Source organism: Chiloscyllium punctatum, chromosome 6 (assembly GCF_047496795.1).
Source record: "Chiloscyllium punctatum isolate Juve2018m chromosome 6, sChiPun1.3, whole genome shotgun sequence".
Classification (NCBI taxonomy): Eukaryota; Metazoa; Chordata; class Chondrichthyes; order Orectolobiformes; family Hemiscylliidae; genus Chiloscyllium; species Chiloscyllium punctatum.
The window spans coordinates 76294203-76366291 of NC_092744.1; the positions used below are offsets into that span (position 1 = coordinate 76294203).

Sequence of the window (72089 nt, forward strand, 5' to 3'; positions counted from 1 at the left end):
CTAAAAGCAAAGACATTCTTTTAGACCCACAAATAGAAATTATTGAATTCGAACCAGAAGCTAACATAAACGCAATCGCATGCATTTTGATTACAGCCAGATACAGCAAGCTGCAGCACATGGTGATCTGCTACAGCAGCTCAAAAAGATCATTATTAGTGGATAGCCCAAACATATCCATCAGTTCCTGAACTTGTACACTTGTTCTGGTCATTCAGATTAGGACTCTCCTGAAATGTAATCTTCAAGAGAATATAATTCCACAAGCTCTTAGTTGGGACATTCCATTTGTAGGTCAAAAAGAATATCTTTGCTCTTAGGGGGTTTTGAAAGTCAACTAAGAGGCATTCTAGGCCATATAAATGTAGGTCACATTTGTGCAGAGAGAAACAAAGAGCTTGGCCAGTGAATCTATTCAGATTAATATTAGTAGGAACACCAATCAACTAATAAAAGCATGTGGATGATGTGAACTTCATCAATTCTGACAATCTCATGGTGGAGTGGCATGGTCATTCAGTGGTTAGTACTGCAGCCTTCCAGCACTAGGGACTGGTTCAATTTCAGCCTTGGGTGACTGTCTGTATGGCATTTGCCCATTCTCCTCATGTCTGCGTGGGTTTCCTCCAGGTGCTGTGGCATCTTTCCACAGTTCAAAGACGTGCAAATTAAATGCATTGGCCGTGCCAAATTGTCCATGTTGTCATGGGACATGTGGATTGAGTGTGTTGGCTATGGAGGATGCAGGGTTACAGGGATAGTTTGGGGGGGGGGGGGGGGGCTGGGTGAGATGCTCTTTGGAGGGGTGGCACTGATGAACGGCCTGCTTCCACACCAGAGGGATTCTAAGATCTCCCTCAAATGAAATTTGTTCCATGCTGAGGTGCAAGATAGTGACTGTTATTCTCCACATCAAAGGACATAATTACATTCTGATGACTATTTCAGCAAATTTACTTTTGTGCAACAAAAGATACCACTAATGTAATGTCTGTTGACATATTGACTGCCATATTCAATTTGTTTGCGCTGCAGTAGACTAGCAAACTCTTCCAAGCATTGTGCAGGAAATGGGGCATTTAACATATTACCTGTTCTCCTCACTACCCTCAGTCAAACAATCTTGTGGATGACTCAGTGTAAAGCGATTGCCAAGATTGTCAGATAGTTGTGTTAAATCAATGTGCTCCTCCTCTAAACAATGGTTGTCCTCCAGTGGCTGATCTTGTGTTTGGGAAAAAGACCCTTACATAGCCATACACTCACCAAAAAAACCACAGGTGCACAGCACAAATTTGGAAGGAAAGGAGAAAATAATACATGAACATGATCAGTGAGCATGCAGACAGTTATTCCAAGACAAAGAAACGTTCAGGGAAAGACATTACATCATTGTGCCCAATCTAGATCATATGATATTGCAATGAGCAACGGTCAAGGCCTGCAATGAAATAGATATCAGAATTGCATTAACTCCTTCAAGTTACAATGGATGTTGACTTGGATAATGAAAATATCATGCCAGATAACATTTATGACAAATTATATACATCCATTTGTGAAAAGGGATTGCAGATGGCAGTGTGAAGCTACACGTCAAGCTGAAATGATTGTAAGATTGTAACTGGACTAGATGTGGTTGTGCTATATGTACGCCAAGTCGTTACTTGAATATATGGAGATAATTATGTGTATGCATCCATGCACGTCAACAGAAAAGGATTCCCATGTTTTTAAAGGGGAAAGTGGATGGGTGCAGTTGTATTTTGGCACAGATTCCTGAGCAAACAGGTGAGAACTTTTAAGACAGGTGGGTGACATCACAACATGTAACACACCAGTATTAAGTACCTGCCTGGTTAGATTGTCTCTTATTGGAGATGGTTATTGCTTGGCAGTCATGTAGCAGTAGTGTTACAGGGTAACCATGAAGGTTAAGAAAGCTGCTGTTCGTTGTCTTCATAAGTATATGCTGAGGAGCCAGGAAAACCCCCAGCCCTCTCTTTAAATTCCTCACTAAAGAACTGTCTGGGGTTTATCTACCAGCACAGGTTGAAAGATGATCCAGCTTGTTAAATTGTCTTATGTGTAATCCAGTCTAGATCAAAAGTAATTCAATTCACTGATTTGGTATCTTCAAACTATTAACTGAGGGAGTTAACTGTTTCTCATCAATTTGTCAAGGAAGGAGACACACCAAATGCCACGGACTAAATACTATTTATTGGTCACAATCTCTAACATAAAGTTGAGTAAACTAGTGATTAATTGACATGTGTAAACATAAATACAACTAAAGGTTCCTTTGACAAAACTAATATCAAAGATTACACAGGCAATTCAATGTATTACTATAAATTACCTCCATAGCAGTTACCAGAAGCTAAGCTTATCTTTTTGCCTCTTTAACAGTGACTTGTCAACAATTTTTAAAGGTAAGTTACTAAATAGCTTATGTTAATGTGTGTGATTAATAGTGTTCATGTTTAATACAACCTGAATAACTGGCCAGGCCAAGCACTTTGCTGTTCTGAAATGCAATTGTTAGCTTGTGGAGTGCTGAACTGAATAAATCTTTTGCAGTAGGTTATCTGTTTCACTTGGAGCTTTGGGTCACACGTGAGTATGGGGATATAGCCTAAAGGTATTATCGCTAGGCTGTTAATCCAGAGACCCAGGGGATCTGGGTTTGAATCCCACCATGGAAGATGGTGGAATTTGAATTCAATAAAAACCTGGAATGACCACGAATTGAGCGGGAGGATCCAATCTAATTCATTAATGTGAGAAAAATCCTTACCTGGCCTGGCCTAATGTGACTCCAGAACCACAACAATGCTGCTAACTCTTAACTACCTCTGGGCAATTAGGAACATGCAATAAATGCTGGTCTAGCCAGCAACACCCACATCCCATGAATGAATTTTTAAAAAGTGGTATGTGGGATGGCTTCCCTCTCAGATTAATCATACACTGCAAAGGGCCATAGGGATCTCTCTCCATTGGAGAGATAGACAATTAGTCACATATAGCTTGAGGAATACCACTCTATGAATGTCGGGCAAGACATGAAGGTGGGCCTTCATAAACCCCACAGATGGTACGAGAATTGAACCCTTGCTGTTGGCATCATCTTGCATCACACATCAGCTCTCCAGCCAAATGAGCTAACTTACTTACAATTAAGTGGCATTCATAGCACTGCCTGAATAGCTGCTGTGATGTAATTTGTAATGTTTGACTCTCTATCCTGATAGGAACCCTGTACTGGCAAGAACACCATTGCAGTTGCCGCTGAAAACTGTTGCAGAAGAAGAATTGAGGAAATGACAGTTTTCTTTGGGTTAACATGGGAAGATTGCAACTTAGTCATACACTCGTACAGCATTGAAACAGACCCTTCAGTCTGCTGGTCCATGCCGAACATAATCCCAAACTAAACTAGTCCCACCTGTCTCCTCCTGGCCCATATCCATCCATATCGACTTCTAACAAAGAAAAAGAAAATCACCACTTTAAAAGTGCCACGCCTTTTCCCGTCAGTCAAAGACAGTGCCAAAGCAAGGGTTTCCAGAGAAGTTGGTTCAAATTTCTACCAAATACAGCCTTAGTTTTCTTCAGGGGAATCACATAAATCTGAAGGATTATGACCTATTAATGACAAACTGAACACTTTCTCTCTGGGAACTATCCTTGGCAGTGCAGAACTTTAGCATTGCTGAAAATATGGATTTTATAAAAGGTTCCCATTTTGCGCTAATCAGGACAAATACAAGAATGCCAAATTTCAAACAATCACTGCAAGTTATATTACAACAGAAAAGGGTGATGTTCAAGATCTTTTTTGAATTCCCTTGGAGTTTGGGGAACTTAGAGATCCCTAAGGACGTGCCTCGTTCGGTTAGAGTTGACTTGCTAACCAAACAGCACCCTTCTCTGTAAATCATGGTGATCGGTTAAAGTTTGGCATTCTTGCATTTGTTGTGTTAATACAAGACATGAAGTTTCAGTAACATGTTTGTCTTTGCATCAACATTTTGCAAGTTGTTTATTAAAAAAAACCTGTCAAATTCCCTGTCTTCAATTCATAAGTTAAATTCTACTCTGTAAGGTGAGAGGGGAAAAACTTAAAAGGGATCTAAGGGGCAACTTTATCATGCAGAGGATGGTGTGTGAATGGAATGAGCTGTGGAGGAAGTGGTGGAGGCTGGTACTATTACAACATGTAAAAGGCATCTAGTTGGTTTCTGAATAGGATTGAGAGAGATACGGGCCAAATGTTGGTGAATGGGGCTAGACTTATTTAGGATATTTGGTCGGCATGGACAAGTTGGACCAAAGGGTCTGTTTCCATGCTATGTATCTCTATGAGTGTAAGTGTATTTGTTTATAGGGTATTTCCTCAGATAAATCTCAAAGACAAATACAACCCTTTCACTATTTTCACTGATAAAAGCAAATGGAAGGCTTTGCTCAATGGAGTCAAACATTAGCTAGTTTGCTCATTCTAACATACTAACCAGTTGGACTTACTCGTCGTACATGCCTTAGCATCGATAAAGACCAGATTGTTTTTGTGACTTCTCGATACCTGAATGCATAAACATATGGAGAAATTGCCTTGGGTAACATCATAAGCATGTTTGCCATTGACAGAGTGATCCAAAGTCCCGTCATATAGGAAATCAAGTGCAATTCTTGGAGTGCACCCCCAGTCACCAGTACAATCAATGGAAAGAAATAAAAAATGAATAACACTGAATTGATGACATAGGTCTTTCGAGCCCTGGAGTTGCCAGCCCATATCCCTGAAGTCCTTGTTTTGCAGTATAACATGACATAGCAACTGAAGATCAGTATTAAACAGATTAGAAAGTAGATTACTGTGAAACTGTAATAAATTTTTAACAGAGATGAATGAAGGACGGAGAGCACAAATATTAAAGGTAAAATACAAATTGACAATGTGGAGAATGGATTCTGTTGAGTTCCCAGTGTTATTATGTAGACAATGGATGGTGCGAGGGCAGAGATAATCCATATGCAAATGATAATTTTAAGGGTCCGGGTGGGTGACAGAAGTGAGGTGTAACGAAGAGGCCAACCCACAGCCACGTAAGTGTCCACCACCATAGCCGTGACTGTCAGGATCCCATTACAATAAGCCACTGTTAGCACATACAAGAGCGTCTCGCAAACAACTTTAGGCATTCCCACACCTGCAGCATTAAGAGCATCAATGAAGGTGTTCAGTATTGAGTAAATCAAATCATTAGCCAAAGTGTTGGCAAGTAGCAGATACCTAGTCTCCTGACGAAGGTTGTTGTTTGAAAAGATGGCCAATAGGACCAGAGGAGTTGCTAAAAGTGAGGCAAGTAGACAGATGACTAAAGGGATCATCAAAATATCTGTTTTGGAGTGCACCATAGCACTCATCCATGCCTGAATTACATTATGTGGAAAATGAACGTCCTCAGGATGGGAAGCATTTGCAGATACTTGTACAGTAACGATTTCTTCACCCAAAATAGGCATCTCATTGTAGGAATTGCAATATTCACATTTGGATAAATTCATATTGTCCTGCTCATAATTCCACAGATCTGTGTCTTCTTGTATAGCTATACATATAGTGTATTTGGTATAGCAATGCTCTCCAAACCTCTTTAACCAATTTGGCTCACCGGCTGTGTCTAAAGTCTTCTGAGTTACTGCAGATTATAGTTGCATCCAGCTACAAACAATACAAAACTGTACACTCTCCAAAAACAAAGAAGAAAAATCCTTCTCCACAGAAGAAAAGGGAACCATTCTTCACTGTGTGCAGCGTAAAATCGATTCCATTATACTGTATTGTCCTCGTCAATCGTCAGAGCATGTAGGTAGAAGTCAATACCACAGAGATTACGGCATCGAGAAATTATATTAAAATTTCTCAAAGCTATCTACATTTCACAAAAGTTAATATATGGCACCATCAACATAGATCAAGTGGAGGGTCGTTAAGGATAGCACAGTACTAATACCTGTCACTCCCAGTCGAACAGAGAGATTCACTGCAACTCAATGACTAATTGTTTGATTTGACACTTCATTGAGCACATACTTCACCCGGCCAATGCCAGTGAACAGAAGGATCAGTTTACTCAAGCCAATCTCTGAATGAATAACAGCTTTTGAACAACCTCTCACAAGTCAGCACCAAACCATATTGGATATTTCCAGTAATGATTATGATTGTTATTGTGAAACAATTTATTTATTAGTTTCCTACAAGTGAAAGCCGAGCCATGCATGGAAACGTTTCAAAATTTAGCAAGTCGGTATTGTTAGAGTTCAAACCAAAATACTTAAAGAAAAACACTTTCTGATTCCTTGATATGTGATTCGTCAATCAAGTGTTAGCATAACCATTAACCCAAATGACGCATTTTGCATAAGTAGTTACTTATAGAACAACTGTGATGAAAGGACGATCAAAATGGCTTTGTGTGTTGCTAAGAATTTTGTGGGTGCAGGTGGCTTTTCATAAACTTATCACTGAAGTTAAACTGAAAGAGTTAGCAGTTAATTTGAAGGTAGAAATAAAAGCTGGATCTTACAAGGTGTTTAACATTTTGAAACTAGAAGGAGGAAAACTTGGCATTGAGATGTCTCATTTAGAAAGAGCTAAGGTTTAGTTGGAAGTGAAAAAAAAACTTGAGTTACAAGGAGAGAGAAAGAAAATAAAAATGGGAGGAATACAATGGGAGCAATGGCAATGGAGGAAGAAGAAAGTAAAAGATAATTGGAAATAAGGGAGCTTGAACTGTGAAGACAGGATAGATAATCAGAGAGAAATGGAAAAGGAGATGGCATTAAAAATAGCATGAACAACAAAGACACAGGGAAATTAGACAACATGACTAGGCCAGAGATAAGCTTAGAAAGAAGAGGTAGTAACTTGGAGGATGATTCAGATTCAAATGAGGAACTTGTTCAAGATAATCCATGGTTAGTGCCTAAGTCCAGGTCATCACTGCAGGAATTACTCAAGGTAGCGCCCTCGGCCAAGTATCTTTAGCTGCTTCAACAATGACCTTCTGTGCACAATAGATTTCACAATAAATGTTAATTTTCCATTACATATATAAAGTCAGAAGTGCGATGTTCACTGATAATTGCACAACGTTCAGCACCATTCGTGATTTCTCAGATACTAATATAGTCCAGAGCCATACAGAGCAAGACCTGTACAATATCCAGGCTTGGACTAATAACTCACAATTAACATTTGCAGCACCCAAGTGTCAAGCAATGGTCATGGAACTGTAACCATGGCCATTTGACATTCAGTGATATTACTATCAATAAATCCCTCATGGTCAACAACCTGGTGGTTACCATTGACTGAACTGGATTATCCAGATAAATATTGTACCTACAAGAGCAGGTCAGAGGTTAGGAATTCTGTGGTGAATAATTCATTTCCTAACTCTCCAGTGCCTATTCACCATCTACAAGTGACACTCAAGAGTGCAATGCAATACTCCCCACTTGCCTGGATGAACGCAGCATCAACAACACTCAAGAAGCTTGACACCACCCAGGATGTATCAGTTTGCTTGACTGACACCACAGCCACAGATATCCATTCCCTCTACCAACAACACTCATTAGCAGCAGTGTGTATACTATCTACAAGACGCTCTTTGTACAAGATTTCTATAGACAGAACCTTCCAAACCCACAACCACTACCATTTAGAAGAGCAAGGGCTGCATGGGATCACCACGACCTGCAAGTTTCTTGCCAAGCTATTCACCATCCTTCTCTCGGAAACGGGCCACACTTCCTTCAGTGTTGTGGTGTCAAAATTCCGGAACTCCCTCACTGACGGCATTGTGGGCCAACCTACAGCATATGGACAACAGCAGCTCAAAAAGGTAGGTCACCAGCATCTTCTCGAGGGCAATTATGGATGGGAAATAAATGCTGGCATAGCCAGTGACACCCACATCCCCTGAATGAATAAAAATAATGACATTCATGAGGATGGAGTTAAATGATATTTCACCTCATTTGGAAAGGTAGCTTGGCAGATGAAGTGGTGAAACAAAGCTTAGACTTTCATATTAGAGTGTGCTTTTACAGGTTCAGCGATCCAGTTTGTCAGATTAATTTACACACTATGTAACATTATAAAAGCAATGCCATGCTTATGACCTTACCTCTGAAACTGATCAATTCAAATTAGGATTACAGAAAGAAATCTAACGAGACATTCACAAGATTAAAATGGATTAGGCAAACTATAGTTATGAAACTCGTACATTTAATGCTAATTATTATTACTGTTAATGCAACAGGGAAGTAGTGTTAAGAAGAATTTTTTTATCGGAAATAAAAATGTATCTTCAGAACACATTTCCACTCTTCTTTTGGAGGTGGGGAGAACTATCAGATTATGTCTTCAGTCCACAGCAAAGAAACTGTCAAGAGTCAGTGAAGTATAAGTTGAGAGACAGGTGCCATTTCTCTTGACTTGAATCTCTTGAATATCAGGAAACAGGCTAAGCCTTTTTTTATGTGTTGTAATAGCATTCCGAATGTCATCTGTATTTAATTAGCCTTTTTTTTTGTTTCTTTTGTCATTAAAGAAAATCTGCAGTCTCGTGTGAATATGTCTCAATGACTAACTACAATGTTAAGTAACAATAAAAAACTTATCACCTATTAAGCTGAGTTTCATCTGGGATCTGACTTGTCCAGTAGCACCATCAGCAGGGATCATAATGCATCACAATACTTTTCAATGATGTACATCAGCTTTCCTAAACTCACCACCTGCTTCAGACACTTCTCAATATTTTTAGTTGCGGGGTCATGAAGCTGAACTCACAAATTTCATATGTTTTTTGAGGAAATCACCAACACGGGTTTTCAGTTCATACACTTTGTTGAGATGAGGTGCAAAAAAAGAGAGAGGAAGCATAGCGTTACTGCTCCTCAGGCAAATCATCTCAAAATTCTCTCTGACCAGGTTCAATAAATTGCAATAAGCTTAGTCCACCCACAAACCAGACCATGTCACCTCTACAAGATTGATGTATTCATCCAAACCCCTGCTCATGGTGGATGCAACATTAGTGCTTTTTAACTAGTGCCTTTTCTCTCATACATCATGGGTGGCACGGTGGCACAGTGGTTAGCACTGCTGCCTCGCAGCGCCAGAGACCCGGGTTCAATTCCCGCCTCAGGCGACTGACTGTGTGGAGTTTGCACGTTCTCCCCGTGTCTGCGTGGGTTTCCTCCAGGTGCTCCGGCTTCCTCCCACATTCCAAAGATGTGCAGGTCAGGTGAATTGGCCATGCTAAATTGCCCGTAGTGTTAGGCAAGGGGTAGATGTAGATGTAGATGTAGGGGTATGGGTGGGTTACGCTTCGGCGGGGCGGTGTGGACTTGTTGGGCCGAAGGGCCTGTTTCCACACTGTAAGTAATCTAATCTAATCATTTGTTAAAGGTTTTCAAAGATCCAGTCAGTATTCTTATAAATATTCAAATCATTTCTCTAACAGTTGAATGTTTACATTTGAAGTCCCATAAAAGCTAGAAGTGGGATTAGGCGAGAAAGTTCTTCCTTATCAGCACAACCTGTTGGGCTGAATAGCTTCGTTCTGTGCCATGAATTTTGTTCATTTCCAGCAATACTGAAAATGATTGAGAAAGATAAGAAACTTCATGTCACAGTTCAGAGATCGCTAATAGCTCAGGTCCAGTGTAGAGAAATTGTAGTTAAAGCTAACAAGCTATTGCATTATACCATTAGAATCATTCAATTCGAATCAGATAACATCTTAATACCACCAAGGTCACCTCAGGCAGCACCTAAAGTCTGTGGCTATGGTCCACAGTATGGTAGATAATTCTGTGACAATAGAAAATATCCAAAAAAGATAGCTCTAAGAACGATTCTTAGCTCAGAAATTCAGCCACAAAGATAACTCAAGAAGCTTACAGCAGTTGTGGACTTAGAGTTAGTGATAGAGGAAAATAAAAGAATTAAATGCCTTGACAACTTGTGTACTGATAAATTATTTGATTTAAATATGATGGATGTTGGCTCACAGACTAAACTACGTTATAGGAACAGACTGGATTGTGGGTCAGTTTTTATCCCCCCATGAAAAGCCAGCTGCTGGAATTAATATCCCAATGTGGTACAATAGGTGCTGACTTATTGTATGTTAGGAGGGAACTGTTGGCTGCTAAAACTATCATCTATTTTAAACTGTACATTTAAAGCAGCAAGTCACCATAGTCTGGTGTAGCTCAGACACTCATTTTTAATCTTAAAACTGAAGTAATGTGTAAAATGCATCGTTAACAGTCCATTAATCATTGCATGCAATACCCATTCTTTTAAGATAGCTTTTATCAAGATTGTTCAAATATAAAGTCCTACCATTCGTTTATTCATGCAAAACATCGTGCACATCTTTCCATACTTTTGCTGCTTTCAGAACAAAAATGACTTGCAGAAACTTTCAAGAAAATGAAGAACTATCAAGATAGTGTAAACAATCTGTGAGACCGATTATTCACTGCACTATGGGACCTGAACTATAGAGTTCAGACTGCATGTGCATTGTCTGTAGTGTTGCTTACTACAGTTTGTACATGGATGCTCATTGTTGCTATGATTTAATTTGTAATTTAAAATGGCTAAACACATCAAATCTATGCTTAGTTTGTTCTTTTTCATCAGGCCATCTTTTCATTAAAACACTTTTTTTTAACTCTTTATAGTTAACAAAGATTTGGTGGATACTTGGAACCAAACCAGTTAACTCCCTTTACAAAATATATTCCTGTTTGTAAATCTGCAGGTTGAGAGGTTTTCCAAAAACAGCAGATTTTAATACATTGCACCTTGTATGTTGCGCACTGGAGCCTCTCACTATTCCCCTGAATGAAGGCACTCAGAGTTTGATCCATTCTATACTTCAGTGGGTGGTAAGTAATAAAAAATGTTACTTGTTAAGCTTCCTCGCTGATTCAATTTGATCCCAGTGCCTCTGAATCCCAAGTTAATTTTTCTTCTGGTACTGAAAGTTAGGAATGGAGTGCTTAAACCACTCCCTTGAAAGCCTCAAGCTTCTGACCTCACGTTGACGGCCATGTAAACTTTACAGCTGAAAGTTGGGTCTCAGGATGAATGACATTGTGTCAGTGGTGTCACTGTGGGTGTTGTATAAATCGCAATGAGCAACTTGTCACTATTAACATTAATGTGGCTGCCCTCATCATATAAGACCAGGGAGAAATTTGACTTTCGGCAGTTTGTGACCTGGTTGAAATCAGTTTTTAGCTGATATACCAACTTGAAATAGCCCAAAGTTCAAAAAAATGTTTTATTTGAGAGAAAAACATTTTAAAGGTCTTCAAGTGTATTAACTGAAGAAAAAAAGTGAAAATAAAAACAAAGAACTGCAGATCTGGCAATCTGAAACAAAAACATAAATTGCTGGAGAAACTCTAGTTCTGGCAGCATTTGGGGAGAGAAAGCAAAGTTAACACTTCAATTCCAGTGACCCTTTTAAGTTTTAAAGGAAGTGAAAAGTTATTTTTCATTAATTTCTGAAAATATATTGAATGACGAAGAAGAAACATTCAAATTGGACAAATTTTCATCCAGTTGATTAACCTCAAACCAAAATATATATTATGATATAGTACATGATAAGTTGAAGGCAATTTAAATCTTACTTGCTCTTTGTTTCTGGCTTGTTCTGTGACTCTTGCTCTAACCTTCCACTTATGTCTGTGCTTTGATTTGTTCTTACTTAGCTTTCAGGTGAGACAAACAAGCTGACATAAAGTTACGAGTTGGGAAATTTTAAAGACAATAAATCAAACCTTTTTGATGGCAGGTATGAGGGAAATATGTGCTGTAACAATCAAAATATTCAGCAAACAGTTATCCTCCTCTCAATCTAATCACTGTCATCCTGTCCTTGACCTCATACCAGGCTTCCCAAGTGGGACTGGGATCCCAAGTGGGGATCAGGAGCTGTAAAGCAGCAAATATTAATCCCACGTCACTCCCAATCTGATGGCCTTCGCTCTCTTCCCCATCACTCAAGTAATCACAACAATTTTTAAGCCTCAAAATCGTGTCACAGTGATAGAAACATTTGAGAAAATTTTCATTCTCTAAACTTTGTTTACTTAAGCTAATATAACCATGCTTTTGTCACAATCTATCCTGTCTCTATCTCCCCGTCCTCTATATTCTTTTCTCCTTCTTCTCTATCCCTCACTCCATTCCCACCTCCACATTTCTCTCTCTATCCTTCTTGCTGCCACTCACTCACTCTGCCTGTAAATTTCTCCCTCTCCAATCTCTGTAGCCCCCTCCTCCACTTACATTATACCTCTCCCTCCAATTTCCTCACTCTCATTCTAACCCCTTTCCTCACTCCCTACTGACCTCCCTAACTCCACATACTCTCTGCAATCTCAATGATTTCCCCCCCCCATCCTCCTCTATGTCCTCATTACCTCTCCCTCCTCCCACTAGCCCCCCCATTCCCATCCTCTCTCTCTATATCCCTAACTCTCCTATCCAACCCCACTCTCTCCATCCCCCACTCTCTCCTTCTCCCCATCTCTCTCTCTCTCACTGTTTCCATTCCTCCCTCCCTGCTACTCTCTCTCCCATTCTCTCTATTCCCTCTCTTCCTACCTTCCAACTTCTCCACCTCTCCTTCCCTCCACCCCCCCCCTCTCTCTCTCTCTCTCTCTCTCTCACTCACACACTATCTATCACTCCACATGTCTCTCCAGTCCTTTACCAACATGGCGGCCTGATGCCTACCGCTGACCCGGATGCTGCCCCGTCAGCCGGAAGTAAACGCGGGTGAAGATGGCGGCCTGGGCCTGCGCGCCGACAGGATACCGAGTGTGGAGAAGGTGAGAGGGAGAAGAGGAGAGGGAAGGAGAGAGAGGGGGAGGGAGATGGGGGATTGGAGATAGAAATAGGGATTAGAGGGAATAGATAAAGTCGGAGGGAAGGTTAGAGAGAGGGGAGGGTTTAGAGAGAGAGAAATATTATGGAGAGAATGGGGGATAGAGGGAGAGAGAGCAGATATTAAATAGAGAGGAGGGATAGAGGGAAAGCGGGGGGCGGTTTGGTGGATTTTAAAGAGAAAGTGGGGGGCATTGAGAGAGAGAGAGAGAGATCGGGGAGGGAGAGAGAGAGAGATCAGGGGAGGGAGAGAGAGAGAGATCAGGGGAGGGAGAGAGAGAGATCAGGGGAGGGAGAGAGAGAGATCGGGGAGAGAGAGAGAGAGAGAGATCGGGGGAAGGAGAGAGAGATCGGGGAGAGAGAGAGAGAGAGAGATCAGGGGAGGGAGAGAGAGAGATCGGGGGAAAGAGAGAGAGAGAGATCAGGGGAGGGAGAGAGAGAGATCAGGGGAGGGAGAGAGAGAGATCAGGGGAGGGAGAGAGAGAGAGATCGGGGGAAAGAGAGAGAGAGAGATCAGGGGAGGGAGAGAGAGAGATCAGGGGAGGGAGAGAGAGAGATCAGGGGAGGGAGAGAGAGAGATCAGGGGAGGGAGAGAGAGAGATCGGGGGAAAGAGAGAGAGAGATCGGGGAGAGAGAGAGAGAGATCAGGGGAGGGAGAGAGAGAGATCGGGGGAAGGAGAGAGAGATCAGGGGAGGGAGAGAGAGAGAGATCAGGGGAGGGAGAGAGAGAGAGATCAGGGGAGGGAGAGAGAGAGAGATCAGGGGAGGGAGAGAGAGAGATCGGGGGAAAGAGAGAGAGAGATCGGGGAGAGAGAGAGAGAGAGAGATCGGGGAGGGAGAGAGAGAGATCGGGGGAAGGAGAGAGAGATCGGGGAGAGAGAGAGAGAGAGAGAGAGATCGGGGAGGGAGAGAGAGAGATCGGGGGAAGGAGAGAGAGATCGGGGAGAGAGAGAGAGAGAGAGAGATCGGGGGAAGGAGAGAGAGATCGGGGAGAGAGAGAGAGAGAGAGATCGGGGAGGGAGAGAGAGAGATCGGGGGAAGGAGAGAGAGAGATCGGGGGAAGGAGAGAGAGATCGGGGAGAGAGAGATCGGGGAGGGAGAGAGAGATCGGGGAGGGAGAGAGAGAGATCGGGGAGGGAGAGAGAGATCGGGGGAGGGAGAGAGAGATCGGGGGAGGAAGAGGGAGAGATCGGGGAGGGAGAGAGAGAGATCGGGGAGGGAGAGAGAGATCAGGGAGGGAGAGAGAGATCGGGGAGGGAGAGAGAGAGATCGGGGAGGGAGAGAGAGAGATCGGGGAGGGAGAGAGATCGGGGAGGGAGAGAGAGAGATCGGGGAGGGAGAGAGAGAGATCGGGGAGGGAGAGAGAGAGATCGGGGAGGGAGAGAGATCGGGGAGGGAGAGAGAGAGATCGGGGAGGGAGAGAGATCGGGGAGGGAGAGAGAGATCGGGGGAGGAAGAGGGAGAGATCGGGGAGGGAGAGAGAGAGATCGGGGAGGGAGACAGAGAGATCGGGGAGGGAGAGAGAGATCGGGGAGGGAGAGAGAGATCGGGGAGGGAGAGAGAGAGATCGGGGAGGGAGAGAGATCGGGGAGGGAGAGAGAGAGATCGGGGAGGGAGAGAGAGAGATCGGGGAGGGAGAGAGAGATCGGGGGAGGAAGAGGGAGAGATCAGGGGAGGGGAGGGGAAGGAGAGATCGGGGAGGGAGGGAGAGAGATCGGGGAGGGAGAGAGAGATCAGAGGAGGGGGAAGGAGAGAGAGAGATCGGGGGAGGGAGGAAGAGTGGGGAGCGAGAGAAATTGGGGAGGGAGAGAGTGAGATTGGGGGAGGGTGAGAGAGAGATTGAGTAGGGAGGGGGTGGGAAAGGGAGAGAGAGATTGGGGAGAAAAGGAGGGAAAATAGATAGGAGTGAAGTTAGGAAGGAGGGAGAGGGAAAGAAGGTCAGATGGAGTGAGGGGGGGTCATGGGAAATAGGGAGAGAGGTCAAGAATGGAAGAGTGAAGGGTTGGGGGAAAATAGGAGAAGAAGAGAATGAAAGAGTGAGTGAGTGAGTGTGTAAAGTTAGGAGAGTTCTCACCGTGGGGTTGGTGAGAACGAGGCGAGGGGAAGGGGAAAGGGGTACAGGGGAGGGAAAAGGTGAGCGAGCAAGAGAGGGACAAATAGAGAACCAACAGGGACTAGGCAGGAAGAGAGGCAGGGGACAGGGAGAACAAGGAATGGAGAAATAAATGGAGAAAGTGGTGAAAGGGAGATCATCAAAGGCTGAGGGAAGGTGAACATTTCCAGATCCCCAATTACATTAACAACCTGAGGGCGCCCCTCACTCTCACATTCCCTCAGGCACGTGAGCATACCCTCGCCCCAACCTCTTCAGTCCTTCTCCCCACAAATACACCTACCCCTCACTCTGTCCCCCATCCCTTGCTCTCCCCTCCCATCACTCTCCCGCTCCCACCCGTCACTGTCATCCCCTGTCCCTCACCTACCCACCCCCAACCCTCACTTTCCCACCCCTAACCCAACACTCTTTCCCCCCCCTCCGCCTCGCAGCACAGTGCTCTCCCCAAGCCCCCACGCTATCCCCCACACCACTCCTCACTCTTCCCCCACCTCATCCTTCGCTCTCCTCCATCCCTAGCGGACACCCCAACTCCTCACCCACACTCCAACCCCTTACCCACCAGCCTCTCAGTCCCGCAAGAGCCACCCCTTTCGCTTTACCCTCTCTGTCTCCCTGGAGTCAAAACCCATTTCCTCACTGGAGCACCAACTCCCAGAAGCCAACCCACACACACCCACCCCACACCCCCTCTTACAGGAGTACCCCAACTCAGTCTGCCCCAGACACCCATCAACCGTAACCTATTGCCCCTCAGCCTGCCCCACTCCCAATCACCCCGCAGTCTGCCCCACTCCCCATCGCCCTTCAGTCTACTAACCCATCACCACTGTCCCACCTCCCATTGCCCCTCAATCTGCCTATCCACCTTAACCCTCAGTGTGGTCCCGTTCTCAGTCTGCCCTACCCCTCTCCACTCAGTCTGATCCGCAGGTCTCTGCAACCCCCCACCCGGCCCCACTCTGCCTCCCTGCCCCCACATTGCCCCCTGCCCCCTGCCCCCCGCCCCCCCACTCTGCCCCCCACATTCCCATATTGCCACACTGTCCCCACATCCCCACTCCGCCCCCCCCACAGCCCCACTCCATCCCCACCGCCCCCCCCCACCCATACACTGCCTCCCAGCGCCCACATACTGCCTCCCCGCACCCACATACTGCCTCCCCGCACCCACATACTGCCTCCCTGCCCCCACACTGCCCCCCGGCTCCACACTGCCCCCCCGCCCCCACACTGCCCCCCCGCCCCCACACTGCACCCCGGCCCCACACTGCCACACTGCCCCCCCCACCGCCCCCAAACTGCCCCCCCACCGCCCCCACACTGCCCTCCCACCACCCCCACACTGCCCCGCCCGCCCGCCCTCACACTGCCCCCGCCCCCACATTGCCCTCCCACTCTGCCCCACATTGCTCCCCACGCCCACCCCCACATTGCAACCCCCACACTGCCCCCACCCCCACACTGCTCCCCCCACCCCCACACTGCTCCCCCCACCCCCACACTGCTCCCCCCACCCCCACACTGCTCCCCCCACCCCCACATTGCTCCCCCCACCCCCACACTGCTCCCCCCACCCCCACACTGCTCCCCCCACCCCCACACTGCTCCCCCCACCCCCACATTGCTCCCCCCACCCCCACACTGCTCCCCCACCCCCACACTGCTCCCCCCAGCTCCACACTGCCCCCCCCCGCCCCCACTCTGCTCCCCCCAGCCCCACACTGCCCCCCCCCACCCCCACTCTGCCCCCCCGCCCCCACTCTGCCCCCCCGCACCCACACTGCCCCCCCGCCCCCACACTGCCCCCCCGCCCCCACACTGCCCCCCCCGCCCCCACACTGCCCCAGCCCGCCCCCACACTGCCCCAGCCCACCCCCACACTGCCCCAGCCCACCCCCACACTGCCCCTCCCGCCCCCACACTGCCCCTCCCGCCCTCTCTCTGCCCCTCCCGCCCCCACACTGCCCCTCCCGCCCTCTCTCTGCCCCTCCCACCCTCTCTCTGCCACTCCGCTCTGCCCCGCCGCCCCTTTTTGCTGCCCTGCCCCAACCCACCGCCCCCTCTCTGCCCCGCCGCCCCCTCTCTGCCCCACCACCTCTCTGCTCCCCCTGCCCACAACACCCCAACTGTGCCTCATTGCCCACCTGCCCTCACTCTGCCCTGCACCAACCTCACGGTCCTGCCCCGCCCTCACTCTGCCCCCAACTCCCCCTCAGTCTGCCTCCACATGCTCACCTCTCATCTGCACCCCCACACCACACTCAGTCTGCCCCCACTACCCCCGGTCCCTCTCAGTCTGCCCCCAGCCTTCCCATTGTCTGCCCTTACCTCCCTCTCAGTCTGCCCCCACCTCACCCAGCCCCCTCTCAGTCTGCCCCCACCTCCAACAGCCTCCCATCAGACTGTCCCCACCTCCCCCAGACCTCCTCTCAGTCTGCCCCCACCTCTCCCAGACCTCCTGTCAGTCTGCCCCACCTCCCCCAGACCTCCTCTCAGTCTGCCTCCACCTCCCTCCCCCAGACCCCCCTCAGTCTGCCCCCACCTCCACCCTCAGTCTGCCCCCACCTCCTCCCTCAGTCTGCCCCCACCTCCTCCCTCAGTCTGCCCCAACCACCCCCAGAGTCTGCCCCCCTCCCCCACCTCCACCTCAGTCTGCTCTCTCCACCCCCTCAGTCTTCCCCCACTTCCCCCAGACCCCCCTCAGTCTGCTCCCACCTCCGGCAGTCCCCCTCTCAGTCTGCCCCCTGCTCCAACAGCCTCCCCTCAGTCTGCCCCCACCTCCCCAGACCTCCTTTCAGTCTGCCCCCACCTCCCCCAGACCTCCTCTCAGTCTACCCCCACCTCCCTCCTCCAGACCCCCCTTCAGTCGTCCCCCTCTTCCCCCAGCCTCCCCTCAGTCTTCCCCTACCTCCCCCAGACCCCCCTCAGTTTGGCCCCACCTCCCCCAGTCCCTCTCAGTCTGCCCCCACCTCCCCCAGTCCCCTCTCAGTCTGTCCCCAGACCCCTCCTCAGTCTGCCCCCACTTCCCCCAGACCCTCCCACAGTCTGCCCTCACCTCCTCCAGCACCCCACGTGTTCCCCCAGCCCCTGTCAGTCTGCCTCCACCTCCCCCAGACCCCCCTCAGTCTGCCCCAACCTCCCCCAGACCTCCCTCAGTCTGCCCCAACCTCCCCCAGACTCCCCTCAGTCTGCCCCAACCTCCCCCAGACCCCTCCTCAGTCTGCCCCCACCTCCCCCAAACCCCTCCTCAGTCTGCCCCAACCTCCCCCAGACTCCCCTCAGTCTGCCCCAACCTCCCCCAGACCCCTCCTCCGTGCCCCCACCTCCTCCAGACCCCTCTTCCCCCAGACCCCTCCTCAGTGCCCCCACCTCCCTCAGACCCTCCCACAGTCTGCCTTCACTTTCCCCAGCCCCACTCAGTCTGCCCTCACCTCCCCCAGCCCCCCCCCCAAGTGTTCCTCCAGCCCCCCCTCAGTCTGCCCTCACCTCCCCAGACCCCCCTCAGTCTGCCCCAACCTCCCCCAGACCCCCCTCAGTCTGCCCCCACCTCCCTCAGACTCTACCTCAGTCTGCCCCCACTTCCCCCAGAACCCTCCTCCACCAGACCCCTCCTCAGTGCCCCCACCTCCCCCCACACCCCTCTTCAGTCCGCCCCCACCTCCCTCAGACCCTCCCACAGTCTGCCCCCACTTTCCCCAGCCCCCCACAGTCTGCCCTCGCCTCCCCCAGCCCCCCCAAGTGTTCCCCCAACCCCCCCTCAGTCTGCCCCCACCTCCCCCAGCCCCCCCACATTCTGCCCCCACCTCCCCCAGCCCCCCCACATTCTGCCCCCACCTCCCCCAGCCCCCCCACAGTCTGCCCCCACCTCCCCCAGCCCCCCCACATTCTGCCCCCACCTCCCCCAGCCCCCCCACAGTCTGCCCCCACCTCCCCCAGCCCCCCCACAGTCTGCCCCCACCTCCACCAGCCCCCCCACAGTCTGCCCCCAGCCCCCCCACAGTCTGCCCCCACCTCCCCCAGCCCCCCCTCAGTCTGCCCCCACCTCCCCCAGCCCCCTCTCAGTCTGCCCCCACCTCCCCCAGACCTCCTCTCAGTCTGTCCCCACCTTCCCCAGCCCCCCCCTCAGTCTGCCCCCACCTTCCCCAGCCCCCCCCTCAGTCTGCCCCCACCTCCCCCAGCCCCCTCTCAGTCTGCCCCCACCTCCCCCAGCCCCCTCTCAGTCTGCCCCCACCTCCCCCAGGCCCCCCTCAGTCTGCCCCCACCTCCCCCAGCCCCCTCTCAGTCTGCCCCCACCTCCCCCAGCCCCCTCTCAGTCTGCCCCCACCTCCCCCAGCCCCCTCTCAGTCTGCCCCCACCTCCCCCAGCCCCCTCTCAGTCTGCCCCCACCTCCCCCAGCCCCCTCTCAGTCTGCCCCCACCTCCCCCAGCCCCCTCTCAGTCTGCCCCCACCTCCCCCAGGCCCCCCTCAGTCTGCCCCCACCTCCCCCAGCCCCCTCTCAGTCTGCCCCCACCTCCCCCAGCCCCATCTCAGTCTGCCCCCACCTCCCCCAGACCCCCCTCAGTCTGCCCCCTCCTCCCCCAGAACCTCCCTCAGTCTGCCCCCTCCTCCCCCAGAACCTCCCTCAGTCTGCCCCAACCATCCCAGTCTGCTCCCCCTCCCCCCGGGTCTGCCCACTCCCACTACCACCCCCACTCCCCCTCCCCTCAGTCTGTGCTCTACCCCCTCTGCACCCCCCCCACTTTGCCCTCTCAATCTGTCCCACACCCTGTCCCCCTCACCCTCAGCCTGCTCCCACAACTCCTGCAGTCTGCAACTCCTCCCCCTGCCCCCTCAGTCTACCCCCAAACCCCTCAGACCTCCACCCCCAGCCTTCAGTCTTCTCCCCACACCATCCTCAGTCTTGCCTGGTTCCCACACCCACATCCCGGATCAATCAGCCCCTGGAGCTCCCTCCATCCATCCGTTCCCCCGTCAATCTGCCCTCCCCGCCACCTGCGCCCCCACCTCTCCCTTCAGTCTGCTTTCCCTGCCCCTCTGCACAATCTGCCCGCCCTCCACTTACCCCAGACCCATCGTCATCTCTCCCGCTCCTTCACAGTCCACTGTTCCGCTCCTTCAGTCCTTCACCCCATTCTCTCTCACTCTGCTGTCACGCTCCCCTCACACGAGTGCCCTACCCCCTTACTCTGCCCTGGACCCTCACCGCACCGCCCCGACCTCCATTCCACCCCCTCACTCCTCCACCGCACTTCCTCTCACACCACCCCCCCGCCCCCCCTCACTCCACCCCCCGCCCCCCCTCACTCCACCGCCCTGCCCCCTCTCACTCCACCACCCTGCCCCCTCTCACTCCACCACCCCATCCCGCCCCGCCCCGCCCCGCCACCTCTCACTCCACTGCCCTGCCCCCTCTTCCACTACCGCCCCGGCCCCTGTCACTCCACCGCCCCACCCCCTCTCACTCCTCCGCCCCGCCCCCTTCTCACTCCTCCGCCCTGCCCCCTTCTCACTCCTCCGCCCCGCCGCCTCTCACTCCACCGACCCGCCCCCTCTCACTCCACCGCCCCGTCCACCTCACTCCACCCTGCCCCTCTCACTCCATCGCCCCACCCCCTCGCTCCACCGCCCGACCACTCTCGCTCCACCGTCCCACCCCCTCTCACTCCACAACCCCGCCCCCTCTCACTCCACCGCCGCGTCCGCTCTCACTCCACCGGCCCGCCCCCCTCTCACTCCACCGGCCCGCCCCCCTCTCACTCCACCGGCCCGCCCCCCTCTCACTCCACCGGCTCGCCTCCCTCTCACTCCACAGACCGGCCCCCTCTCACTCCATTGCTCCAGCCCTTCTCACTCCACCACCTCCCTACCATCCACTGTCCGAGCCCGCCCTCTTCTTTCGCCCCGCTCCTCTCCACCCTGCCAGCCGCCCCCGCCCTGTCCACTCTCACTCCTCCACCCCACCCCCCTCACTCGACCGCCCTACCGTCTGTCTCTTCTCAGCTCCGCCCCTCACTCCTCCATCACCCCCAGCTGCTTTTACCCTCCCCCATCATCCAGTCCCCCAAACTCCCGCCCCTCCCTCTCACCCCCTCTCACTCACCCTCTCACCCCCTCTCACTCACCCAGTCCCCCTCCCACCCCCTCTCTCTCCCCCAGCAAACCCCTCCACTCTCTCTCCCCCACCCACACCCCTCTCTCTCCCCCACCCACACCCCTCTCTCTCCCCCACCAAACCCCTCCACTCTCTCTCCCCCACCCACACCCCTCTCTCTCCCCCATCCACCCCCCTCTCTCTCCCCCACCCACCTCCCTCTCTCTCCCCCACCCTCCCCCCTCAATCCCCTAATCCCCATTTTGCACCCCCTTCTTCCCAATCCCAGTCCCCTTTCACCCTGCCCAGAATACTTTCACCTCCCTAGTCCCCCTTCACCCCCCTAGTCCCCCTTCACCCCCCCTTACTCTCAGAACCCGACACCACACCCAATCCCTGCATTTGCCCCCAGTCCCCCTCTCACTCCCTTCCATTCTCCCACCGACCCTCAGTTGCTCTGTTCCATGCTGAACACCCATTCCTTTCCTGATCCCTGCAACTCGTCAACCTGACCCTCCCAAACTCCACCCTGGCCCGTGCTGCTCTTGACCCTGCTCCCCCACCCCCAGTCCAACCCTGCCTATGCCCCCCCCACACCGGTATGTCATCTCCATCTGCCACATTGACCCTTCTGCCCCAATACCCTCCCTTATCTGCCTCTAACTCCAAATCTCCCTTCTTTTAACCCTATCCCTGAACACCTGGAACTTACCCAAATCTTCAGATCCACAGAGCCTCAGCCCCTAACAATTTTCTGTGCATCCCTCTCTTATAGAATCATAGAATACTTACAGCATTGGCTTGTTGAGCCAATGAGTGTGTCAGCACATGCAATTTAGCTGCCCCCAGTCCCTCCGCAACCCCCCCCCCCCCCCACCCATCTTTTACCTCTTTGTATGCTTATTAAATACCATTCAGAAAACCACACTGAATCTGCCTCTACTACATTTAGGCAGAGCATTCCAACTCCTAGCCACTCACTGTATAAAATGTTCATTCTCATCCTGTCTTTGGTTCTTTTTGCATCCATCCTAAGGTAGTTTCCTGTGGTTTTCCTCCCTTACAACACTTTTTTCTGTATTCTTCACGCTTTTGAATATCTCGATCAAACCTTCTCGGAACCTTTCCTTTATCGAGGAAATATGATTTGCCAATCTCTTCCTATAACTGAACAGGCTGGAAACCCTCCTCAGTTCTCTAGAAAGTCATCACTTCCTTCCCAAGTATCAGATCTTGAATTGGACGTGCCACTCCATTGAGGTCACTGTACGTTCGTACAGTTTCACCATAACTTTGTAAATTTTGTACCCTATGCCTCTGTAAAGGCCCAGAATCCTGTCTCCTTTTTTTTAATAACCACTTTCTCAAACTGCTCTGGCCAAGTCCAGTCATGTGTGCTCATGCACATCCAGGTCCCTCTGCTCCACCACTCCCTTTCCAATTTTTTCTCTCATTTATATTGCCTTTCCTCATTTATCCGACCAATTATATCTTCCATATGTCTGTCCAACCCACTAGTCTGTCCCTGTTCCCCTGAAGTCTCTCACGATCACCTTCACAGTTGACTACTTCCAAGTTTTATGTCATCTTCATATTTTCGAATTACATGTTCTGCCCCCAAGTCTAGTTCTTTAATGTGGGTAGCGAAAAAAAAACCTGGTCTTAATACCAGCTCCTGAGATATCTCTACTAAATGCCATCCTCCAATTCACGAAACATCTGTTCACCACCTACTTAGCACTAGAATCTAAGAACCAGGAGCTAGGGTAGACCAAACAGCATATTGAGCCTGCTCCACAACCATAATAATTTTGGATGATCTTTGGCTCAAACGTCACTTTCCGCCTCCCTTTCCATAATCCTTAATTTACTAAGACGCCAAAAATCTGCCTATCTGAACTAAATTTAATAATGAAGCATCCATAACTCATTAAGGTAAAGACTTTCCAACTCTTGAATGAAGAATTTCTTGTCATCTTAATTGTAAATGATCATCCCGTTATGCTGTGATTGCGTCCCCATGTTCTGGATTCCCCTTAAGGAAACCACCTCTGCATATATTATATATATATATAATAACCCCTTCTGAATCTTATATGTTTCAATGAGTTCACCTCTCATTCTTCCAAACTCCAAAGGAAATGGCCCCAGTGTAACTTAACTTATCATCATAGGATAATCTTCTCATTCCAAGCACCAGTGCTGTGTATCTTTGCTATGTTACCCCAGTGCACATACATCCTTGCTTTGGTATGGTGAGCAAAACTGCACAGTGTTCCAGGTGTGAGCTGCTCTACTGGTCACAGCTTGTTAATTTGAAACTGCTGCACTTACCCGTGGTCTTTGCTTCCTGTCCATTAATGAATCCTCTATCCATGCTAATATATTATTCAACTGCCATGAAGCATTATTGAACAATTTTTTGTGCGGTACCTCACCAAAACACTTTTGGAAATTCTGCATCTAATGCTTCCCTGTTATCAATCCTACAAGTTACAACCTGAAAAATACAAATACATTTGTCAGACCGAGTTTCCTTTTGGTAACTTGATCTCATTCTAATCATATTGTGCTTATCTAAGACTTCCTAAAAGATAGATTCCAGTGCTTTCTAGTTGAATAATATCATGCTAACTGGCCTGTACTTGGTGCTTTTTCACTCCATTCTTTTTTGAATCAAAATGTTTGCTGATACAAATGATCCATCAATAATTGCCAACTGTGCATGTTCTCTTATCCTTTTCATTCTGTGTACGTTCATATGCATGTGCAGTAAAAAAAAGCCAATTTTCTCAACAAGAAAACTAATTAACACCTTTTTAAATTATTTATTTGAATGTTTGAGAGAGTTTGCTGGCTTTCAGTTGCTTGGGGTTTTTGTAAGTGTTTGACATGTATCACTTTTACTGCGCATGCTCTTCTGTGTCAGCAGGTGCAGCCTTCTTGAATGTGGTGTTGGATTTGCTGGTTCCTAACCTGCTGAAGTCATTCCAGATTCTGGGAACTTTTTGATAACTGCAGTGGAATATTTACTATCTCTGCAGTTATCCTTTTCAGAAACCTCCATGTGGGTTGGCAGGCCCTGGGGATTCATAAGCTTTGAATCCCATCAGTTGCTTCAAAACATTTTTCTCTGCTGATGTGAATTACCTCAGTTTCCTGAACTTTTTTTTTTGGTCCTCAGGTTAGCCACCTTTTCTGGTATGTGTCATCTGTCTTCCATTGTGAAGACTGATAGAAAATGTTTTTTTCACTGTCTGCCATTTCCTCATGTCCCATGATATTTCTTTCTGTCACGCATTCTAAGGGACCAACGTTTAGTTACAGTATTCCTTTTATATCCACAAAACTCTTTACAATCTTTTATATTCCTGGTTCGTTTGCTTTTTTTGCATGTTTCTATTCCTTTTTATCCACTGTTTGGTGGTCCTTTTCTGGTTTCTGAAACACTGCAAATCCTCAGGTTTATTATTCAATGTTTAAGCCTTGTTTTAATCTAATACAACTCTTTAACCAGCTGAGGAAATCACAGGTGGATGGTTTGGCTGTGTCTTTGCTTTTCTTATGAATGTAATTTATGAACAATTTTGAATTGGTTTACTGCCATACCTTTGAATCTATTGACCTGTCACTCCTAGTCCGTTCTCCCTCAGAAGTACGTGAAAACCTTTATTTGACATTGTTTGAAACTCTTTGCTGTCACTTTTTTTTTAAAAGTGATAGGCTTCAATTTTTCTGAGAAGCCTTATGTGTGACACCTCATCGAACCCCTCTTCCCCACCCCCACATATTGTCACCACCTCTTGCCCCTGCCTACCCCCCACACCACTCCTGCCTGCATCTCTGCCACCATGGTATCTTTTACATCTCTCTGAGAGGATGTCCATTCGCAAGAGGACACCTTGGACACTGCAGCTCTTACTCAGTATTGCACTGTGGTGCCAGTGTATGTTTCCAAGTCTCTGCAGTGTGACTTGAGCAGACAGCCTTGTGAATCAGGTGAGAGTGCTAACATTGCGCTACAGCTCGTCATGGTGACTTCATTTCAAAAAGTATCATTGAAGATGTGACAGGAGGAATTTTAATCACAAGGTGCTACTAAATCCTGGTGCTTTCACTGTTGAAGTACAGGCACAGTAGGAGAATTTCATATACTTCACTTTGTACTTTGAGGTAGTGCTAATATCATCAAACTGGCAATCCAGAATGCCAGGTTAATGTTCTGGGGACATAACTTCAAACCCATCATGCCAGATGGTGAAATTTGAATTCAGTAAAATTGAAAATTTAATACAAGTTGGTGTATTTTATTAAATAAAAATGTAATAGTTTTAATAAAAATCTATTAAGCTTGCTAATGTCCTATAGGGAAGCAATCCTGCCAACCTGATTGGTCTGGCCTCCCTGTGATTCCAAACTTAATGTTAAAAATCACACAACATCAGATTATAGTCGGGTTTGTTTGGAAGCACTAGCTTTCGGAGCACTGCTCCTTCATTAGGTGGTTGTCCACCCCAGTCCAACACTGGTACCTCCAAGTGGCGACCATTCCAAACTTAACATAGTTGATTGCTAACTACCTTCTGAAACGTCAATCAATTCAAGACCAATTTGGGATGAGTAATAGATGCTGGCTTGCCAGCAATACCCACATCCCCATCTACGAATTAAAAAAAAAATTTACATCTCCCCGGCAACACTGAATAAAGTTCATTGCAGCACAGAAACTAAAACAAATCTGTGCCTACAAAATTTATGGAATTCAGTGATGCCAGCAACTTTTTGATAATAAAGTATAGTGATAGTGGACTCTAATTCACAGACTAACCCTTCAGTTAAAAACGCAGAAATTTAACACAGCTTCCATTTATGTTGCAACTCTCACTATTTTGGGGTCCTCCCAAAGTACTTTACAAATAATTTAAGTGCTTTTTGAAATTTAGTCACAATCATGTAACAGAACAACAGTGGATTTGTGCCCAGCTGAACTGTGACAGACAGCAATGAGATAAGGGGAGAAATGCTAATTAAAGGTTTTGCACCCCAAAATGCAAATGGGAGAACTGTCATTTGCTGGGAGGGCACAAATTCCTAATGTATTGGAGCTCCTGAAGAATTTTGGAGACTGAAGTAGATGTCTCTCTTTTGGTGGTAAAGGCTGCTTGCTTGAGATTTTTATGTGGGAAAAATATCAGGTTTTGGGGAATGTGAACTCCAGCTTTGGAAAGAATCTCATGATATAATTTGCCCTTATGTATCATTAAACTAGTACCCTCTAATGTGGTGCACTCTAGGTATCCGGAAAATGATCAAAGTGAAGCATTGCTTTCTGAACAAAAACTGAAAGAACTGCGGGTGTTGGAAAACAGGAATCACTGGAAAAGCCCTGCAGGTCTGGCAGCATCTGCAGAGAGAAATTCTGAGGAAGGGTCACTGGATCCAAAACATTAACTCTAATTTCTGTCCATAGATACTGCCAGATCTGCTGAGCTTTTCCAGCAATCTCTGTTGTTTCTGCATTGCTTTCTGAATCCTGTCTTGTAGAGTGCAGAAAACAGAATTTGGAGTAGATCAAAAAAATCGAATGAATGAGCTGTACTGAAGTAAATAATTCTGTGACTGGAAAGATGAGTGGGACTCAGTTCTCAAGATCCAAATTTATAGTAATTTTACCATTTGGCTAATGAGCTGAAGGGATTTGTCTTTATCTCTCACAATACACATTGATATAATATCTCTATATTGAATAGTGGACGGGGAGGTGAATATCTTAATTTGTAGGGACGAAGGAAGGGAAAATATCCTATTCTATTACCTACACATTGGCGCGTTTTTGTCTGGGCATATTTACTGTGCTGTGTGTACTGCTGAAGGCAGTAATATGATCAATGATCTGGGAAGGTGTGCTGACCAACAATGGCAGGAGTGCTTCTTTAGTAATTGCAGTGCCTAACTTCTGTTCTGGGTGCGTCCTGCTGTTGCTGATATACTATAATTAATGTATTTGTGCTGCACAAGTGTAGTAAGCCTTTTGAAGTATATTGAACATTGTAATTTTTTTTTCTCTGCCAGGTTAATTTTCTACAAGGATGCTCGGCGTGGGTTTAGAAAAGCGCCCCAAAAAAATGAGCCCCGAAACGTGGAACCGGACGAAAAGGTTCTGAAGGACTTGGCCTCGCGTGTGAATCGGACGAGCAAAAGCAGCCTCACCCCAATGCTGGATGAGCCCGTCTTAGCTAAATCATCATCACGCTCATTCAGAAGGCTCGTCAGACCCTTTGTGTTTACTGTAGGGGTAAGTTGACACTGAAGAGGATGCTGTTCCCTCCTCTGCTGAATCTCTGAGGGATACTGATGAACTGGGTGCTTCCTTGGGTGGCAGTTCTTCCTATGTGAGTCAGGAGATTGTGTCATTAGGCCTTTGATGACTGAACATTAGTGCAAAGCGATCAGAAGCTGTTGGCCATTTTCCTTTCCCTGACCTGGGGTTCTGAGATTAATTTTATTTGAGAAAGGTATTGGCCACTAATCCTAGTGAGCCTGCTTCTCTTTTGTTGACTGTGGCATCTCTGCCTTCAATCCAAATTCCCATACCGTATTTTCAACAAATATTTTACATGCCTTGGTAGATTCTGAGCCTGCAACCCGGAGTAGTACAGGTACACAATCCTTTAACCAAAATCGTTGGGGCCAGTTTTTCAGAATTTGGAATTTTTCAGATTTTGGAATAAATGATATTTTCACAGTAAAGTAAAAAAATACCAAATAGCAGACCCACATGTGATTAGTACGAACGCTGAGACACAATTGATGCCGTCCAGTGCTGGGCCACACTGCCACGTCACATCTGAGTGATGTGGGTCGAGTGGGTGTGGAGTTGGGTCACCTGTTCGTACAAAAAGCCTTGTTATGCAGAAAAAAATTTCATAAAGGAACTTCAGATTTCAGAGTTTTTTTGGAATTTCGGATAAATGATTATGTACCTGCACGTCCCAGTTTTTCACAACTCGTTTCTGTACAAAAATATTCCTAGATTTTCAACTTGTTTTGCTCAATCCTTAAGATGTGGCCTTTTTTTTTGGAGGGAAGAGCAGAATGTGATCTACCCTATTAATCTTGTGTATTTTAATCACCTCAGTCAGACCACTCTTTTGCAATTCATCATTGGGGATTTTAACCTGTGTTTGTTCAAAATAGATTGTTTTCCTGTGAGTTGCCGCTAATTTTCTGCAAATCTGTATGTCCTTTCTAACCTGACCAAACACTGTTACAAATGAATCTGTCTACTGTTGTACGTTACTGCAGTTGTATTTTATTCCATACTCTATCGCCATTACAAAGATGCACAGGATTGCACAAATCTTTTTGAGTGAATTTTCTACTTGAGAGCATTCTTTTGATTTATATGTCTAGATTCCTGAATTCCTTCGTTCACCTCATGTTGCTGCCCAGAACTTTGACCTTTCCTGGTCTGAGGGAACTCGTGACTTATTACTGCTTGAAATTGTTCTTGTTAATGATGCCTGTTTTTAATTCGGGCGTAAGCCCTACTTCAGGAATGAGGAAGGTGTGCCAAGCAGGCTAAGATAAAAGGTAGTGAGGAGGGACTTGGGGGAGGGGCGTTGGGAATGCGATAGGTGGAAGGAAGTTAAGGTGAGGGTGATAGGCCAGAGAGGGGGTGGGGCAGAGAGGTCGAGAAGAAGATTGCAGGTCAAGATGGCAGTGCTGAGTCCGAGGGTTGGGACTGAGATAATGCGGGGGGATGGGGAATGAGGAAGCTGGAGAAGTCTGCATTCATCCCTTGTGGTTGGAGGGTTCCTAGGCGAAAGATGAGGCGCTCTTCCTCCAGGCGTTGTGTTGCCATGGTCCTTGGCGGAGTGGGAGGGGGAGGTAAAGTGTTCAGCCACAGGGCAGTTGGGTTGGTTGGTGTGAGTGCCCCAGAGGTGTCCGTGGCTGAAGACTCCCCCTCCCACTTCTCCAAGGACATGCAGGTCCTCGGCCTCCTCCATCGCCAGACCATAGCAACATGACGCCTGGAGGAAGAGCGCCTCATCTTTCGCCTAGGAACCCTCCAGCCACAAGGGATGAATGCAGATTTCTCCAGCTTCCTCATTTCCCCTCTCCCCGACCTTCTCTCAGTCCCAATCCTCGGACTCAGCACCGCCTTCTTGACCTGCAATCTTCTTCCCGACCTCTCCGCCCCCACCCCCTCTCCGGCCTATCACCCTCACTCTAACCTCCTTCCACCTATTGCATTCCCAACACCCCTCCCCCAAGTCCCTCCTCCCTACCTTTTGCCTTAGCCTGCTTGGCACACCTTCCTTATTCCTGAAGAGGAGCTTATGCCCGAAACGTCGATTCTCCTGCTCCTTGGATGCTGCCTGACCTGCTGCGCTTTTCCAGCAACACATTTTTCAGCTCTGATCTCCAGCATCTTCAGTCCTCACTTTCTCCTATTTTTAATTTTATGGTTATTTTATCCAACAGAAATATCCGTGGGTCATCATTGTGAACTTTGAATGTTGACAGCATCGATCCTGAGTGCAATTGGAGTTTTCTCAGTTGGAGGCAAATTTGAAAATACCCCTGGTGGGTGATGATCATGCATTTTAGACGTATTGATTTATTTCAGCTTCTCTCCTGTTCCATCTTTGTGAGGTCCGATGCTGGCTTTTCAGCTAGTATCCCAAACTGTGAGCCTTTGGTCTTTACACTGTGGGCCCGGGCTCTTTGCCAGATATCCTGCTTTGAAGATCGTGGGCTATTTGTCCTGTAACATGTATTACATGTTACATATTTTACCCTGTGGATTGCACTATTGCCCTTGTCCTGTAACAGAACAGTATAAGGTTGAAAAGGGCTGATCTAGTGATGCTGTTATGTATTAAACTGAATTATCAGCTAGCCGTTGATCAGTAACTTCTTTAGTTTACAGGATCCTCATTCGGAGTGGCAGCCATCTGGCAGTATGAGTCTCTCAAATCTAGAGTTCAAAGTTACTTCAATGAGCTCCGATTGGATTGGCTGGAAAAGCATCACCCTCCCAAAGCTGGTGATATCAGGAAGCAGGTAAAAGTTTGGGAAACTTCACAGTATTTAAAACAAAATTCAAACTTCTTTTGAGTTATAAGTACCTGATTTCTATGGATTTTATTACCTGGGGGATGGGATGAGCTGCTTTAGAATCACCACAGTAAGGGAAGGCAGGATGATGCAACCACTTTGTTAGGCCAAAGAGAAAGTCACCTCAACCATAGAACTGTGCTTATATGCTGTGGATTGAAAGCTGGTTTTCAAGGAACATTAAGGTATCATTAGGTCAGCACTGAAAATGTGTTGCTGAAAAAGCGCAGCAGGTCAGGCAGCATCCAAGGAACAGGAGAATCGATGTTTCGGGCATGAGCCCTTCTTCAGGAATCTCGATTCTCCTGCTCCTTGGATGCTGCCTGACCTGCTGTGCTTTTCCAGCAACACATTTTCAACTCTGATCTCCAGCATCTGCAGTCCTCACTTTCTCCTAGAAGATCATTAGATCAGCACTCTACTGAGTTAGTGAGTGTAGGTAACATTGATTAGAATGGACCAAATGAATGCCAGTTGACTTGACAGTGGTGAATGCCGAAATACCATATTACCTTTGGCTAAACAGTTTGCAATGGAAATCCTTTCATGACAGTACTGAAGTTGTGTTTGGCTTAATAGCTCCCAAATTCAAACAGGTTTATTGTGTTTGAGCTGCAAATGTCAATCACAGTACGAATCAAGAACAAGTACTTGAATTTTAATAACTTTTTAGGAAACATTATGAAGCTAATAGTCACTTAAATAGGGAAACAGATGTGATCACTCTACAATGGTAGTGTCCCTGCCCCTGAGCCAGGAGACCCAGGTCTAAGTCTCACCTGCAGAGGTGTATAATAACATCTCCGAAGAGATTTGTTTAAAAAAAATATCCAAATAATTGTATGTAGAGGTCATCATAGTCAGGTATGGTGTTTTGGAGAAACAAATGCTTTTACTGGCAAAGGCCATTAGTTCTTCAGGCACACATTTTCTTTGGCTGTAATGTACAAGTAGGTGAGGAAAAACAATTTGTGTATACTGTATTAGAAATAGAAAAATTTGCATTTATGTAAAACTTGTCACAACCTCAGACATCCCAAAGGAGTATGTGTGATTTTGGGGAGAGGAGGGGCATAATGGTATTTTTGAGATATAGTCACTAATAGGCAATGTAGCACCTACTTTGTGCAAAACAGAATTCCATACATGTGATGGTGACCTGTAATCTGATCTTAGTGGTGCTGGTTGACAGATAAATATTGGCCAAGAAACCAGAGAGAACTTCTCTGCTGTTCATGTAGTGAAGTGGAATGTGTTATGTACATATGAGAGGACAGATATGGCCTTGGCTTAGCTTATCATCTGAAAGACTCCTTCAGCAGTGGGAATGTCAGTCTGGACCTTTGAGCTCCAGTTTCTGCAGTGACACTTGAACCCACAGCATTCAAGTCAGAGCTGAAAAGTAATCTGATATCTTTCATCCTGCTTTATGAATGAACCAGCAACAAGATTTTTTGATCCCAGACGCAGAAGCATTGTCTGTGACTTACAGTGATTGTTTGACAGCAATTTGCAATTATGAGTGAAACTTAATTTGATTTCTTTTGTTTCTGATTGGACTGGAAAGTGTATTTGGGGATTGTCTTGGGGTGGAATGCTCCCAGTTACGGAATTGTTCTGAGACCTCAGAGGTTGGGCAGAGTCTTTGTGAGATGGTTAGCAAAGATTATTACTTAACAGACATTAATCCTCCATCTAGTTCTGCTGAGTATATTACCGTTGGGCCAGTTTTTATTTTGTATTTGTGAGGGTTAATTTTGCTTGTTAACGTTATTCTGCATTTGCTGTATTGTTATATTATCAGGGCTCTATTGAGAATGGATGTGTGCTGGAGGACTGGAGAGTGGCAGGTATAGCAACCATTTTTAAAAATGGAGGCAGAGCTAATGCAGGTAATTACAGGCCTGTTATATTGAGTAAATGCTTTCACAAACTATCAGAAAATGAAGGGACATGAAATTATTAGTTGGGAAAACTAGAATAAAAGTGATTAGAAAGGAGTAAGTGCAAGGGTAATAGTTGAAAGCAATTATCCAGAGGTCACTGGTGTCCAGTGAGGCTTAAATATAGGGGCAATGCTGTTCATTATACAAGTGAGCTATTCTGACATAGATCGAAAGAGAATGATGACAATGTGCCAATGCTGAAGTGCAATTAATACAAATATTAGTTTGTAGAAAACACGAGGAAGTTGCAGAGGGAATGTAATGAGGTGGGAAGGTGGGCTGTACAGTGGCATGGAGAAGCTAATACAGTCCTTTTTGCGATAACATGATAGTTGCAATCTTGTGCGACCTTGCGCTATAATAAATTGCGTAATAAACATAATTCTTAAAGAATTAGCGGTGGAATCGTGTAATAACCAACACATGAATGCAAAAGTTTGCATTTTATAAATAACATTCACCTATTCATCAATTGAGGTACAGCCGATTTGCGTTGACGAAACACGTAATAGCAGAAAGGACTGCATAAGACCATAAGACATAGGAGTGGAAGTAAGGCCATTCGGCCCATCGAGTCCACTCCGCCATTCAATCATGGCAGATGGGCACTTCAACTCCACTTGTGGATTAACAGAAGGAATGGAGGTTCAAGTGGGTAATAAAGGTAAACTCCAATTATGAAGGCTGGTTTAAAAAAATAGCTAGCAAATTATTCGTTTTTATCATGAAAGATATACAGTATTAAAGTTAAGAGGTAATGATGAAATAACAATGAACTAACTGCGACTTCACTTATAGTACTGAGGTTATCATTGATTTGCACATAATAGGAAGGATATTAAGACGTTACAGTATGTATCAGACAAATATCCTAGGATGCTGCTTGGTATGAGAAAGTACAAATCTGCAGAAAGGTTTCATAATTTGGGTCATTTTGAAATGTACAAATGCAGACTGCAAGATGATGTAACAGTGTTAAAAATAATAAAAGGGGAGATAGAATCACAGTGTTCTCAGTTGTTGAGCTGAGAACAAAGGGCAATAAATACAATATGAAATGCAAGGGTTAGAGGGGAAAGAATAAAAAGGAACCTGAGGGGCAACTTTTTTTACACAGGAGGTGGTACACATATGGAATGAGCTGCCAATGGAAGTGGTTGAGGCGGGTACATTAACAACATTTAAAAGGCATTTGGACAAGGTTTAGAATGATATGGGCCAAGTGCAGGGAAATGGGATTAGCGTGGGTGGACATTTTGGTCGGCATGGACTAGTTTGGGCCAAAGGGCCTGTCTCCATGCTGTGGGACTGTATGACTCTATGACTGAAATGGAGGGAAGGTGACATTTCTTTGCAAGGAGAGTTGTGAAACTACGCAATTCACTTCTGGGATAGTTGCTGAGGCCAGAAAGCTTGTCAGGAAATGTGATCAGATCGGATAGATGAATGAAGGAAATAACAAAAAGGAACAGAATGAGTAAATTTACGGAAGACTAATGGAAGAAAGGTAAATCCTGAAGGCATTGTTGATAAGTTTGCAAATGACACAAGCGTACGTGGAGGGATAGGTAGTGTTGAGGAATTGGGGTGGCTGCAGCCTTGAACCGATGAGTGAGTGGGCAAAAAAGTGGCAGATGGAATGCAGTATGGCAAAGTGAGAAGTTATACATTTTGGTAGGAGGAATAGAGGAATTGACTGTTTTCTGAATGTGGAAAGGCTTTGGAAATCTGAAATGCAAAGAGACGTGGGAGTCCTGGTTCAGGATTCTCATTCAGGTTGACATTTAGGAAGGGCAAAGCAATGTTTGCATTAATTTCAAGAGGACTAGAAAACAAGCAGAGATGTGCTGCTGAGGCTGTATAAGGCTGTGGTCAGACTGCATTTGGAAAATTGTGAGCCCCATATCTAAGGAAAGATGTACTGCCATTGGAAGGGGTCTGGAGGAGATTTACAAGAATGATCGCGGGGCTGAAAGGCTTGTCATATGAAGAGTTGTTGAGGACTCTGGATCTGTACTTGATGGAGATTAGAAAGGTGAGGAGGTTCTGATTGCAACTGACAGGATAATGAGAGGCCTGATAGATTAGATTACTTACAGTGTGGAAAACAGGCCCTTCGGCCCAACAAGTCCACACCGCCCCGCCGAAGCGTAACCCACCCATACCCCTACATCTACATCTACCCCTTACCTAACACTACGGGCAATTTAGCATAGCCAATTCACCTGACCTGCACATCTTTGGACTGTGGGAGGAAACCGGAGCACCCGGAGGAAACCCACGCAGACACGGGGAGAACGTGCAAACTCCACACAGTCAGTCACCTGAGGCGGGAAATGAACCCGGGTCTCCAGCGCTGCGAGGCAGCAGTGCTAACCACTGTGCCACCGTGCCGCCCGTGATAGAGTGGAAGTGGGGAAGATTTTTCCACTAGTAGGAGAGATTAGGGCCTGAGGCACAGCCTTAGGTTGAAGGGACATCCATTTGGAAGTGATATGAGGAAAAATTTCTTCAGCCAAAGATTGGTGATTCTCTGGAACTCAGGGTGTGGAGGCCAAGTCATTGAGAATACTTAAGACAGAGATAAGTAGGTTCTTGATTAGGAAAGGTATGAAGCGTTACAGGGAAATGGCAAGAGAATGGAGTTGAGAAGCATGATGAAGCATGATTAGCCATGATTGAATGGCAGAGCAGCCTTGAAGAGCTAATTCCATATCTATGTCTTATAACATGGATTGATTGAACTGGTATGTTCTGTCCAGCATTAACCTCTGTAGACATCTCTCTATTTGTTTATTGTTTACCTGCTGCTTCTGTTTAGTAGATGACAGCTCAAGTTGAGAGAAAGTTTATACTGTAGCTTCCTGAAGTTTAAATAATAGGGTCTTCTGATCAACACCATGGCTTTAAAAGAGATTGGCTTTATTTTTGGGGAGCAATGGCGTGCATCTAGGCATGGTCTTTGTTGCTGAGCACAAGATGAATACCTTAGCAAAAAGCCTAAAAATGCAAACACACAGAATAAATAGAGTCTGATGACTCTTATGGTCAATCAGCTTACTGGTAGCCCAGTTGAACATCTCATTTGGAGAAGATGATGCCTGTGTGGAATGACCTGGACATTTTTCCATATGAAAGGAGAGTTGGGCTATGATAGGAATGAGTTCTTATGGGACAGTCAAGGAACAGCATGAGTAAGTTTTGAGGTTAGAGTTAGTGTATGATAAAGGTGAACTTTGGTGGAGTTAGAATGCAAACATGGTGAGTGTCAGTTGTAGAATTGGGGCACAGATATTTTAGCAGTGATGGGGTACAAGAATGTTGAACTTTGATGGAAAGACTTGCATAGAAATGGGATGAGTTTTGGGGAAGGTTTAAGAGTCTGGAATTTTGATTTGACAGTTGGTAAGAGTGAGTAATGAGTTATCTTGAAGGAATTCAGATATCAGGAGAATGTGCTTTTTAAAGCTTTAATGAGAAAATTAGGATATGAGAGATATAAACTTTAATAAGAGAATTTCTGTTATTAAAGGGTTTGTATGATTCACAGTAGCAGCACTGGAACAGGGGTGGAGCATTTAATAGTTTGAGCCTATTCTACCTGTGAGTGAGGCAACAATAATTAACTCAGTAATCAAACTGCACATTTGCTCCATATTCTTTAATGTCCTTGGATAACATAAATCTATGAAGTTTAGAATTACAATTAACAATTGTCAATTAATTAAGAACTAGCAATTTGTGGAGGAATTTTCCAAATTTCTCATATCCTTGAGCTTCTTTATTCACTTATGGGATATAGGCATCGTGGGCAAGGCCAGCTCATTCCTAGTTGCCCTGGAATAGGTGGTAGCGAGCTGCTGCCTCAAACCATTGCAGTCCTTGTAGTGTAGGTAAACCCACAATGCTGTTAAGAAAGGAGTTCCAGGTTTTAGATCGAGTGACAGTGAAGGAAAGAAGCTATAATTCGAAGTCAAGACGATTTTTCTCTTATAGGTAAACTTGTCCACATTGGTACGCAGTGCTTCAAGAATGGTCTAACTAGAACATTCCATATCTCAAGCACTGATTCTACCTCTTATTCTAATTCCCAGATAGAGATGACAGCACTCTGTTTTGTCTTTTTGAATGTTATTTGTATTTGTCCATGATGCTTAAATGATCTGCATTCACGGACCCCACTCTCCTAGAGACTCCGCTATTTCTTGTCTTTCACCATTTAGAAAGTAATCTGTTCTTTCAAGTTCAAAATAATGATCCCTGATTTGATGACATTGAAAATCCATTTGCCACCAGCTTTAATTATTAGCTTAATCAGTTAACATCTATTTATGATTTTATGCATCTATACTGCTTACAGCGGCATTATCACTGTGCCAAGACTGCTCTCATATTTGAAATTCAATTATTGTTGTGTTTTAGGTGAATCAGTGGTGGAACAGCCTTACTGAGGGGCAGAGGACTGTCACAGGTTTGTGTTAAATTAAATGAACATTCATGGAATGTTGGTGATAAATACTGAGAAGATAGTTCTCGATCTTAGGTCAGCCTTCTACCTTGGCCATTACAATTGTGATGTTGATATTTCCTTCAGGGACTTTTGTTGCTTTCGCTAAGTTTTATACAAAGGCTATTTTGAAATTGCATTGCGGTTTCTATAGCTGCTCAGTCATAATATCTCCTCAGTCAAACATTTGGATGAATAATATCGAGGATCCCTTATGTATTCCTCTGTAAAAGATGTTCCTATCTGGAAATATCGAGGTAATAATCTACTTTTGCTGTAAAATGAAGTGGTAAATGAAACTTTTATTTTCACTGCAGCAATTGTGTTGCAGTTATATGCCAGTTGCAACATTTGCCACTACAGAGAATCATAGTGAATTATATCTTTTTGCACCTAGCCATTGACCCCACACGGTGGTGCTGTGTCATTCAATTCTAATAGCGTTTGGATCGGCCACATATTACAAATTTCATCTGATTTAATTTTGAAAGAAAGCACCAACACATCTGGAATCTTGATCTACATCATGTACCATGGTCTGAATTCCCCACGTTGACCCCTGCAGATGGTGATGCCTTAGATGGTTATAACACATGATCTTTTTTTTGTTTCTCTGCAGATAATTATCTAGTTCTTTTCAAAAGGCGTGACTGAATCTGCCATTGCCACACTGTCAGGCCATGCATTCAAGATTCTAACGACAAGCTGCATAAAAGAGATTTTTTTTTCCTCTTGGGATGGTGGGACTGATGTATGAGGAGCGGTTGAATTAGTTAGAACTATATTCAATGGAGTTCAGAAGTATGAAGGAGAATCTCATAAAACTCTGTAACATTCTGGCAGGACAAGGCAGGGTAGACTGAGGAAGGATGTTCCCATGATAGGGGAGTCCAGAATCACGGGGCACAGTCTAAGGATGTAGGGTAGACTATTTAGGACTGGGATGAGGAGAAATTTCTTCACCCAGAAAGTTGTGAACCTGTGGAAGCAATTGTGTCCAAAAATTGCATCATTTTAAGGAGGAGTTGGATATAACAGTTTGGTCTAAAGGGATCAAAAGATATGGGGGAAATGTGGGAACTAGATTGGTCAGTGTCAGGAGATATAGGAAGGTAGTTCAGGAGTCTCTTGTGGTTATTCCTCTGTCAAAGAAATGCACCTTTTTGAGTACTGTTGAGGATAGTATCTCAGTAGAAAATAGAAATGACAGCCAAATCTTGGGCACCAAGAATGAATCTTCTGTTAAGTGGGGTTTGATGAAGACTTGTTATAGAGGGGCTCTGCTGTCAGGGGCACGGGCAGGAGATTCTGCAGGCTTGAGTGTGAATTCAGGATGGTATGTTGCCTCCCTAGTCAAGGATATTTCAAAATGGTTGCAGCATATTGTCAAAAGAGAGAGTGAGAAGCCTGAAGATGTTGTACACATTGGTAAGAATGACATAATTGGGGAAGGGGTTGAGGCTTTGCAGAGTGAATGTCACCTGTTAGGTAAAAGGTTGAAAAGCAGAACTTCAAAGTTGACAATTCAGAAGGTAGAACATAGGGCAACTAAATCAATGACTGAGGAAATGGTACAGTGGACAAGGATTCATGTTTTTGCATCATTGGATCTCTTCTGCAGCAGAAAAGACCTCAAAAGGGATGGGTTTGACCTGAACTGGAAGGGGTCAACATCCTGGCGGGGAGATTCGCTCATGCTCTTTGGGAGCCTTACAACTAACAGGGAGGGAGGTGGGGACGTCCTAAGTACTAGTGAGAATAGAAAGACAAATGCAAATGGTTCTGAATTTTAAAAAAGAGCAAATTAATTCGAAAAAGGCAGGCAAGGGCAAGTCAGAATGAGGTGACTCTGAAGAATTAAACTGCATTTATTTCAATGCAAAGAATCTTGCAGGTGAGGTAGATGAACTCAGGGCATGTATGGAAACATAGGACTAGGACATCATAGCTACTACGGAAACTTGGCTGAGGGAGGGACAGGACAGGCAGCTCAATTTTCCAGGAAATTTGGAGGGCAGAAAGGTGATATGAGATAGCCTTGGCAGGTAAGTTTAAGGATAACCCATAGAGATTCTACAAGTACGTTATGAGCAAAAAAGGCAAATAAGGAGAGAATAGGTCGTCTTAAAAATCAACAAGGTTATTTTTGTTTGGAAGTTTAGGAGATGGGAGAGTTACTAAACAAATATTTTGCATCAATTTTTACTATGGAAAAAGAAATAGAGGCTAGGGAGTTCGGGGAAATACATTTTGATATCTTGAAAACAGTCCCATTACGGAAGAAGTGCTGGAGGTCTTAAAAAACATAAAGTTGAATAAATCTCCAGGACCTGATCATGTCTTTTCCAGGACATTGTGAGAAGTAAGGGAAGAAATTGTGTGGCCCTTAGCAGCGATATTTGTATCATCTTGAGCCATGGGTGAGATACTGGAGGGCGGCGAATGGTTGTCCCTGTCTTTAAAAAGATTGTAAGGAAAAGTCTGGGAACTGTTGACTTGTGAGTTTGACATCTGTGATGGGTAAGTTGTTGGGCGTGATTGTGAAGGAGAGGATTTACTTGCATTTGGAAAGGCAAGGACTGATTAGGGATAGCATGGCTTTATGTGTGGGAAATTGTGTCTCACAAACTTGATTGAGTTTTTTGAGAAAGTAACTGAGAAGATTGTTGAGGGCAGAGTGATAATATTATCTGCATAGACTTCAGTAAAGCCTTTGACAAGGTTCCACATTGTAGACTAATTAGTGAAGTCAGATCACATGGGATTCAAGGAGAGCTTGCCAATTAGATACAAAATTGGCTTGAGAGTAGGAGACAGAGGATGGTGAAGGGAGATTTTTTTGATTGGACTGGAGGGCTGTGATTAGCAGTTTCTGTAGGGATCTGTGCTGGGTCTACTTTTGTTTGTCATTTATATAAATGATTTGGGTGAGAATTTAGGAGGCATTGTTAATAAATTTGCAAAGACACCAAAATTGGTGGAATAGTCAATAGTGACAAAGGTTATGTAAGATTATAAAGGAATCTTGATCAATTGGACCAATGAGCTGAGGAGTTGCAGATGGAGTTTGATTTGGATAAATGTGAGGTATTGCATTTTGGTGAAACTCTCAACAGGTGGTACTTATGCAATTAATGGTAGAGCCCTGGGTAGTATTGACAAACAGAGAGATTGAGGGGGTCAGGTGCATAGTTTTTGAAAGTTGCATCATGGGTAGATGTTGTGTTAAGAGGGCATTTACCATAGAGTCATAGAGGTACAGAATAGAAACGGACCCTTCAGTCCAACTCGGCCATGCCGACCAGATATCCAAACCTAATCTAGTCCCATTTGCCAGCAACTTGGACCGTATCCCTCTGAACCGTTCCTATTCATACACCCATCCAAATGCCTTGTAAATGTTGAAATTGTACCAGCCTCCACCACTTTCTCTGGCAGCTCATTCCATACACGCACCACCCTCAGTGTGAAAAAGTTGCCCTTTAAGATCCTTTTAAATTTTTCCCCTCTCAAACTAAACCTATGCTCTCTAGTTCTGGACTCCCCCACCCCAGGGAAAAGACCTTGTCTATCTACCCTACCCATGTTCCTCATGATTTTATAAAACTGTATAAGGTCACCCCTCAGCCACCGACACTCCAAAGAAAACAGCCCCAGACTATTCAGCCTCTCTGTATAGCTCAAATCCTCCAACCCTGGTAACATCTTTGTAAATCTTTTCTGAACTCTTTCAAGTTTCACAACATCTTTCTGATAGGTGGGAGACAAGAATTGCAAGCAGTATTCCAACAGTGGCCTAACCAATGTCCTGTACAGCCACAATATGACCTTCCAACTCCTATACTCAATGCTCTGACCAATAAAGGATTGCATACCAAACGCCGCCTTCACTCTCCTATCTGCCTGGAACTCCACTTTCAAGGGACTGGGAACTTGTACTCCAAGGTCTCTTAGTTCAGCAACACTCCCTAGGACCTTACCATTAAGTATATAAGTCCTGCCCTGATTTGCCTTTCCAAAATGCAGCACCTCACATTTATCTGAATTAAACTTTATCTGCCACTCCTTAGCTCTTTGGCCCATCTGATCAAAATCCCATTGAGGTAGCCTACTACACTGTCCACTGCACCTCCAATTTTGGTGAGGTCTGCAAACTTACTAACTATATCTCCTGTACTCACACCCAAATCATTTATGTAAATGATGAAAGGTAGTGGACCCAGCACCAATCCTTGTGGCACTCCACTGGTCACAGGTCTCCAGTCTGAAAACAATCCTCCTCCACCACCACCTTCTGTCTTCTACCTTTGAGCCAGTTCTGTATCCAATGGCTAGTTCTCCCTGTACTACATGAGATCTAATCTTGCTAAACAGTCTACCTTGAGGAACCTTGTCGAACACTTTAGTGAAATCCATATCGATCACGTCCACTGCTCTGCCCTCATCAATCCTCTTTGTGACTTGTTCAAAAAACTCAATCAAGTTTATGAGACATGATTTCCCACGCACAAAACCATGTTGACTATCCCTAATCAGTCATAGAGATGTACAGCATGGAAACAGACCCTTCGGTCCAACCCGTCCATGCCGACCAGATATCCCAACCCAATCTAGTCCCACCTGCCAGCACCCGGCCCATATCCCTCCAAACCCTTCCTATTCATATACCCATCCAAATGCCTCTTAAATATTGCAATTGCACCAGCCTCCACCACATCCTCTGGTAGCTCATTCCATACACGTACCATCCTCTGCGTGAAAAAGTTGCCCCTTAGGTCTCTTTTATATTTTTCCCCTCTCACCCTAAACCTATACCCTCTAGTTCTGGATTCCCTGACCCCAGGGAAAAGACTTTGCCTATTTACCCTATCCACGCCCCTCATAATTTTTAAACCTCTATAAGATCATCCCTCCGCCTCCGACAGTCCTTGCCTTTCCAAATACATGTACATCCTGTCACTCAAGATTCCCTCCACCAACTTGCCCACCATTGGTGTCAGCCTCACTGGTCAATAGCTCCCTGGCTTTTCCTTACCATCTTTCTTAAATACTGTCGTGGCACCACATTAGCCAACCTCCAGTCTTCCGGCACCTCACCTGTGAGTATCGATGATCCAAATATCTCAGCAAGGGGCCCAGCAATCACTTCCCTAACTTTCCTCAGAATTCTAGGGTACACTTGATCAGGTCCTGAGGGTTTATCTGTTTTTATGCATATTAAGACATTAGCACCACCACCTCTGTAATATGGACATTTTTCAAGATGTCATCGTCTATTTCCCCACATTCTTATATCTTCCATGTCCTTCTCCATGTTTAACACTGAGGCAAAATACTCATTTAGTACCTTCCTCATATCCTGCGGTTCCACAATTCAGCTGGCTTGCTGATCTTTGAAGGGCCCTATTCTTTCCCTAGTTACCATGTTGTGGTATTTATAGAATCCCTTTGGATCCTCCTTAACCCTATTTGCCAAAGCTATCTCATGTCCCCTTTTTGCCCTCCTGATTTCCTACTGCATTTATACTCTTTTAAGGATTCACTCGATCTCTGCTGTCTATATCTGTCATATGCTTTCTTCGTTTCCTTAAACAAAACTTCAATTTCTCTAGTCATCCAGCATTCCCTACACTTACCAGCCTTTCCTTTCACACTAACAGGAATATACTGTCTCTGGACTCTCATTATCTCATTTTTGAGGGCTTCCCATTTTCCAGCTGTCCCTTTACCTGCGAACATTTCCCCCCAGTCACCTTTTAAAAGTTCTTGCCTAATACTGTCAAAATTGGCCTTCCTCCAATTTAGAATTTCAGCTTTTAGATCCGATCACTGTTTTAAAACTAATAGAATTATGGTCTCTGGTCCCAAAGTACTCGCCCACTGACACCTCAGTCACCTGCCCTGCCTTATTTCCCAAGAGTAGGTCAAGCTTTGCACCTTCTCTAGTAGGTACATCCACATACTGAATCAGAAAATTGTCTTGTTCACACTTAACAAATTCCTCTCCATCCAAAACTTTGATACGATGGCACTCCCTGTTTATGTTTGGAAAGTTAAAATCCCTTACCATAATCACCTTATTGTTCTTGCAGATAATTGAGATCTCATTACAAATTTGTTTCTCAATTTCCCTCTGACTCTTGGAGGGTCTATAATACAATCCTAATTCGGTGATTATTCCTTTCTTATTTCTCAGTTCTATCCAAATAACTTCCCTGGATATATTCCCAGGAATATTCTTCCCTAAGTACAGCAGTAGTACTATCCATTATCAAAAACACCAATTTCCTTCCTCTCTTGCCTCCCTTTCTGTCCTTCCTATAGCATTTGTATCCTGGACCATTAAGCTGTCAGTCCTGTCCATCCCTGAGTCAGGTCTCTGTAATTGCTATGATATCCCAGTCCCATATTCCTAACCATGCCCTGAGTTCATCTGCCTTCCCTGTTAGGCCTCTTGCATTGAAATAAATGGTGTTTAATTTATCAGTCCTGCCTTGTTCTCTGCTTTGTTCTTGCCTGCCCTAACTGTTTGACTTGCCTTTGTTCTCAATGTACCAGTCTCAAATTGAAATCTTTCCTCACTATCTCCCTGGGTCCCATCCCCCGCCTTACTATTTTAAATACCCCCCAAGCAGCTCTAGCAAATTGTCCCTGCCAGTATATTATTCCCCTTTCAATTCAGATGCAATTCCTCCTTCTTGTACAGATCATTTCTACCCCAGAAAAGATTTCAATGACCAAAAGTGTGAACCCTTCTTCCCTGCACCAGCTCTTCTGCCATACATTCATCTGCTCTGTCCTCCTATTCCTACCCTCACTAGCTAGCTGGAGTGATCCAGATATTACTACCCTTGAGGACCTCTTTTTTAAATTCCTGCCTAACTCTCCATATTCTCCCTTCAGAATCTCGTCTTTTTCCCTTCTTATCTCGCAGGTTCCAATGTGTATAATGATCTCTTGCTGGTCCCTCTCCCCTTTGAGAACGTTCTGCACCCTCTCTGAGATATCCTTGATCCTGGCACCAGGGAGGCAATATACCATTCTGATGTTTTACTGTCGGCTGCACAAATGTCTGTCTGTACCTCTGACTAGAGGGTTCCCTATCACAATCGATTGCTTGGAACCTGACGTACCCCTCATTACATTAGAGCCATTCTCGCTACCAGAAACCTGGCTATTCATGCTACATTCCTCTGTGTCCATCACCCCCCCTACATTTCCTAGAACGGTCTGTTTGTTTAAGATGGAGATAGCCACAGGAGACTCCTACATTACCTGCCTCCCTGAAGTTAACCTATTTATCTGACCATATCTGCGGCTTTCTCCCTCCCTATAACTGCCATCCATCACACCCGTAGCTCCTGTTAATTCTTTTTTGCCTCTAAAATATGAGGGGCTTGGATAGGGTAAATAGGCAAAGTCTTTTCCCTGGGGTTGGGGAATCCAGAGCAAGAGGGCATAGGTTTAGGGTAAGAGGGGAAAGATATAAAAGAGACCTATGGGGCAATTGTTTCACACAGAGGGTGCCACTTCAATCGATCCATTCGACCTGATAGGATTTGCAATCAAAGACACTTCCTCGAGACATAATCACCAGTAACATGGAAACTCTCTCTAAACTCCCATATCTGACAGGAAGAGCACATCACTACCAAAGGCCATCTTTGCTCCTTAACAATCCACAGACCCAGAAAAAAGCACCAACTTATTGCTCTAACAAAAAACTGCTCGAGGCTAACTTAATACTTATGGTTTATATTTTCAACATTTAATCAAGAGATAGATCTCAGTAAAACATATTATCAAGAAAGAGCCCATTCTCTCACTATTGTAGATTTACAACAAGATTACACTTAAACACTATGCACTTATCTGCTCTTGTGCTGAGAGCTCTCCCACACAGGGTCCTCCAAGGTCAGCTGTGAATTTCGCTGTTTGTTAATTTTTCCTAGACACATTCCGATGTCCAGAGGTACTTGAACTCAAACAGCAAAGGCAGTAATTGTGCAGATTCACTGCTGTGTCGGACAGCAGTGTGGGCTTCTTTCTCTGACCATGTGGTCACTGCCTTTGTTTCTCTTCCTCCTTTTTGAAGTGATGTTGTTTTGATCATTTCCATCCCCCAAAATTCCAAAACAATGCAACAGCATACGGAACAGTAATTGCTGCTCCTGGAATTGGAGGAAATCATCTGCAACACTTAAAATACCTCAAATGCTTATCTTGATTGCTCAGACCATTGGGTATAGCAGTTGGGATGTCATGTTGAGGTTGTGCAGAATATTGGTGATGTCACTTTTGAAGTGCTGTGTACAGTTCTGGTTGCTCTGCTATAGGAAGGATGTTATTAAATTGGACAGGGTTCAAAAGATATTTACCAAAATGTTGCCAGGACTGGAGGGTTAGAGTGATAAGGATAAGCTGGAATATTTTTCACTGGAGCATATAAAGTTGAGAGGTGATCTTATAACGATGTATAAGCGCTTGACAGCCATAGATAAGATGAATAGCAAAGGCTATTTTCCCTCGGGTGGGGGTGTTCAAAACTAGAGGGCATAACTTTAAGGTGAGAGGAGAAAGACTTATAAAGGATCTGATGGGCAGCGTTTTCACACACATTTTGTGGAATGAACTGCCAGAGGAAGTGGTAGATTTAGGTACGGTTATAACACTTAGAAGACATTTGGACAGGTATATGAATAGAGGGATGTGGGCCAAACACAGGCAAGTGGGACTAGTTTAGATCGGAAACTTAATCGGTGTGGATGGGTTGGATTGAAGGCTCTGTTTCTATGTTATATGACTCTGAGTTGGCAGATTAGCTATGATCGGAATGAGTGGCAGAACAGTGTTAAAGGGCTGAATGGCCTACTCCTATTTTCTATGTTTCCTCATATCACCTTTGATTCTCTAAGCAATTGTCATGAATTTGTGTCGTCTGGTTGGTGAACCTATTGCAACAGCTTCTCTCCAGCTACATTATCTCAGCATTGATTTTGTTCAGCTTCTGATCAACCTTCCACACGCAGACTGCAGGCAACCAATGCTGGTTCTTCTTGCGACTCATACTGAGCATCCACAATTCCTGAGCTGTCAGATTGTTACTTTCCTACTCCTCTCAGACCTTGCGTCATGCCTCCCCATTGTTTACCTCTCTGCCTTGACTCTTCTAACCAACGTAGACCTGCTGCAGATCTGCCTCCAGGTGCTGCAACTCTGTTTCTGTTTTGTTCCAGTAATGGGCTGCTTTTTGTCCTCTTCCCAAATCTCTTCCTAGGTAAGACCTCCTTTAGTGGCCTCCCTGATTAGAGACTACCATTTGTTACCACTTCAGGGCCAAGCCTTCCTCAGCCCATCTATTTACCTCATAGAATCCCAAAAGTGTGGAAGCAGACCATTGAGACCACACTCACCCACTGAAGAGCATCCCACCTAGACCCACTCCCCAACCCTATCCCTGTAAACCTGCATTTCTCATGACCAATTCCCCTAACTTGCGCATCTTTGAATTAGTGCATTGTTGGTGCAGTTAACATCACAATGTGCTCAGCTTCCTGTGGATGAGGCAGTGGGAGAGTCCAGAGAATTTGTAACATGTCGAGGGATGTAAGTGTAGGATTCCCTGTATGGATGGTTAGGTCTAAGCCAGATCAGTCTTCTGCACCTTATGGGCTGCATCAAAACACTAAACTTCCAGAAACTTTTGAAATTAAATTTCTTAATTGTTTTGTTTAGTTTGATATTTTTCATGCTAGCTAAGATTGCAGACTTTTATGGGTTGTGGGGAAATGTCAAGAAAGTAGGCATGAGAAGTATAAAACCATGAATGGTGGAGCAAACTTGATGGGCCAAATGGCCTTCTACTGTTTCTGTTTCTTGTGGTCGTATAGTCTTAATTTGGATGCAGGCTGTAACTATAAAAAGTTGGCCCATTTCTTTTTAATCTACTCCTGGATCTTGATTGTTTTCCTTCATTTCTCTAAACTCTGCAGTACACTCCTGAAGGTATTCCCCCTCGAATGAGCTGCTGTTCACTAGCTGCTCTGTTATCCTACTGAAAAGATCATTTGTGAATAGATGAGGTAATATCCTGGGTGTAAAACCTTTGTGAATACTGAGAAGAATTCAAACATACTTATAATTGTGGCCCCATTCATTAATAAGGCCTGTATCAGTTGAATTCAATTGCAAATTTATCTGTTAACAAGCTCTGTGCTGATTGCACTCCCTGCAGTAAGTCTGTCCATTGATCATTTTGAAGTTCCTCCCATTCTTTGCTGTTAGTCTGTAATTTTTAACAATCACACAACATCAGGTTATAGTCCATCAGGTTTATTTGGAAGTACTGTAACTTGGTGTTGTGTGATTTTTAATTTTGTTCAGCCGAGTCCACATCAAGTCTGTAATTTTATCATTCCAGCACTGTTTCAATTCAGTGCTGCGCCTCAGCCTGTTATTACCTTAACCTGAGCTGTGCCAACAGCTGTGGGACTTTACGGCATCAGTTAAGCTCACTGTTGTGGATTTGACTTTTAATCTTCAACAAAGCCACCTTCTCTCTCCCCACACCACCACCACCCCCTCAAAACCAACGACTGCAGCGTGTTTCCAAGTTTTAAAATGTAACATATCTTCTAGAAAGAGGGGCTGTCTGGTATTTTAGGTGTGAATGTAGTGGCCTGTGGTTTATAAGTAATATTGATAGTTAGTACTGTATACAGTGCCACTGAGCCATTATTACATAGTAGCTATACAGTCGCCTCCATAAAAGGCAAAAGTGGGTACTGCAGATGCTGGAGACTAGAGTCAAGATTAGAGTGGCACTGGAAAAGCACAGCAGGTCAGGCAGCATCTGAGGAGAAGGAAAATCAATGTTTTGAGCAAAAGCCCTTCATCAGGAAACAGGAAAATCGACTTTTCGGACAAAAGCCCTTCATCAGGAAGGGCTCTTCCTTATGTCTGTCAGAAGTATTGTCTGGAGTTTGGTCAGGCTGTACAAGCAGGCATAGATCCTAAAGTAATCCCCGTCTAATGTTTGCTTTCCCTAAGTAACAGCAAAAACACTGACCAATCCAGAGAAAAATCCTAATTTCTTCTTTCTGATATGAACAGATCTGTTGTTTCAGAATCTTGGGTTTATATTTTGGAATGTGTCTGCCCTGATTCACTCTTCTGATTGAAAGTTGTGAAAGTTTTTGGATGCTGGCTTAAACTCTCAAAACATTCCTGGTTTGTAGGAGCTGGCTCATGTGCTGTGAAAATTATTAACACCTGAACGATACCCCGTATAATGACATAGGTACCCTTAGATGCCATTTACTGGTTTAATGTACTCAACAATTAAGTTGCTTCACAGTCTGTTTGTTCTGTTCTTTCGCAGGCATTATAGCAGCCAATGCCTTAGTGTTCTGTTTGTGGCGTGTTCCATCAATGCAACGGACCATGGTGAAATATTTCACCTCTAATCCTGCTTCCAGTAAGTGTGACAAATATTCAGGGTTGTGCCCATCAAGATTTTACAGCCATTTTCAGTTTCCTATCCAAGCTTCCCTATAGGATTCTTTACATGATTTTGACACTCGTGAAAGAGACACATTCTGGTTCTTTTGTACGTTCTCTAATTACACAGTGCTAAAAGTTTGATAATGAAGGAGGGACAGATGAATTAATCCAACTCTGACTGAAACAACTGTAATACTGTTGCCTTTGTGGATTTTATATGAAATAAATCTGAAGTAGTTTTGACTAAATTACTGGTGAGTGTAGACTCACACTTGGGGTATTCTGGTTTGATTAACTGGGAATGAGAACTGATTTGGGACTGTATGAGAGGTACTCATTTGTTGCAGACTTTCAAATCTGCCCAGGACTGCGACAGTGGCCTGAACCCTGTTGTTTCAGTTTATGTAAAAGTTGAAGCATTTGGATCGAAAAGTAGTAAAGTGCCTTTAAACACATCTGTTGAAGAAAATATCTCATTTGAGATTCTTTGTCTGCTACTGGAGCACTCGTACTGAGACCATTAGCTTTCCTATGTATCAGTCAGTCTGTACAGTACCTTGAGTACCTTTATGTTGTGGTTATAGTGTATGTGAATCTTACTATTGAATTTACAGTATAACTGCACTGTGTTGCTGAAGTTACATTGGACATGTAAGTGTACCTGACATTGGAGATGTATATGACCCTGCTTTCTCAGTTAGTAGTGAATGAAGAGTGCCGACCATTCATACTGTTTTTCTTCTTGTTTAAGCGGCGTTGTGCTTACCCATGGTACTGTCGACCTTCAGCCACTATTCATTCTTTCACATGGCAGCAAACATGTACGTGCTATGGAGTTTCTCCTCCAGTATAGTCCAACTTCTCGGGCAAGAGCAGTTCATGGCTGTCTACCTATCAGCAGGTAACTACTTCGCTACTACAACTTCTGATCAGAGGTAGAACTTAGTAAACTTTAAGATAAAATGTTTCCCTGTAAGTTTGTGTAAGAAAGACATGCATGTTGGAGCCCTGGGTGAGAATTGAATAGGTTAGGCATTGGTACAGTGAACCTTTGTTTCAGAAAAATGTAAGGAGGAGGAAATTATATACACTGGTGCATTTAGAAACTGGAAAAGCAAGCAGGAAACATCAGACTAATGAGAGAATTGACACAGAAAAGGGTAGGGACGAGCGTGAAAGAAGAGTTGACTTTTTTTGATATTCCATTCGGAATGTGCACTGCTTGTCTAAAGTTGACAGCAAGATTCAATTATTGGAGAAAGTTTATAGAATTTCTTTAAGGAATAGTGAGAATAAATTGTGTTCAGCGCATGTGAAATGCTTATAAGCAAGGTTGTTTTGAGACATTTGAGTACTCGAGTATTAATAGATTAAAAGGGACTGGGAATGCATCTGACATTAGAGGTGGGTCAGATGGAAGAGAAAATACAATGCCCAAAGGAAATCCTGAGTTAATGGGCCAGGGGAAATAATTAGGAGGCATCTGCCATCAGCTGGACAACTGGTAGAAACATTTGAGAAGAAGTTACACCACCTAAAATGGATTTTTCAAAGAAACTATGATAGTATGTTGTTTTGAAGGGCACTGTGGCAGATTCTGAACAGAATATAAAAATTTAAAATATTTGGATTTGCAACCATGTTTTCAAGAAGAGAAGTTGGACTTAGAGTGGGGAATAGCTAGATTACAACTTGAAATATTATGATGCAGGTGTAAAACTTAAAGTATACAGCCTGGGGAAAATGGAAAAGGTGCCAATTTGGGCAGCACTGCTGCCTCACGGTGCCAGGGTCCCAGGTTCGAATCCCGCCTCGGGTGTCTGTCTGTGTGGAGTTTGCACATTCTCCCCGTGTCTGCATGGGTTTCCTCCGGGTGCTCCGGTTTCCTCCCACAGTCCAAAAATGTGCAGGTCAGGTGAATTGGCCATGCTAAATTGTCCATAGTGTTAGGTGCATTAGTCAGAGGGAAATGAGTCTGGGTGGGTTACTCTTCGGAGGGTCAGTGGACTTGTTGGACCAAAGGGCCTGTACACTGTAGAGAATCTAATCTTAATCAGAAACCTTATTTGGTGTCCCAGGTTTGACATGTAGGACAACTATAAGACTTGATGTCAACTACCACAGTATAGCAGAATAATGCAGGATCTGGCACATCAGGGAATCAGCTAGGGTAAGGATGAGGTCTGAAATCTTCCATGAAGCCAACAGAGAATTGTTAACTTACTGATTCAGAAAGACTGATTACAAGAATGCACACTTTCGTTCACTGAGGATAAGCATTGCAAATTGCACTGATTCCCAGTGACAGACGAATCAAGTCTTTTACATCGATTGTGACTTGGCTGCAGAATTGTCTGTAGACAGTACATGTAAGGTAGTGACCAGAGAGCTCTCTGTGAGGAGACAGAGTATACGAGCTAGTAATGGAGTTTAGAGAACGTATACTGTGCCAGCTCCCTCAACTCCACCACTGTTATATGTGGTAAGTTTGGGGTTCCGCTATCACTTCCTTTCTCGAGGATGCTAAGATTAATTGTAGAATTGCCATTTATACCCTGTTTAAGATTGAGCAGCGCAGCAATGGAATTGTGGCCAGTCCATATTATTTATTTGTCATGTCAGCAGAGGAGTAGAGATTTATATTTATGTGAGATGATTTATGTCACTTAAATGTTGCAAGTGGAAATCTATGCGCTGATATTTTTCTTTGACCAAATTATTCCTGCATTTTCCCCTATTGTTTAACTGACAGTCTGTGTAAATAGCTGCTAATGATTATTGCATTTTATCTCTTGTTATGTTTCAGGTGTTATCTCCACGTTTGCCAGTTATGTGTACAAAACTGCAACTGGCCGCTTAGGAGCATCACTTGGAGCTGTAAGTGTCCTGTTATCTTAAAAGATCTTAAATTATTATTAAAATGTATTGTTGATGGAATATGGTGGAAAGTCCTGAGAGCTACAGCTGTGTTGCAATGTTCTGTCGTAAACAGCTAGATTGAAAAGATATTCTTGTGAAATATTGCAAACCTCAAGCCTGCTAAAACGTAGACCCATCTTGTCTACTTTCCTTTTATTCTGACAGTAATAATCAATAATATGTCTCATTGCAAGATATATGTCCAGTAAGATCCTAATGAAATCTCAGCTAGTTATCCTGTAGTCTTTTTCTGAGAGCTGTTCTGAAGCTCCCCTGCTGCCAACTCTTTGTGAACTAATCCTTTTATTTATTCTCCTATCTGTTTCTAGTGCTTGTTCTTCTATCTTGTATCAAATCCAATACTCCTGACTCACCACCTTCTTATTAACTTTGTTACTTCAGTCATGTTTCCCAACCTAGTTGGCACAGCGTTGCTTCTTTAAACCATAAACTGTGCATTCAGTGTTCGGATCTTTCTGAACTTTCAGCAGTTTAATGCTCCAGTTACTCTTCCCTTTTCCTCGAATGGATGGCTGTATGATCATTGTTGCTTGAGTGTCCCAGTGTCCCATCACCCTTTCATTGCTTTTTGAATCAGTTAGAGGGATTGAAGTTTAAACACAGAGTTCGTGTGACATTCTGAAGCAACGTTCCCAGCATTTGTGTTCAAGGCTGTGGGCATGATCCCAGTATGTATTTCCCTGGTCCCGTAAGGCATTCATCACAGTAGCCATTTTCATCACATTTCATACAGATAAGTTTGCAAATGTGGATCCACTTTTTTTTTTCTTCTCACCTACTGTTTTGTCTTTTCTTCACACTAGTCTGGTGCAATAATGACTGTTCTTGCTGCGGTCTGCTCCAAAATGCCTGAAGCAAAACTGGCCATCATCCTGCTGCCCATGTTCACCTTCACAGCCAGCAGCGTAAGTTTCCAATGCACCTTCTGGATATGGTGTAGTACACCATATCCAGAAAAGATAAAACTTTTCGTGGGTTTTATCTATCTCAATATTGTTCACATCCTGTCAGAAGAAGAGAATATTGCTGCAAGAAGGTGCATTTTGTTGAAGCTTTTCTTCAGGACATTGGCAAGAAATATCAATGTAAAGAGGAATTCTTTTTAATTACTGTATAATCAATTTAAAATTGTTACTCAGACTCTCAGTGTGACACACTGAGTTATGTATTAATATGTAGAGCCTTTTTTTGTTGCAGATAAAAGAAATGTACTCATATTGTGCCTGTTTCAGCTTAACAAAATAGGCAACGGCCATTCTGTAGTTCAATCCTGAGGACATGCCAAGAATTTCCTTGAATTAAGCTTTGCAGGCAACTATGCATGTGAGCTCATTCAGGAGCATGCACATGCACACGCCCGCCTGTTTCCAAATATAATACATCACCACATTGAAGTTACGTGTAAATTACACATGCACAGCAAAGTGCGTGCAGCTTTCAAAAGTGGTTCAGTGGTGGGGAGAGGGTATGTTGGATGGGGGTAATCCCCCAGTGTGAGGAGGGAAGAGGGCCCCCCGAAGACTAGGAGGCGACAAACCCTACTCTCCCTCTTGCTCCCTTCTCCTGCACTCCCCTGCTGTTTTTCCCCACACCAAACCCAAACGAACCCCCACCCCCACCCACCTCCGCAAACTCTCTTCCCCGTTCTCGATCTTGTCCTTTCTCACTTAGTACTGCAAAGAGACAGCTACACTACACTAGATAGGAATAGCTATAATACCATATAATTATTTATACAATGTATCTGCACAGTACCATACTTACTTAAATCTATGCTTTGTGTCTATATTTCAACATCATCTTCCTGTGAAAAGAATGGACATGTATAATGAGTCTTGTGGAGCCATCATGAGACATGCAAAATAGAACAGCTAAGATTTCCTGTACCGAGCAGCATGGTACCTCAAAAGTGTTCACGCACACATGATTATATACTTCCTTATTTTTATGTAGTCCTTAAGCTCCGCCAGTGACGCCTCAATGTCCCACCCTAAATCTAGCATGCACTAAAATGGTAGATGCCTCTTCTGTTAATGCTTAGACATGTTGAGACCTATTGACCTGGTTCTTACTGTTTAAGAATGTCAGGATCTATTTTGTTGTTTCCTAAATATAACCATGGACAGCTAGGATGGGTACTTGCAGTAGGGTTTACATTTGGTTTTGTCTGTTGCAGGCTCTGAAAGCGATTATAGCCATGGATACAACTGGCCTGATTCTGGGATGGAGGTTTTTCGACCACGCAGCTCACTTGGGTGGTGCAATCTTTGGAATGTGAGTCTGGGATCACTTCAGCCGTAGCAATTATTTTCTTTTAAACAGTGCTAAGAGTTCAGTGTCCTGATATTGTAGTGAAAGGATTCTTCAGATGATGTGGAGATCTTGGGTTCAAAAGACAATGTATGGAAGAAGTTATTTGTGGATTACTCTGCCAGCCAACAGTGTAATCTTTTGGTGGATGATTAAAGATCAGTCAAGATAGTTAGGAGGTGAGGCAACTGTCATCTATAAGTGGCTAATCAGTACCTCACAAGTTTGGGTGAAAATGTTGGGTAAGAGTGAGAACTGGAAAAGTAACAGAATGAAGAAAGGGTCTAACAAAATACTAAGCAAAGCAGGAATATTCTTACAGGGGACTTGTTAGTGGTATTGTTAAGTAGCTCAAGAGAAAAACTTATTAGTGATATGATTAAGTACCTCAAGGAAGAGAAAGAAGTATGGAAGCAGGTATGTTAAAAAAAATTACACTCGTCAATAGTACAAGATGAGGGTGTAGACAAACTACTCAATTCTCATGTATGAGAAAGAGTTCATGATCCCAGAAAAACAGAGCACAAGAGTTAGCCCAGAGCCAAAACCTAGAGGACAACTGGACAGAATGAAATAATAAGATTAAAACCAAACTGGATCCAAGTGCAGATTTATTTTTCCAAAAAATAGGAAGGAAAATTGGAAATGTTAATTATAATCCTCTGGTGCTTACTAGATTAGTGATAGCTTCAGGGAACTGAAAGTTATAAAATGTGACATCTGTTGAAAATATGGAGGAAATGACAAATCAATTAACTATAACAATGATGGGAAATAGCTGTCATGTTTGGAATAAGTGAACACTTGAAAAATGTAAGCTGATTAAGAGAGTGCTTAAGACAACAGGATAGGTTTAGAAAAGGTGGGTCATATTCACCTAACTCAGTAGAACACTTTAATAGTGGAATTAATAGATGCCCTATCTATGGATTTTCAAAAGACATTAACTAGCATTGTAAATCAATATTGGAGGTGACCTGTTTGCAAGAATGGCACATTGGTCAGGGGTTAGGACGCTGGATGAAGATTGGGTAAAATTGAATGTTGCAAATGTTGGCATAATTGAAATGGGATTGGTAATAAAGGGGACCACAGTCAAGTTTGTAGGTTGTACTAAGCTAGAATTGATAATGAATTGTTAAGACGATAAGAGCAATGTGACGTAGATTAACTAAGTAAAAAAGTGAATAATATGAACATCAACATGTGAAGTTGTTCACTTTGGAGATAAGAATAACACCTGTCACGGTGTATAGTACTGATTTAATCTTCTGGAAATCGCTGTTCAGTTTTGAGGGCCCCATCCACATTTTAACGGATTTATGCTAACCTTCAAGTAATTCCAGAAATGGTTCATTTGAATGATACTTGCACCATCAGGTGTTCCCATGTCAGCTCGAGTATAGATTAGATGCAAATACAAATGGGTTAGAAATATTTCATTTCAAGTGTCCAATCACTGCACCATATTGTCCAGTATCAGTAAAGCTCTCTACACTGCATTAATATTGTATAATGCCCTTTCCCATACTAACCATTCTGAAATTTCTGAGTGCCCTTGTTGGTTTAATGCTAAATTAAGGATAGTTTTGGGTTTAAGGGAAGAAGGAACTAAGTTGTGACTCTCAAGATCATTCATCTCATGTCTAAGCTGGAGTTGGCTGGAAGATTGCAATGAAACATCATGGCATAACTTGAAGTACACAGTTCAGTCCCCCTGCTTTCCCATCTCAAAAGAATACTATATCCACTGTATTCTGCCTCTGATGCATTATTACAATTACATTGGACTTTTTGAAATTAAAGAGGAATAATATGTTAGTGTGGAGTGAAATCTGCCACATAGCTTTTCAAGGTCCCCATTTATTCTCCAGCTTATCAATGATTAGAACTCATTTGTTTGCTTGACTGACCAAGCCAGCTACTCCCAGAGTTACTATTTCTCATAGCTGTAATGACTCCTATTATACCTGATTTGCTTTCAAATCATTATAGATTTCCTTGTGCAAATAACAAAAACGTAATACAATTTAACTGAAATTTGTTTGTACACAGTTCTTTTCCACCTGCGCACCTGCTGTGTATTCCCAGGAATTGGTACCTTGAGTAAATTGTTTGAAGTGATGTTATTGTTTGTGGTATCTGCTTCATTAAAATAACACGCTGTTCTTTGTCATTTTTCAGTTGGTATATCTTTTATGGACATGAACTGATTTGGAAGAACAGAGAGCCTCTGGTGAAGGTGTGGCATGACATGAGGACTAAGGGTCCCGGAAGTGGAGGGCGTGGCCCGTCCTAGTCAAAAAGCTGCAATTTAGAAAGAAAAGTGATATCCTCTATGCTTTGGGACAAGCACAGGAGAGAGACAATAACTAAACACTGGGCCCCAGCAGAAGTAGGAGTTTACAGCAGGACCCTGAATTCAGGCAAAGCAACAAGCTGCAGCAAATTTTTAACTTCTGAAGGAGTGTATTTAGACTATTTACAGGACTGTACATTGAGAAATAAACAGGAGCATTTTGAAGAAAAGGTTTTGACCCGACATTTCTCTTCCCCGTTGCACTAGCTGGCCCAATCCTCCAAAAAGAAACTGACTTGAGACCAACTGTTAAAAATCTGTCAGCTGCTCGAAGCACATTTGAATTTGAGACCATCCTTTACTTTTGCCATAACATAAAACAAAGAACTGTGGCTGCTGCAGGTTCGGAAACAAAAACAGAAATTGCTGAAGAAACTCAGCAGGTCTGGCAGCATCTGTGGGGAGAAAACAGAGTTAATGTTTCGAGTCTGGTAACTGTTCATCAAAATACTTCTGATGAAGAGTCAATGGAATCGAAACGTTAACTCTGTTTTCTCTCCACAGATGCTGGCAGACCTGCTGACTGTCATCAGTTTCTGTTTTTGTTTCATTCACTTGCAATCTGTCCCTGGTTGGGTTAAATGGCATAATATGAAGTTGTCAAATTAGTCCCCAAATATACATCCATTCCCTTATCTGGAGAAAGAATATGTGATGAATACTCAAGTTTTTACAGCTTAGCCAAATGCATTCAGCATTTGGAAATTATTGCCACAAATTAAAGTTCTCAGAGAACTATTTCGAAATCTGTAATTTATGTGTTGGTTTGGTTGATGTAGAATGTTTTGGGAAACACAAGCCCATTAGCTCAAGTCTAGAGCTCTCAACCTATACATGACCACAATACACACAGTGGTACCACTGGAATTTAATCAGCAAAATCCATGCAGTTTACCAGCCTGGTAAATTCCCACTGCTGATCTGCAAGCTAGTTCCCCTATAACTACTAGGCCATTGAATTGAGGAGTTCTCTGGAGCCAATTAGGAAGGTTTAAAAGTCGACAAACTATTGAAATTTCAATTTTAATTAATGCTTTGGTACACAGAATATTTTGACCAATTGCCAATCTCGATTTAATGGTCAGGTACAGGGGTTTATAGTTTGCCACCATTATGGTTCTAAGTCTGAGACTGTTGCTGCTATGATCTGTTTCTGGTGAGTGAACAGCATACTTGTCAGACCTGTGCCCCTTTGTGCAAAGGGTGACTGGGTTTCAGTACACTTGAAAACTCAAGTTGAGTTGAATGCACTACTCAAATTGTTTAAGTGTCAAGCACTTTATATAAAGTTGTTGGTTTATTTACCATCCTCTCTGCTTTATATAGAACTAGATTTGAATAGGCAAAGGGAAACCATGTCACCTCTCAGGTTTAACCTGTATTTCAAGCAGGTACATCTGAGTTTCTGTGTACATTGTATATCAGCAGAAGTGTTTTCTTCAAAGGGGTGATTATGGGGGAGAACAGAAAGGACTGCTAGAGCAACCCATAATCCAATAATACAGCATTGAGTTGGGCAAATTATTGGCCCCTGAATTTGAGCTTCACAAACCTTGGAATGTGTTTTCCTATCTTCTCCCCTCCACCAACTTCTCCTGTTCCTATGTTTCCCCATTATCTTTATTTGAATTGATGTTGAATCGAGGACCACTGTGATTTTGATGACTTAATGACATCCTCAACATTAAACATTGTTGAGTTAGTAACTAAATTGATTAAAACACCTACAGCCATTTAGAAAGCACTTTATTGTGTCTTCAGGATGTTCCAAAACACTTTATTCATGGATTTTGTTTTTGTAGGAGCAGTCAGTCACAGCAGTCACTTCATTTACAGCAAAGTCACACGCATCCTTGAGGGAGGAATGTTAATCGTAACACTTTGAGTGCTCTTAAATTAGCGCCTTTGGGTCTTTTACAGGGTCCAGGTTATTACTCTACTGAATCATAGTACCTCCAATGGTGATGCACTGTGGAACCAATTTCAGTCGTGTGATTAAGAATGTAGAAGCAAGGATGTTACCAGCTAGGTCATACAATTAGGCGTAGTGAACAAACCAGCCATCACTGTTCCCGGAGAAGTGTTGAGACTGCCAACTATTCTGAGTATGGGAAATCTTATTTCTTAGTTGCCTTGCTCCCATGTACGACTGATTTTGTGTTCTTATGCAACAACTATGTTCAAATATTCAAATGGCTATTGTCAACAATTCCTGTGGTTTGACCCTGTTCTAGCACACAGATTTCAATTAAGCTCTGTCACATTGTGCAATTATTGTTTTAATGCTGATGCACTGTATTGCAGTGCTGTTTTCCAGTAATTTGTTCCCATGTTGCTTGGCCCTTGAAAGCTTAACCCTACTATGTCAATATTACACCTAAATCAGGGAGTCTAAAGGTATGAAGTACACATTAATTATGCCAACTATGAAATATCTATCATTATTAACCTACGTCATGCCAGAAGTAATCCATAACAAAATCAGTTGACTAAATATAGCATTCTATAGTGTCCATACACAACAGTTGGCTATTCATAAATTTTAATTAATTATGTCAGGTTTTGCAAAGTGTAGACAAACTATCAAACAGAGCTTTTATCTACTCATATTTTTGTTACTTGTGTTCACAATTGACTATGATTGTAAATCAAGCAAGTTACAGATTAACTCCTGTTCCCCTTTTGTGTAACTATTTGCTGCTGTTATTACCTACTCAGTGTTCCTTGGAAAAGCATTGTTTTCAATGAAATTTGGAGCGAATATGTGACAAATCTATGCTGTATTGAATGGCTATATAAATCATTGTTTGAAAATAGCATTATATGTGGATCACTGAATTGAGGTATTTTGGAGAATATTTACAGCACAGAAACAGGGTATTCTCATATTTAAACTGGAGTTTATTCCCCACCCGAGCCTCCTCCCATTCCTACCTCGAGTCTCATCAACTTTTATTGTATTCATCTAGCTTCCCCTTTATGCCATTTGCCTCAACTGTCACTTGGTAACAAAGATTAACAACCCTGGTAGAAGAGATTTCTTCTGAATTTCCTGTCTTCTATTTATGGTACTTAGTCTAGACTTATTGCAAGGAGAAACATTCTTTATATGACTCCCATAGTAAATATTTTCATACCTGTGAGTTACCTTCCACTATTTCAGAGAGGAAAGAGCTCAGTCTGTTCAATTCTTTTTGATGGGTAAAGCTTGCTGTTTTTCTTGCATTGTGTATTAATATATTTTCAGCTGCAGCTTAATATCATCATCAAATATTGAAATTGTGCTTGTGATTTCTGGTCCAATTCCTTATGTAAATAGTGAACATTTGACTACCCAGCAGAGTTCCTTGTGGAGCTCTACTTCCTATCTTGTGCCACTCTGAATGACCACCTACTGGTTCAATACCCACCTCAGGCGACTGACTGTGTGGAGTTTGCACATTCTCCCCGTGTCTGCGTGGGTTTCCTCCGGGTGCTCCGGTTTCCTCCCACAGTCCAAAGATGTGTAGGTCAGGTGAATTGGCCATGCTAAATTGCCCGTAGTGTTAGGTAAGGGGTAAATGTAGGGGTATGGGTGGGTTGTGCTTCGGCGGGTCGGTGTGGACTTGTTGGGCCGAAGGGCCTGTTTCCACACTGTAAGTAATCTAATCTCCATTCTGTTTTGTACCGAGCTTCCTGTCTGTTATGTAACTAGTCCCCAACTCCAAATGTTCTGACTTTAGTCCCCTAGGTAGCTGCAAGCTATCTCTGCATTCCGTGTATGCAGCAATTGACTTGTAAACTCTTCAGGCAATCTGACTGGCATTCAGAAACTGCCTATTAGATGTGAATCAGCCCCAACATAGTCAATGTATATTTTGCGTAGGCAATTTGAAGTGTGGAAAATCTGAAGTAAAATCTTGAATGTTATGGGATGGCTCAGATTTATTGACCTCTACATTAGCTGTAGAAATCTTGAAATTCAACTCATTGCCAGCCAATCAAGATGAAGCATTCAGATTTTCTTTCCCCATGTGTGAGACCAAGATGACGTGCTGCATGTCACAAGAAAATGTCATGATGTTTTAAGAAAATATTTAGTTTTTGGCAGAACTACTCAATAATGATCACTGTATAGTCAACTACAAATCTACCAGTACATGCTCACTCGCTACAAAAGTTCAAAATTGTTGCCAGTCTCCTTAATTTAACTTCAGGTGAAATACATCCGACTGCTGGTAATCCTGTTTAATTTACAAATCCACACATTATCAATTAAGTGCGATGAAGAAAGTTACAATTTAACACAAATTAATTGCAGGGAGAAAGGACTGCAGATGCTGGAGGTCAGAGTTGAGAGTGTGGTGCTGGAAAAGCACAGCTGGTCAGGCAACATCTGAGGAGCAGGAGAATCAACATTTTGGGCATGAGCCCTTCAACAGAAATTTTCCTGCTCCTCAGATGCTGCCTGAGCTGCTGAAATTAATTGTTGCTGCTTCTGCTCACTGTTGAAAGCATGGTCTCATTGGCTCTCTTTTTGTATGGTTTCAAATAAACTATCAATATCAGAGTTATATCAAAGTTGATCACCTTTGAGTTCTTCTGAGGGCTGTGTTTTGGTAATATGTTCCATAGTCTGATTAGGAGCTCTACAGTTGTGTTCTCTGGATGGTTTAATCTTTCATTAATGTGGTTGCAGCATCTGACAAGACTGGTACTGATGTTTGTCCAGTGTTTGCAAATATGGTTTGATCTTTTTTGAATCTTGAATTAGCTTTATTGTCACATATACACATGAAATGTTTACACATCGCCACTTATGGTGCCATCTTAGTTACAAAGGTACAGATTCTTGAGTACAAATTCATAGGAAAAAAAATAGAAAAATAAAGAAATAACAAGTCCAGTGTTACAGACCTTCAAAAATACAAAGTCATAGCAATAAATTAGAAAATTAAAGAAATAAAAAGTTCAGAACAACAGTCTTTCCATGATAACTTAAAGAAAATTTAAGACGAGGTCCACTTCAGGTTTAAAGTGCATAAGAAGGTGATGTGGCCTTCTTGCTATTCTTTCAATCTTTGCAGCATTGGCTATCAAAGCTGAGAGAAAATCTTTGAGCGGTTTGGCAACTGTCTGAAATGGCCTTCTGTATCTGAGATTGGTTGGTTGTCCATTGGTTTAATCAGAGTCGAAGAGTGGTGCTGGAAAAGCACAGCTGGTCAGACAGCAACCAAGGAGCAAGAGAATTGATGTTTTGAGCATAAGCTCTTCATCAGCCTATATCATATTTGATGGAGACTGTATATTCATGGCAAAGGTATGTCATGCCATAATGGTAAACACAGGTAGCAAGGAGGTTGGTGTTGATAAAAGTGTCCTGGGATAATTCTCCAAGTGAAGCAGCAGATTTGTTATCAGGACATGGTAACCATGGTAGAGAGCAACATGTTGAATGTAATTTTACTGAAGATCATAACCCATGCATACTACTTCTATGAGCTTCACAGAAGGTAATGAAACTTAGTGACTAGGAACAGGGAATTCAGCTAATTTTAAAAAATTTTTTATACATATATTTATTGAAAAACTTTTACTGTTTTCCCAAAAAAAACCCTAAAAGTTATAAAAGTGCAGAAGTACAGAAAAGTAGAAATTATATCACATTATTATATTACAGTAACGTTAACAATAAACTGCCTACTACTCTTCAAGATATAGTCATCTAATATTTCCTTAAGCAGAATTAGAATAAGCTCAAATAAAATAGTATTAAATTAAATTACATTATACTACATTAGACTACTCCAATGGCCGCACCTCCAACAAAGCTCCCGTCCATGGGAGCAACAGTTATTATACCTGTATTTACTAGCTTCCTCCCGCCACCCCCCACCATGGACCACCACATACTGCCCTTGTAAATATATAAAGGCCCTAATCAGTACCACTGATAGACCTATGTAATTTAGGAAGAGCTGCCATGTTTTATAAGATTGTTATGTTCTATGGCACACCATACTTGTCAGATAATCTTGAGGAACATGCTCCATCACAAGTTTGTGCTACCACGCAAGACTTGGAGGTTTTTCTAACATCCAATTCGTTAGGATGTTCTTCCTTGCACAGTGTGTAAGAATGTTAAATAACCTCTTGCCGTGCTCACCCAGAGGGCAGATTCGGTTGTCCCAAAAGAAGGGATACCAGATCCTCTTTAACTTCAATTCCCAGGATCTTCTCCAGCTCATTCACTATGGCACCCCAGTATCCATGAATCTTGTAGCAGGACCAAAAGCAATATGTAAGGGTGTCTATGCTAATTTTACATTTGGACATTTTGGAGAAGATCTTTTCTTAATCTTTGTTTGCTTCTCTGGCGCCATTTGGGCCCTGTAAGGATTTTCAATTTCATTGCTTGTGCTTTATTGCATCTTGAAATTTTCTTTACATTCCCCTATATATCCTATGTTTCCAGTGAGATTTCTTCCTCTAACTCCTGATCCCAGATCCCATGGAGTCTCTCTCCATATCCCCCAAGGCGTTTGCAGATGATATATGGTACTAACCGAGACAGCGCCCCCTACATCGGAGCACTCTTCTTTCTGATGAAGGGTATTCCTGATGAAGGACTTTTGGCCGAAACATCGGTTTTACTGTTCCTCGGATGCTGCCTGAACTGCTGTGCTCTTCCAGCACCACTAATGCAGAATCTGGTTTCCAGCATCTGCAGTCATTGTTTTTACCTACTCTTCTTTCTATAACCAACTTGTAGGGCTGAGCCAAGAGTGTGGTCTTCTTTTAGATAGATATATTACTTACATTGTGGAAACAGGCTCTTTTGTATATAATCCCTAACCTGGAACTATCGGAGAAGATCCCTGTTAGGAATCCCATATTTCTGACTTAATTGTTTGAAAGCCATCAAGACCTCGCCCTCAAATAAATCTCCCAAACAGGAGATTCCCTTACCCTCCCATGCTCTGAAGCCGGAGTCCATTGACCCTGGTCTAAATCCTGGGGCTCCCACTAATAGGATGAACGGCAAAGTCTTAAGCAAATTGCCCCCACCCTGCTGCATTTATCCTTCATGATTTCACCGTATTTATAATAATCGGGCTCTCACAGTGCTCAACCACACCTCATCTTATTCACAAACAGTAAGTCAATGAGGGGACATCTCACCTGTGAGGCCTCAACATCAAACCATGTCGACCTTGAGTCCTTACACACCCATTCACCCACATATTACAGCAGGACACCTATTTTGTATCTCTTCAGATCTGGGAGGTCTACCCCCACCAAATCCTGTGGTAGTTGCAACTTGGTAAATCTAATTAGGTGGTGCCTATGGCACCAAATAAATGATCCAAGCCAACCGGCAAACCTCCACAACACCTGTGTGGGTAATAACAAAGGGAGCATCCTCATGGGATATAATAACTGAGGAAGAACACTCATTTAATCAAGGCTATACAACCTAACCATGATATGGGTAGTCCCTCCCACCACTGCAAGGAGCTCAGCTAATTTTAACGATCAGTTCAATTTAAAAAAAAATAAGTTTTGGGTCCAAGAAGGTAACTCATTATCTTTTCAAAGCTAATTAATGGATAGGCAATAAATCATGTCCAGGACAGCCATTCCCAATCTCTTAATTAGCTTCGAAAAGACAATGAGTTGCCTTCTTGAACCATTGCACGTTTAGATCCATTCTCATTCTGTATTCCAAATCATAAGGAAGTGGTGCCTTAGTACCATGTCTCAGGCACATGGTTTAAATCCCACCACGGCAGATAGTGAAATTCAAATCCATTAAAAATATGGAAATCAAAGTCAGCCTGATGGTGACCATGTAACCAATATTGATTCTCATAAAAAGCCATTTGGCAGGATGGAAAGTTGATTAGGGCATTCTATCCATCTGGTTCACTAATGTCCTCTAAGGAAGGAAATCTGCTGTCCTTACCTGGTCTGGCTTACATGTGACTCCAGAGCCATAGCAATGTGGCCGAGTCAACTGCCCGCTGAAATAGCTTAGAAAACAGTACAGTTCAAGGACAATTAGGGATAGGTGGTAAATGTTGTGATGTCCACATCCAATGGACAAATTTTAAAAAATGCCAGATTGAATGAAGAAAAGGCAAGCTCAAGAACAGTCTTCAGGTTTGGACTTCTTTATAGTGCTGTAGCCATTTACAGGTTTGCTGGCAACACTACTCTCCCACCCTTGTTGTTCTAGCAGCAGGAAGTGTGTCAAGCAGGTGGCTGTCAGAAAGGTGAGCAAAAAATTTAAAAACTCATGTCTAGTGTCGCGGCTTGCCATTTTCCAGCAGTAGAGGCAGAGGTGAACACCAGGGGCTGCCGGCAATATATCTGGGCAGCAGCTGAACCGGAGACACTACATGTGTACTGTCTCCCACCCACCCTCTTGCACTAACCAAAACAACTCTGTGGTAACTTGATAAAGAAAGTTGATTGGTTAAAATGTAACTTTTTTTATCATCTTCTATTAATTGGTTAATTGAATAAGACTTTAGTAGAGAAGTACTAGAAATTATTTATCTCAAATTTGTATATATTAATTAACTAGGTAGAGGTGGCCGAGCAGGTGATGTGCTATAGCTGTATGATGTGGGAGCTGGCTGATCCCATTGTGAACGGCAGTGACCACATTTGCAGCAAGTGTTGGTTGCTGGAGGAACTCCAGCTCAGAGTTGATGAGCTGGTACCTGAGCTTCAAATACTGTGGCACATCCGGGAGGGGGAGAGTTACCTGGACGTTTTGTTTCAGGAGGCAGTCGCAACTGGTAGATTAAGTAATTCAAATTCAGTCAGTGGTCAGGGACAGCAGGCTGTGATTGCAAGTGAGGCAGGTGGGGGGATCTTTAGTTCAGGAGTAAAGGACCCTCAGTTTTTGACCTTATCCAACAGGTATGAGAGTTCTTGCTTCCTGTATGGATGAGGAAAAGGGCTGTGGACAGGATGAGCCAGCTGACCACGGCACCATGGTGCAGAAGGCCATTCAAGGGGGAGCAAAAAGCCAAGTGATAATTATAGGGGAGTCCCGCATGGTGTGTTGCGTGCCCGGTGCCAGAGTGCAGGACATTTCTGACCGGCTTGAAAAGATATTGGAGTGGGAAAGGCAGGATCCAGTTGTGGTCCATGTTGGGACTAACAACATAGGCAAGGCTAGGATGGAGGACCTGTTTGGGGATTATTGAGCACTAGGAAAGAAATGAAGGAACAGGTCCACAAGGGTCATAACCTCCGGATTACTGCCTCAACCACATGCAAATTGGCTTAGGGATAAGAAATTTAGGGAAGTAAACACGTGGCTAAAGGACTGGTGTGTGAAAGAGGGGTTCCATTTCATGGGGCATTGGTATCAGTTTTGGAACCATGGGGATCTGTAGCAATGGGACGGTCTCCATCTGAACTGATCTGGAACCAGTGTTCTTGCAAAAAGGATAGAGTGGTCACTAGGACTTTAAACTTGTGTTTTGGGAGGAAGGGAAAGGGAAAGTGACAGGAATTATGGTGATAAATAAAAAAGTAAGCAGCAGGTTAGCATGTGTGCAGGAGGGTTTAAGTTCAAGGCAGACTATGAAAGAAGTAAAAATGAAAGATGACTCAGGAAATATTAAAGATGTTGTGAATCATGACGGTAAGAAAGCTAGCACAAAGGCACTTTATGAATGCTACGAGCGTTCAGGTAACAAGGTGGATGAGTTAACGGCACAAATCATCGTGAACAAATATGATTGATAGCAATCATGGAGACATGGTTACAGAATGGTCATGACTGGGAATTAAATATCCAGGGGTATCAGACTATTCAGAAGGACAGACAGGAACGCAAGGGAGGTAGTGTAGCTCTGATATTCAAGGATGACATCAGGGCGGTGCTGAGAGATGTTATAGATTCTATGGAGCATAAGGTCGAATCCATTTGGATGAAAATTAGGAATTCCAAGAAGAAATAGTTACTGATAAGTGTAGTCTATAGGCCATCAAATAATAACATCACATTGGGGCGGGCAGTACACAAGGAAATAATTAATGCCAACAAATATGGTACGGCTATTATCATGGGGGATTTTAATCTGCATGTAGATTGGTCAAACCAGCTTGGTCAGGGTAACCTTGAGGAGAAGTGTAACCGTGATAGTTTTCTTGAACAGCATGTAATGGAACCAATGAGAGAGCAAGCTATCCTAGATCTGGTCCTATGTAATGAGACAGGAATAAGTAATGACCTAATAGTCAGGGATCCTCTTGGAAGGAGTGATCGCAGTATGGTTGAATTTAAAATACAGCTGGATAGTGTGAAGATAAAATCCAATCCCAGGGTCCTGTGCTTGAATAAGGGTGACTATGACAGAATGAGGGAGGACCTGGCTAAAGTAGACTGGAAACAGTGACTTTATGGTGCGACAGTTGACGAGCAGTGGAGGACCTTCAAAGAAATTTTTCAAAGTGCTCGGCAAAAGTATATTCCTGTGAAAAGGAAGGACTGTAAGAGGAGGGGTAATCTGCCCTGGGTGTTGAAGGAAATAAGGCAGGCTATCAAAGTGAAAGAGAAGGCATCCGAAGTAGCCAAAAACAGCAGGAATCTAGAAGATTGGGAAAACTTTAAAGGTCCACAGAAAGCCACAAAAAGAACTATAAAGAAAAGTAAGATAAACTATAAGAGAAAAGAAAACTAGCACAGAATGTAAAGACAGATGGCAAACGTTCCTATAAATATATCAAACGATGAAGAGTGGCTAAAGTAAGTGTTGGTCCTTTAGAGGATGAGAAGGGACAGTTAGTCATGGGATGTGATGAAATGGCTGAGGCATTGAACAGTTACTTTGCATTGGTCTTCACAGTAGAGGATACTAATAACATGCCAGTAAGTGACAAAGAGACAAAGGTAGGTGAGGACCTGCAAACAATTATTATTACGGAAGAGCTCGTGTTGGGTAAGCTAATGGAGCTAAGGATAGATAAGTCTCCTGGCCCTGATGGAATGCATCCCAGGGTACTAAAAGAGATGGCAGGAGAAGTAGCAAGTGGACCGGCAGTAATTTTCCAAAATTCGCTGGACTCTAGGCAGTCCCAACAGATTGGAAAATAGCAAATGTGATGCCAATGTTTAAAAAGGGAGGTAGACAAAGGATGGGGAGTTATAGACCAGTAAGCTTAACCTCTGTAGTGGGGAAGACGTTTGAGTCTATTATCAAAGAACTAGCAAGGCATCTAAACAAAAATTGTCCCATTGGGGCAGATGCAGCATGGGTTCATGAAGGGCAGGTCATGCATCACCAATCTTTTGGAATTCCATGAAGACATTTCAAGCAAGGTGGACAATGGGGATGCAGTGAACGTGGTGTACCTAGATTTCCAAAAGCCCTTTGACCAGGTGCCATACATGAGGCTGCTGCATAAGATAACGATGCATCGTGTTAGGGGAAGAGTATTAGCGTTGATAGACGTTTGGTTGTCTGACAGGAAGCAAAGAGTGGGGATAAATGAGTGTTATTCTGGCTGGCAATCAGTGACTAGTGGTGTGCCTCAGGGATCAGTGTTGGGACCACAATTATTTACAATTTATATAGATGATTTGGAATTCAGGACCACGTGTACACTGTCAAAATTTATCAATGACACTAAGATGAGTAGCAGAGCAAAGTGTGCAGAGGACTGTGAAATTTTGCAGAGGAATATCGATACATTGAGTTGAGTGGGCAAAGGTCTGGCAGATGGAATAAATGTGAAGTCATCCATTTTGGTAGGAGTAACAGCAAAATAGATTATTACTTGAATGGTAAAAAGTTGCAGCATACTGATTTGCAGATGGACCTGGGTGTCCTTGTGCATGAATCACAGAGGGTTGGTCTGCAGGAAGGCAAATGGAATTTTGTCCTCCATTGCTAAAGGGATTGAGTTTAAAAACAGAGAGGTAATGAAACAGCTGTACAAGGTACTGGTAAGGCCACATCTGGAGTACTATGTGCAGATTTGGTCTCCTTACTGAAGAAAGGACGTACTGGCACCGGAGTGGATGCAGAGGAGGTTCACTAGGTTGATTTCGGAGTTGAGGGGGTTGGCTTATGAGGAGAGGCTGAGTAGATTGGGATTGTATTCATTGGAGTTCAGAAAAATGAGGAGGAATCTTATAGAAAAATATGAAATAATAAATGAAATCGATAAAATCGAAATGGATAGGATGTTTCCACTGGTGGGTGAGACTAGAACAAGAGGGCATGGCCTCAAGATTAGAGGAAGCAGATTTAGGACTGAACTGAGAAGGAACTTCTTCACCCAGAGGGCTGTTAATCTACAGAATTCCTTGACCAGGGACATAGTTGACATTACTTCAGTAATCGCTTTTAAAGCTAAGATAGATACTTTTTTGAACAATAATGGCATTAAGGGATATGGTGAAAATGCAGGTAAGTGGAAGTGAGTCCACGAAAAGATCAGCCATCATCTTATTGAGTGGTGGAGCAGGCTCAAAGGGCCAGACAGCCTCCTCTTGCTCCTAGTTCTTATGTTCTTATGTTGTAGGTCAGATCTCAAACAATGAAAGGGATAGAATACAGGGAAGAGACTGAGTGCTTAGCGTCATAGTGTAAAGATAATCTCTCCATCAAAGGAGTTGATCATTGACTTCAGGAAGCAGAATGGAAGGCACATGCTTTTCTGCATCAATGGTGTTGAAATGGAGATGATCGAGAGGGACAAGTTCCTGGGAGTGACGCTCATCAATGATCTGTCCTGGTCCAGTCACATTGATGCAACAGTCAAAGAAGACACAACAATATTTCTAGTTCCTCAGGAAGTTCAGAAAATTTAGAATGTTTGCAAGTTCTCATACCAATTTTCATAGATACAGCATAAAAAGCATCCTATCTATATGCGTCATAGTGTGAAAGGGCAACTGCTGTTCCCAAGTCCGCAAGAAGCTACAGAGAGTCATGAACCTAGCCCAAACCAGCCTTCTGGGACATCTGCTGAGGACTGAGTATTGTGAGAAAAGCATGTGGAACAGGGCAGAGATTGGACATGAGAGATGTCATGGGGTGTTATGGGTAATTAATGAGACACATTTGGTAAGTTCGGTTTCACAGGGAACAAACACTCGAACAACAGCTTAAAATTCAGCTCATTATTACTCTTGATGAATATTGGAATGGTGTTAAGAAGAACTTTTGATAGAAAATAAAAATGCATCTTAAGGACACCTTTTTCATTTTTTCTTTGGAAGCAGGTGTGAAGATAGGTTTGTAATATATTTGATCATTTTTGGAATTTTGGATTGTTTTAAGGAAAGTTGCAGATTAATGTGGATCAGTTATATGAAGATTTCATTTTTTTTCAAATAAGAAGTCAGCACTTTATTGTGGGATACTGACCTGAATCCAACATGGATTAGAAAGCATGTGGCTGCAGACCCTGGTGTTCATGGAAGAATGTTTATATTTTAGAGTTTATGGAAGGCATTGTGGCCATTAGCTTTACTTTCAGTTCAATTCATAAAACATCAGAGCTGAGTTCAAAAAACAGTTTTAGTTTCTCTCCTGCCATCATCTTTATCATCATTTGTTGTATTGTGTATATCCATATCTACAAGTTTGAGGTCAAGACTGACTGGTCAAAGACTGGTGCTGAGGTCAAGAAGTATCCTGAAACTGGGCTTCCATTAGTCTGGAACAGACAGACAGCGTTATAGGCTAAATACTATAATACATGGCATTTAGAGATTTACTAGGTCCTGATCTGATTACATTATTAAAAGACTATTCTGTAAAGTTTATTGTCTAATGCCAGTCAGTGCATGTGCTTCTCTTTTTACACTCTGCCTTTTAATACAATCTATGTCCAGAGTGTAGCAGCTCTATAACTTTATTGTGAAGTTGTTCCAAGGTCTAGAGTTTGTTAGTTCAGTTGTTTGGACAGCTAGTGATGCATAATGACATCAATAGCATGGGTTCAATTCCCATAGGCTGAGGTTAGCATGAAGGCCCTGTGTTCTCAACCTTGCCCCTGAAGTGTGGTGACTCACAGGTTAAACCAGCACCAGCGTTGTTTCTCTCTCTCCAATGAGAGAGTAGCCCTATGAGTCTCCGGGACAATGATGACTTTACCATTAGCAGAAACTAAAGGTCTTATAGAAGAAATACATCATAAATAAACGCTCTATTGTAAGACTAAAATCAGTCCTTGTTTGAAAATAGCACTAGCTACTTAAAGACGAAGAACTCAAGTTAATATTCTAGGGGAGTTAAAAGTCTCTTGGTGGCTTCCCCTGATATTCTGAGGGATGTTTATTCTTTGCAATTGAAGCCATAACCTCAAAAACTCTCACCCTAAGGTATTTTTTACATACCAACCCTGGCTCTGGAAATTACACACAAACTTTCAATCTAGTTCCAACCTCAGAACAGCATCCGATTCCACTACTGCCATGGACATTAAAAATGAACATTGAACTTGCCAAATTTACCAGTCTAACAGTTGAATTATGACCGATTAATTGGAGAAAACATGCATGCTACATCGTATCGACCGAGCTGTGTCTCGTTCCAGTCACAGCACACTGCATTGACTGGTTTGGAATGTAGATCAAGTTATAGACTGTTGGTGGCACTTCACTCCAGCTATTCAATGGGAACCAGGAAAGGGAATGGACACTACTTGCAGAGGCAGGTTCTTTGTCTCCCGCAGTCCCCAGATTGATTTTCAAAAATGATTCCTAGTTAGTGATCCCCAAATGTCTACCATTATGTGAAACTACAGCAATGGAATCTACCATAACTGGCTTTTATATGATTAATTCTTCATTTCCAGCTAATGCTTATGCTGACATGTGACTCTAATTTAGTTTTGAAGTGTAATATCAATCTTGGAGCTGGCTGACTACTAACAGTGTAGAATTGGCATGCTGCTTCACCATTTATTTGCAGAATCTATACTAGTCACTAAGAGTTGCCTGATGATAAATTACTAACTTCAAGTTAAACTAATCTAATCTAGTTAACATAATCTGATTTCAGGCTCCCGAGATTTTTTTTTCATTCCATGTTTGGCCTCCTTGACCCCTTAACGTAAAAGGTATTTGTGACCTTGAGTAAGGAATTGCTTCAGTGTTTTATGAGTTATTGCCACAGAACTGACTGATGATGCAATCTTCACCTGATAGCAGCGGAAAATAACTCTGCTCTTCTCCTGTTTCTGCATTTGCTTTTGTTGTGAACAAACACCATTTGTAACTTACCAACCTACTCCAAGTATTGAAGATCCCCACCTCTGTCCATGAGTGAAAACTGTTCATTCTGTGATTGTTGACGCAGCAGCAACAGCAGCTTTGTTGGAACCAGGTCTGCTGGTAGGTCACTGGGTATGGATCTAAAAATATATCAACAATATGCTCAGCTAGATGAACATTTCATTTATTTTATTCATTCACGGAAAGTGGTCATAGTTGGCTGGGCCAATATTTGTTACCCATCCAAGAGGGTAGTTAAGAGTCAAACACATTATTGGAGTCACATGTTGGCCTCACCAGGTCAGAATGGCCGTTTTCTTCTCAAAAGAGTACTTGTGAACTTGATGGGTTTTGTGGTCATCGTTTGACTCTTAATTCCAAATTTAAAATAAAATTCAAATTTCACCCTGCTGGGATTCAAACACAGGTCCCCCAGACCATTACCTGGATCTCTAAATTAATAGTCTGGTGATAATACCAGTAACCATTGCTTCCCCCAACTTAGGCCAGCTAACAATCAGCACCAAAGAGATGCCAGCAACTGCCATAAAATGAAAATATCTAGGATTATATACATCCTACATGGCACAGAAACAGGCCATTCAGCCCAATCAGTCCATGTTGCTGTTTAATACTCTATTCAAGTCTCCCCCATCAAAATCTGTTATTGTCCCTCACGTTTATTTATTTTCCCCTTAAGCACATCCACAGTGATTGGGGGTGATGTCCTTGGAAAGCCTGAGCAGCAGTGAATATATTTTGTAATGGGAGTCAATTGGCTAGGTTCCAAGAGTTCCAAAAATCTCATGCAAATAGTTTGCAGTAAAAGATAGAAGTCAATAAATCTGATTTTTAATACATATAAAAATGTCTTCCTGAGAAAAAAATTGAAAACAGAAAACTAATAAAGTTTGTAACACTAACTCCCCATTATAAGGCTGTTCATCCAAA

At 43.8% G+C, this 72089-nt stretch overlaps 2 protein-coding genes across 3 annotated transcripts; one reads left to right on the forward strand and one right to left on the reverse strand.

The window, feature by feature from the left end:
- Positions 1 to 4515: 4515 nt before the first annotated feature.
- On the reverse strand, positions 4516 to 5535 carry LOC140478438 (probable G-protein coupled receptor 148). Its single transcript, XM_072571702.1, has one exon. It carries the CDS (start codon positions 5533 to 5535, stop codon positions 4516 to 4518), a length of 1020 nt encoding a protein of 339 aa, XP_072427803.1.
- Positions 5536 to 12875: 7340 nt separating this feature from the next.
- Positions 12876 to 58725, forward strand: parlb (presenilin associated, rhomboid-like b). Of its 2 annotated transcripts, none has more exons than XM_072572978.1 (10): positions 12876 to 12954; positions 27292 to 27514; positions 30148 to 30288; positions 36711 to 36759; positions 48176 to 48271; positions 49049 to 49198; positions 51104 to 51174; positions 52041 to 52142; positions 53414 to 53511; positions 55732 to 58725. In XM_072572978.1, exons 1-10 carry the CDS (start codon positions 12908 to 12910, stop codon positions 55844 to 55846), a joined length of 1092 nt encoding a protein of 363 aa, XP_072429079.1. In that variant the 5' UTR covers positions 12876 to 12907; the 3' UTR covers positions 55847 to 58725. The 2 variants fall into 2 exon arrangements, with proteins under 2 accessions (XP_072429079.1, XP_072429080.1); XM_072572979.1 differs by lacking the exon at positions 12876 to 12954 and adding an exon at positions 22163 to 25218.
- Positions 58726 to 72089: the final 13364 nt, after the last annotated feature.

What these genes read in the sequence shown, in the direction of transcription:
- LOC140478438 (XM_072571702.1), bottom strand. Translation starts at nt 5,535, where the DNA reads ATGCCTATTTTGGGTGAAGAAATCGTTACTGTACAAGTATCTGCAAAT.
- parlb (XM_072572978.1), top strand. Translation starts at nt 12,908, where the DNA reads ATGGCGGCCTGGGCCTGCGCGCCGACAGGATACCGAGTGTGGAGAAG. An exon ending in CCTTTGTGTTTACTGTAGGG is followed by an intron (nt 27,515 to 30,147) that starts GTAAGTTGACAC and finishes TAACTTCTTTAG; the next exon opens with TTTACAGGATCCTCATTCGG. An exon ending in CTGGTGATATCAGGAAGCAG is followed by an intron (nt 30,289 to 36,710) that starts GTAAAAGTTTGG and finishes GTTGTGTTTTAG; the next exon opens with GTGAATCAGTGGTGGAACAG.